This window comes from Vidua chalybeata, chromosome 2 (genome assembly GCF_026979565.1).
Source record: "Vidua chalybeata isolate OUT-0048 chromosome 2, bVidCha1 merged haplotype, whole genome shotgun sequence".
Taxonomy (NCBI): domain Eukaryota; kingdom Metazoa; phylum Chordata; class Aves; order Passeriformes; family Viduidae; genus Vidua; species Vidua chalybeata.
This window is the reverse complement of record NC_071531.1, coordinates 73,861,263-73,933,351: the sequence shown is the minus strand read 5'-3', so window position 1 is coordinate 73,933,351 and position 72,089 is coordinate 73,861,263. Positions and strand designations below refer to the sequence as shown.

At 38.8% G+C, this 72,089-nt stretch overlaps 2 protein-coding genes across 6 annotated transcripts in view; both read left to right on the top strand.

The window, feature by feature from the left end:
• PARP11 (poly(ADP-ribose) polymerase family member 11) overlaps positions 1 to 1,631 on the top strand; it is a 13,709-nt gene extending 12,078 nt beyond the window's left edge. For all 5 annotated transcript variants that reach the window (XM_053935880.1, XM_053935884.1, XM_053935881.1 and 2 more), the window contains exon 8: positions 1 to 1,631. This exon is cut by the window's left edge and continues 569 nt beyond it. The gene's annotated coding sequence lies outside the window, so the exon portion shown is untranslated.
• An 11,228-nt stretch (positions 1,632 to 12,859) lies between these two features.
• CRACR2A (calcium release activated channel regulator 2A) lies at positions 12,860 to 66,011 on the top strand. Its single transcript, XM_053936591.1, has 18 exons — positions 12,860 to 12,919; positions 22,464 to 22,702; positions 27,059 to 27,170; positions 29,534 to 29,702; positions 31,228 to 31,374; positions 36,875 to 36,965; positions 39,494 to 39,589; positions 44,573 to 44,760; positions 46,648 to 46,719; positions 48,800 to 48,845; positions 49,656 to 49,747; positions 50,460 to 50,784; positions 54,405 to 54,537; positions 57,285 to 57,366; positions 58,270 to 58,384; positions 60,011 to 60,112; positions 64,598 to 64,674; positions 65,604 to 66,011. Exons 2-18 carry the CDS (start codon positions 22,535 to 22,537, stop codon positions 65,692 to 65,694), a joined length of 2,106 nt encoding a protein of 701 aa, XP_053792566.1. The 5' UTR covers positions 12,860 to 12,919; positions 22,464 to 22,534; the 3' UTR covers positions 65,695 to 66,011.
• Positions 66,012 to 72,089: the final 6,078 nt, after the last annotated feature.

The following is a 72,089-nucleotide window of genomic DNA, read 5'->3' as shown; positions in this document are numbered from 1 at the left end:
GTAAGTTTTCAAAGGCAAGATTTATGTTTTGATTTTCTAAAGTATATTAAAAGTGGTTAGAAATATGCCTCTAATATAGTATGCATATGATGAAATTAATCTTTTATAAAGATTGCATATAAAACAAAGTAAGAACAACAACAGCAAAATCCCAGGGGACATGGCTACGTGTGCACGCGTGTGTGTATGTGTGTCAGTGTTCTGTAGTACATGTTACTTTGTTTGGAGGTCTCTTAGTTTGGATTCTAAACCTAAAAAAAGAAAACGTATCTACAGCGCCTTCATCAATTTCCTCCACATAAAGTTCAACAAAGCTGTATGGTTTAACTTTATGTACATTTTACTGTAAGCTTCAATTATATACTGGGAAAATAACAAAGCCCTTGCAGTAGGATTTGACCATTGGTTTTGATGGAAATGAGGCCCATAAACTTGTGGTTGTTAGTTGTTTGGTATATAACTGTTCGGCTCACTGTTGGGACATCAGCAGTGCCATACACCTTTCTCAGTTCTTATCCTATGGAATTTTTGCCATCTTGTTGCAGTATTCATGAGCTGCTGTGATTCATGTCTGATCAGAGTTTAAGATACACTCGGTGCTCATATACTTGGTGTTACTGAAGACAATGTTTAGATTAACTTAACTGTAAACAATACAGTTAAACTAACAAGAAAAATTTCAAAGGATGCCATCCTGTAGCTTTTAAATGCTACAATAGAAAGCTTTCAGTAACATTTGTGTAGATCAGGTTTTCATTACTGGTATGGTTGTAAAGTTGAAGAGTATTTTTCACATGTAGAAAGAGCAAAAGAGACAATATTTGGGTAAAGAACAAACCTGAGTACCTAAACACATGAAGAGGCTGAGGAAGGGGCTGTTACTGTGAAATGCACTGTTGTGTGAACGATCTGCTATGGAATTGTGTCCCTAGTGTCCTTTGTTAAAGGACCTAAGTAGCACTAATGGACAAAGTCAAAGTTGAAACCTTTCCAAGTTTTTTCTTTGGCTATGGCCAGTAACAAGTCCCTGTAGAATCAGTATATAATTGTAGCAGATATAGAATGATCTGTGTTGGTTTGTTATAGAATTATTAATGGACTTTTTGGATCAAAGGCTGTGTTTAAAAGCTATTGCATTTAAAGGCACTGCAGCTGCTGGCATGACCAGGTCTGTTCCAAGTTGCACTAAACCCGTGGAACTGGAAGCAGAAGATGACAACATATCTGGCATTGTAACTGAGGACACAAATATCTCTTCCTTCTCCAGTGTGCTATTACCGTTGTCTGTCAATGGATCTTGCACAAGTTGTTTATCTGTTTCTGTTTGTAATTTCATGGCAATTTTCCTGTCCCTGAACCATTTAGGGCTAAAATGCATTTTCCTTTGTTTTAGGAAGTATGATTTTTGATCCCAGCTGGGAACTCTAGGTTCTACTCTTGTAGGTATGATTTGTGTTTGATTCACTACTATGCTAGCTCTGCAAAAGGCACTTTGTTTCCCACATTGTATAAAATAATAGCGAATCCCACAGGGAATTTGTGTATTACTGAATCGTTTTTGTTATTACACATTATTCTACAAAGCATACATTTTGTGGAACTAACAAATACATGTGCTGTTGTTCCTTTGATTTGGTCTTTTATTTCTTCTGAAACATATGTTTTTAGTTAAGAAAACTGAAGTTTCTTTTTTAGCACCTCATAGACACAAAGTACTACAATCTTTACTGATCTCTGAGACTTTTCTGACTGTTTGTGTGGTGGTGTCTTGTTTGCTGCTTAATTTGAATTGAATGGCACAATCTTAATCTTACTGCACATTGAAGTTTTACCTCTTCTTTCAATGTTCACTGTGTTCTGCTTTTTGTGCTGATGAATTTTGTTATTGAAGATGTCTGTAAAATAATAACTGTCCTTTCTCTGCCAAGGGGAGAGTGATTATTATTGCAAGCAAAGTCCAGAACTGTACAAGTAGCCAAGGCAGGAAATAGTTGGACCTAATAAAAGGAACAGTGAGAAAGAAAGGGAGGAAAATCATTTCTTGGCCTTTAGAGTATTAAAGAAAAGAGAAGGGATCTTGGTGTGATTCTGGGGAAGGAAACCTGATATTTTCTGTTACTGTTTCATGCAGTGTAACTTTTTCTCCATTTTGGTTTTACACCTGTGCAAGATGACATGCCACTCTCTTACGTGTCTTGATCTGAGATAGAGCTTTTTTACTAAATTATTCTTGTGGCAGCGTGTTTTCACATGAGCACAGTACTTCAGGATGACATAGAAAAATAAGTTCAGCTCATACTGGCCTCCTGGACCAGCTTTGTTTTTTGCAATTGGTGTGTACTCAGTTTTTGCTGAATGGATCTCATTTCATCCAGAGCAGTTTGGGAGAGTGTCTGTCTGCATTCCAGTTCATTTACAGGGTCAGTTTGCACAAACTCTTGTTTTTAAGTTAGAATCCAAAGGGCGAAAAAAAGGATGTAGCTCTGTTTTTTAATACATGTCCCAGTACATTCACATCCAAGCTAGATGTGAGACACATGCTGGCTGGAGTTGGTGACTTAAATTCAGGACTACATTGGATGCCAGTTCAGCCTGTGGCTTGAGGACAGCTCTCACCCTTTTTAAATATTTATCAGCACAGAAGATCATAGCAGGAAGGCTCAAGTGAGTCTGTGCAGTTTACATCATGGAAATTACTTTCAGGAAGATGAGCACGTCAGTCTTAAAATTCCTGTGACCTAAATGTCCATCAATATAACTATTTTTAGGCACTGTCCAAAACAGCAGACTTGCAAAACAGCACAGGCCTACTCCAGTATAGCCATCTACTCTTCACAAGTCATAAAAAATACTATGGGGGCTGAGAGATGGAATACTTTGCCACATTTTAAAGCCAATTGGCCTCTCTTATGCTCCTCTCTGTTAAGCCCCTTTGTTCTCCTTGACTCTGCCTTCCCTTGTTTATCCTCCACCCCATGGGTGTGTACAGCTCTGTTGATTCCTGTACCCCTTACAGTCTGATCCCCCAATACCATTTCCAAAGTCCAGGATGAAATAAACTTTCACACACTTACATGCTCTTATCAGTCAATATGACTGACCAGGTTTGGTTCTCATCACTGCCTCCCTTATCATGTCAGCTAGGTTTATCCCTATACATTCCTGTTCTTGGCTTCTTCCTTGTAGTCCCCGTTGTGTCAGAAAAGGTAGTAGAGGAGTTGTCACTCCTTCCATATACTCATACAGGTAATTGTGCCACATAAAACATCCAGCAATTTTAGTGCCACGTTTGTCCTAACTTGGGCATTTAGTTGGAGGGGTCACATTTCATTCCTATGGTAATGAATGGACAAGAGATGGCCAAGGTGTACAATACCAAGACTGGAAATTTGCATGTTTGAGTGGATTTTTTAATTGGAAAGGGCTCACTTGAATGTACAGAAATAGGAGAGTATTTGGTGTATATTGTAATAAGCCAAAAAAAAAAAAAAAAAAAGAAAAATGCAGTGTAGGAGACAGTATAGGGAAAGGACCTGTTCAGACAGTAATCAGTTCCATGGAATTCCATAAAATTAGTTTCTCTTCCCTGTGTTCTTTGAGCTGTTAAGAGTTTGATACTGCTGTCATGTTAAGGATTGCAAACCAGCTGGTTCTGGCTGTTTGCACAATTGCTTGCAGACATTTGGAGATTAATTTACTGCTACTACTTTTAGAGTCTTTTGCAAAAGAGATTGTGACTCCACCACTAGAAACAAGTCTGAAGCTATGCTCTTCTCAGTTACTGACTTTATTGACTAGAAATGTCATTCATTTCTGTATTTGTATTTTGTGTATTGCCTTTGAACATCTTTGAGGTGTTTTTGTTTCAGTATTTCCCTTTCTAGAAAAACATTTTTGCAATTAGAGAGGGATGAAAAAAGCGTAAGAAAGGATAAATGTATCAGCATTTGGAAGCTGCTGGGTTCATATCCGGAGACGGAGCCAATCAGGAAGGCAGGTAGTGGAAATGACATTATGTTTCCAAGCCAATATCAGTTACATCCATTTCCTGTTTGTCTTCTAGCCAATAAATGCCAAATTTAATTTAAAGGGAATGAAATCATACTGATACCAAAAGGAACAACCTCAAATGTTTCTTATCTTTACTCAGCTTCTTCGCTGATACAGTTTTCTTCCCTTGGACTCCAAAAGAAATGTAATCTATTAACCAATGCAGGCAGTGAGTATCTGACTCATGTCCAGGTTTCAGGAACAACATAAGGCCTTGGCCTGCTCACCTCCCTTTTCCTGTTCCCATGCTTTGCTTGCATTTATGTTGCCATAAAGTGAAACAGATGAAGTATCTGGAGCATTGTTAAAAACTAATTTGGAGTGGGAATATGCTAATGCAGTGTATTGTATTAAGTGATGTGTTTGGTTACAGACCTGGAGGTGACCAAATAGCTCATACATGTAGTCTTTTTTCCCAGTCAAGATCTACCTTTGAGCTGGTGAAAGTTGTCTAAGAAAGTAATCCCAGCTGAGAACAGTTGGTGCAAATAAGCCTTTCAAAGGATGATTGGATATTGGATACACTGTTATTGTCTACGTATTAACTAGGGAGATTACATTTAAAAGACTTATTTCTATAAAGAGACTGGCTGACACAAATACTATCATTACATATTTTGTTTTAACACAGCTGCTGAAAATACTGTAGCTTGACAAAGCCCTATCAGCTAATTACTGGATGTTTATGAAACTGACTTAAATAGCAGCTCCAGGCTGATATTTTTAAATTGTTTTGATTTTTATTTTCAGTACAAGAAATATGACCCAAAACAATGGGATAAGACAAGGACAAGAGATGGAAAATCTGGGGGTGGGGGGGAATCAGTGGGAGGAAAATGGTTACATGAGTGAAAGGATGCATGAGTGTGCATGTTCACTGGGGCTGGTGATGCAAGAAGGGGAGAGAAGATAAGAATATTACTGTTTTAAATCTGTCCTTCAAAATTTTAAAATTCAGTTTTCATGCTGATGATCTTCCTAGATGTTTAGCAATGTTTATATATCCCCAGTGGGATGGAGTATTGGATGGAGAGCCAGGGGACTCTCCCGTAGTCAAATTTTCATGTCTTTTGACATGTTGTAATGACAGCAGACTTACAGAAGTGGTGCACAATTAATACAGAGCTGTCATAAATGAGAGGTGTACCTACAACACCTCATCTGAGCACTGTTTGCAAGGGGGTAGCAAAGTGTTGCTGTCTGCTGTAGACATAACTGGTCGGCTTCTGGCTTCTCATGGGGCCACCATTCTTCCTGAAATATCCCCACTCCAGTGACATTGCACACATCTTGTCTTTGCATCTCTTCCATGACAAGTGTGTGGTATCAAATTTACTGTATTTAATTGACCACTGTAGTAAGACAAAGGAGCAAAAATGTTATGGTTTGCGTTAACAAATCTGAGAAAACTGCTATTGCTCTAAATAGTCTGCTCCATGAAGTAATTGATTTCTGGAAAGAAACTGTCTTCTGTTGTGTATTACATTAGGTATTGCAATAGATCTCAATTTTTTTTGGCCTTTAGCTGCTGTGGTGGTAAATATGACCGATTTTCAAATTTCAGAATATAAACCTGTGCTGTCTCTTTGTAAAAAAACAGGTTTCTATCAAGCATGCTCATAAAGGTGGTGAGTTTCTGAAAGTTTTTCTTTGATGCACAAAATCCCTCACTGAACCAAATTTAATAGTCTATGATAATTGCATTCAATAAGACAATATAATTCTCTTTATAGTAACTATTCATTTAAACTGAAAATCCCTGAGTGGAAGGTATGTATCTAACAGAGCCTTGAGCTATCAGTGCACTTTAGGGCTGGAATCTATGTAATACTTCATCACAGATGGACAGCTTGTGGAAAAAAATACAGTTTACCACTTCAGCATAAACGTGGGGGGAATTGGTAAGGCAGTATATAATTAATGCTGGATTTGATCCAGGATACCTTTCCCTTAGGAGAGGAGATCAAGATTTTTAGTGACAGTCTTTTAAAGAGTGGTTTATGGTTCAGCAGACTGTGGAATATTGAGTAAAATTAGAACTGTATCATGGCACAGTCTGAGAGAGAAGTCCTTCCACTGTACTGCTGGCTCCACATCCTCACAGGGAAACACTCTAAAGTGGTGTTTTTCTTTTAAAATAAAAATTAAATGCTAATTCTTTTCAGTTTGAGAAATATGAAGAGCGTGGCTGTAAAATGTGATAGGGAAAAAAAAGAAATCAACTTGAAGAACTGGTTTTGATGTTCCCCTGGGAATGTTGTGGTTTTTAATATTTCAGAAATGGGTTTGCTTAGCCCTGAGGGAAAGGGATTGGAAGAGCATGATAGACATGAGCATGCACGAAGACTGTACGTTCGGTATTAAGGGGGAAGAAATAGGTCACTGTGTATTAGATAGCTCATTTAGTTTCCTTTAAAGCCACAAGAGACAGCAACTGCTGAGCTGCAGTTAGGAAGTTGCCCTGTATTCTGAGGGACAGGGCAAATAAGCAATGTAGATGTTCTTGCTTTGGTTATACACAAATTCACCTACCTGTTAATTCATGCTTTCTTGTGGAGTTGATAGTGCCTTACTGGAAAAAGTGCCCGTTTATGCAACAGCTCTAGTTATTCATGTGCTAATGATGAGCAGCACATGGCTTAAGGAAAACATTTTTAATATGGGTTATATGAAAGGAAATACTTTTCTTGTTATTTTTTAGTAGTTTATTATACATTATGCCTGAGAATGTTCCTTCCCAACACCCAGAAAGTCAAGCAGAAGTGTCAAGATGCCTTCACAGATGAACAAGGAGCTCCTGACTGAATTCAAACATCCAAAGGAAGCACACATGTTGTGGCAGCACAGAAAAGTGGCTGAGGGGAAAACCAGCAATGCTGTCTTGAGCTTGCATGGACAGGGTGAGGCGAGCCAAAGCAGCTGGGAGAGACAACAACAACAATGCTGAATTATTCAACAAGGAATTGAAGGATATCTCTAGTTCATCTGCCCTTGTCCTTATGGAAGATTTTAACTTCCCAGGCATCAACTGGTTAGTATCATACAGCAGAAACAAACAGGTCCAGGAAATTGCTGAAGTACATGGAGGATATGTTCTTTGTGCAGGGACTAAGGGAGCCGCCTAGGACAGGTGCCCTCCCAGCTTTGCTGTTTGTAAACACAGAGGGTCTCAGGGGTGAAGTGGTGACTGGTGGCTGTCTTGATCACAGTGACCACCAAGTAGCTGTGTTTCAAATCATTGGTGTTTGGAGAAAAAAAAAAAAAATCCACCAGGAAAACTTTGTCCCTGGATATAGGAAGAGCAGACTTCAGACTGCTGAAGGAGCTAGCTAGTATGGACCTCTGGAGATCTGCTTCTGAAGGTATTTGGGTCCATGAATGCTAGTCACTTTCTAAGAGCCATCTCTTAAGAGCACAGTAGCAGACAATTCCAAAGGAAGGGAAGTCACGCAAGCAGTGTAAAGGTCTGCCTTGGCTGAACAGGGATCTTATAGAATTTAGGCAAAAAGAAACTGTACAAACACTGGAAGCAAGAACAGGCAACATAGGAGGACTAGGGAGATCCTGTTTGGCACTGCCAGGAAAAAATTTGTGCAAAGCTCAACTAGAGTTCAAGCTGGCCAGCACTGTGAAGGACAAAAAAGTCTTTTTAAAATATATTGACAGAAAACAGAGAACCAGAGAGAACACTGGTCTGATGATTGATGGGGTCAGTCACCTCACAAACAGGGATACAGACAATGCAGAGGTATTTAATGCCTTCTTTGCCTCTGTCTTTAACACAAATACTGGGCTCTGGGATCCCAGGAGACCTGTGTTGGAAGACTGAGGGGATGATGAACTCCCAGCTGCCCCTGAACTTGTTCAAGAATAGCTGTTCAAGCTGGATGCACATAAATCTATGGAGCCTGACAGGATTCATCCTGGGATACTGATGGGGCTGGACAAAGTTATCACAGGACCTCTTTGCATTATTTTTCTTCAGTGGTCTTGGAAGTCTGGAGAGGTCCCAGTCAACTGGAAGCTGACAATGTTTCAAGAAGGGTAAGAAGGAAGACCCTGGTAATGATAGACCTGCCGGTCTTACTTATCAGTGCCTGGTAAAATTACAGAGAAGGTTTTTTTGAGAGACAATCCAGTCATTGCTTATAGTAAGCACAGGTTCACAAGGGGAAAGTCCCACTTAACCAACTTAATTTCATTTCATTATAAGGTCACACACCTAACTGGCCAAAGGAAGCCAGTAAATGTGGAGTTTTGGAATTTTACCAAGCTTTTGATACTACTCTGTATCAACTGCCCAGCACAAAGACAGACAAATCCATAAGATGTTGGGTAAATGGGGTTACATCAGGCTGGCAGCCAGTCACCACCGGCATTCCCAAGGGCTCAATTTTACAGCCAGTGCTTTTCCATGTTTTCATAAATGATCTGGACACAGGAATCAAATGTACAATAAGTAAGTTTGTCAATGATACCAAATTAGGAAGAGCTGTGGACTCCCTCGGGGGGAAAGAGGTGCTGCAGAGAGATCTGGAGAGCTGAGCCATCACCAACTGTATGAAATTTAACTGAATTCTCCTTGTGGGACAGAGTAAGGTTATTCATACAAATTGGAGGATGAGAGACTGGAGAACAGCACTGTGGACAGGGACCTGGGGACCCTGGCAAGTGGAACATGAGTCAGCAGTGCCTTGGCAGCCAGCAGGGCCAAGCGTGTCCTGGGGTGTATCAGGCACAGCATCACCAGCCAGGCAAGGGAAGGGATTGTCCTGCTCTGCTCCGCACTGGGGTGGCTTCACCTGGAGTGCTGGGGGCAGTTATGGGTGCCACAATAAATTAAGGATAAAAAGCTATTGCAGTATGTCCAGAGGAAGATGACAAAAGTGGTGACAAGTCTCAAAGGCAAGACTTAGGAGGAAGTGGCTGAGGTTGCCTTGGTTTGTTTAGCTTAGAGAAGGCTGGAGGGTGACCTCATCACAGTCTACAGCTTCCTGAAGGCAAGCAGTGGAGGGGAGGGGCTGATCTCCTCCCTCTGATGACCAACAACAGGACACAAGGAAATGCAGTGAAGCTGCACCAGGTAAGTTCAGATTAAACATTAGGTAAAGGTTCTCCACTGAGAAGGTGGCTGACCACTGGAACAGGCTCCCCAAGGAAACTGGTGATGGTACTAAACCTGTCAGAGTTCGAGGAGCATCTGGATGATGCTTTTGGTTGTATGGCTTAGTTTTAGTTAGTCCTGTGGGGAGCAGGGATTTGGAGTTACTGATCATTATGTGTCCCTTCCAACTTGAGATATTCTGTGATTCTAAGTCTATGGAACCTGATGGAATGCATCCCCAAGGGAGGGAGCTGGCCAGTGTGATGGCAAGTTCCCTTGGAGTGGAGGAGTGTCTCTGGCAAGATTGAGGGAGATGATCCTTCCCTTCTACTAAGCACTCAACCACAGTGTTGTAGGCAGCCCTGGGTTTCCCAGTATGAGACATGGATGTACTGGAGTGAATCCAGAACACAGTTCCTAAAATGATTAAAGGATCAAAACACTTGAGAAGATACTGAGAGACTGTTTAGCCTCAAGGAAAGAAGGCCTGGGAGGGAGTTTTATCAATGTATATAAATACTTGCCCAGTTGGACAAGGCCCTGGACAACCTGCCTCTGCTGTGACCAAAGGGTTGGTTGGAATAGATGACAGCCAGATTAATTCTGTAATTAAACCATGATTTTTAGAAAAGTCCTGCATTTACTTTTTATAGTGTAGCCCAATCAAACTCATACTGCACTGCAGGTGATGTGAGCATGAAGTCTAATGTATATCTCCTTTACTCTGTCAAGCAAGATTACTCTAGAGCTGATCAAGCTGGAATATCTCCAGTTTTCTACCTGTCACTTAATGCAATTTCCATTTTGCTGTAAACTTCTGGTAAAGTTTACTGTAAATCTGCAAATTTCTTGCAGTATGTTTATGACTCCAGTTCTGTAACTTTTCCTCTGATCCTTGAGCATAAAGAAGGAAAACATGATTTTGAATGTTAGTATGAAATTCCCTCAGGGTGGTGCAATTTCATAGGCAATTAAAAGCTGCATTAGAGTGGAAAGACAAAATAGGCCTGTTACTGACAGCCTAAATGCAGAAGAAAATGACCCCTTGCATCCCAGCAGTATGATGGCTTTGCAGACTGAAATAAACACACATCACCCTGAATAAACTGTGAAATACAGCCTGTTTTATTTAAAGGGTGGTGGTTTTATTTTTATATTGCACTTGGCATTTCCTGATTTAAGAGCTGCAAGCTGTCTTCTGCCTACCACATGTTTCTGTTTGTAGTTCTGGCATTTGTATAACCCAGTGGTAGAAACTGTCATCCAGTTTCTAACTCACTGTACATTAAACATAGCAGTCAGAAGGATCCTAGCTCCAGACAATATGTTTTGCACACCAGTATTTTTCAAAATCTCCTGCTTTTAGTCCTTGAAGAAAATCAAGTGAGTTTATGTCTAGATTTCATAGAGGGCAATTTTAGACCCATATAAAAGGGGTTTATTCTTTCAAGTATTCCATTTAGCACTGTAATTTGTGTTGAAGTGCAATCTGTGTTAAGAAGTAGATTCATGCCTGTGCACATTTATTTTTGGGTTATTTTTTCTCTTTGCAGTTAGTATCACAGTCTCTGACATCACAGTATATGAGTTTACTGCTTTTCAATCCACTTACTTCAGGAGAGAGCTATGGTAATGAATTTGATTCTGGCTGTTCATTAAGAACAAATTGTGACTGCTAAAGACCATTAGGGTCTTTGTCTCTACCAGTTAGGGAATGGAATGCATATGAAGGTGTATGATCAGAAACTGCTGAAAGAAATTACAGCAGTACATGAGTGCAACACAACCCGTAACTTTTTGGTATGAGAGAGAATAAAAACAGAGAGCAATAGACCATTTGTAGCTGGCTTTCTAAAGCTATACTCCAAAAGTATTCGCAGATATATATAAGAACAGCATTAGCTGTCCAGATAAGACCTAGAAAATTTCATTGACCAGCTCTTCTATTATTGCTTAGTAGGCCCCACAATTTTCTTAGAGAAACTGAAAAGTCTAAACTGCCTCATACTGAATGGTAATGAAGAAAATGGAATGACTGGTTGCAACAAGATACCTAAGCAGTCTTCAATTTTAAGATATATTCCCTGGAGTCTTAATCCATGAAGGTTACCACTAAGTCTGCAAATGCTATTTCAGTGAGCTTTTCTCCCCATGCATGCCACAAATTCTTTGCTGTTCTGAAACTTTCTATATGCTGTCTTCAGTTTCTTCACAAGCTTTTGAATTATGTCTAGTACTTTGTGGCTGATAGTGCACCTTCACTTCTCTGAAAGTCTTGTAAGATTGTCCACACCTTTAAAAGAAAGGCAATTCTGTCTTTTACCCACTATTTTACTTGCTTAGCAAAATGTTAAATAGAAAAGTTGGGCTGAGTCAAATCAGCATGTGCAGAGTATTATAGTATTTAGCAGGCTGATGATTTCATGATAAGTACCAGTGTGCCTCTTTTCACTCACAGTACATAGAAGGCAGCTGCTGTGGTAAGCAAATTTCAAATATTTACCTTTTTTACAGAGCATGGATGTGAGCAGTAACTGTCAAGTAGCACTTTACTGCATGCTAAAGCCACACTCAAGCTTGCCTTGTTTGAGCCTACAGTCAATCATTGTAATGAGCGAATTAATACTTCCCTTTGCAGACGCTATCCTAGTTAAAAGCACATAATCAACTTGATGTTCAATAACTGTATTAAGTGATTATTGTAGTGCTTTGTAAGTAGTTTTATCAGGCTTACATATGTGTCTGTATATGGCAGACTACCTGCCGGTCTTCCTCATGTTCCCCCTTGTAGCTGCAAGATTTGCAGTTTACCAGAGCTCTGAGATTGTAGCTTACTTTAGGGAGATAAACTTGAAGGGTTTCAGGCTGTTCAGGAAAGATGGATTGGGAAGGCAAGTAGGAGGGCTTGTACATTGTGAAAAGGAGTGCCTTGGGTGCGTGAAGCTTTACCTTGGGACAGTTGTTGAACTCAAGGACAGTGTGGATAAGGACATGAGAACGGATAGTTCAGATGATGTCACAGATGTGTCTACAACCAAATAATCTGATCCAGAAGAGGGAGGTGAAGCCTTCTTTGGCCACTGTGCCCGAGAAGCTCTTTTGCAGCTGGGAGACCTTACAGTGATGGGAATTATGTTTAAGTTTTTTCTCTTCTTTTGGGACTACTTGGAAAATCTGATCCCAGAAGGGTGTGTTTTTCAAAATTTACTTTGTGCTAAGAGAAATCTTTGAATCAAATGTGAACCAATTCTGTCTCCTGCTGCCACCTTCTGCAAATAGAACTTGAAGAGTTTGAGATGACAAGGTGGGGAGATCCTAGTAGGTCCATTTGGACTGGTCACTGCCTTAGGACCTTGCTGTGGATGAGTGTTCTGGTGTCTTCCCAAACCCTCCTGCCCTGACCCGCTTAGGTTTCCCGTACCCTTACCCTGGAAAACCATCACGCACGCAGTCCTGGCTGCAAGAGAGACCAGGGAAGGCTCACCCTCCTCGCCTTTCCCTGTCTCTCTGATCTCGCCGAGGGCGAGTCGCTCCCGCTCAAGGTGAGGTGAGACCGGGCGGGGCAACCGGGCTCCGGCTGCAGGCAGAGAGAGAGGGAGAGAAGCCAGGCCGGCCGTCCCGCCCCTGGGGCACAGCCCGCCTCGCCCGATTATGTCACCCGTGCTCAAAACAAAGTTAGGAAAGTGGTTTCAGCCTTTCCGCGGTCTCGCTTCCAGCCCGGGGAGCGCCGGCCGGGCCAGCCCGAGGGGCCGGCGCCTGCGGCAGGTGAGTCGGGGCGGCATCGCGGCCCGGAGGAGCCGGGGCAGGGGACGGCGAGGTCCGTGCCCGGCCGGACCGCTCTCCCGGCGGGGAGGCACCTGCGGCCGCCGCTTCGCCGTGCCCTGCAGAGAGAGCCCCGGCGTCCCCAGCGAGCCCCGCTCTGTCGCAAGCCGCGCTTCCTGCGCGGGGCCCGGCGGGCTCCGGCAGCCGGCACGGAGCGCGCTCTGTCCCCTGACGGGGCTCACCGAGGGGAGCGCCGGCCCGGCAAGGTGCCAGGGGCGGGGGGCTGCCCTTGGCTGTCCCTCCGCTCGCTGCCAGGCTGGAAGGTGGCTGGAAGCGGCCGCCAGCAGGCTGGTGCAGCCCTCGCAGCGCCGGCTGCGGCGCGAACGCCCGCACGGCGATGGAGCCAACTCCGCCGTGGGGCCGGGGCTGGCGTGGGGAGCGACAGCTCAGTGCCGGGGCTGCGACTGTCGTGACTCCTCCCACACGCGGAATGTTTCCCAAAGGTGGTGCCCAAAAGTGCCGGCGGCGGGCAGTCGTTGTGCAGGCGCTCCCGCCGTGCCTCGTGCAGCTTCGTGCCGATGCTGTCGGAGAGAAGTCCTTGGATGACCTGGCCACCTCAGGAGCTGCCCCGCTGGTTTTCGCTTCCCTGCAGATACAGAAGATGAATCAATTTGTGGCTGGTGGCTGCCTTCAGGCTCACCAAATGCTTGTTGAAGAAAAAGGCAGTGCTGTTCCTGGTGATTGTAGAGATGATTCCTGTGTCCCCCTGCAATAGTTTGGTGTCACTCTTACTCTGCTGTAACATTTATGTGATCTCTGATTGCATTTTCTGTCTTGATACTGAAGGCTTATGATGACTGTAAATGACAGTTATGAAAGAAACGTGCTGCTACCAGGATAATAGATTTCTTAATATACACCAGTAGAACAGATTATTACTGCATGTAGTGAAACGTGGGTAGTGTCACAATTGGGAGAATGGTAAAATCCCTCTGGAACACGTTGGCTAATTTAATGTGCTCTTCTGTTTTCTTAGTTGCAACTTTGTGGTTTTCAACAGTAGTTTTCAGCTTAGTTTCGCTTTTCTTTTTAGAATAAGTGAATTATTCTGATGCATGGTAAAAGTTTATTGGATTTCTGTGGGTTGTTCTAACAACCCTGGTCCCCATATTTGAGCTTCAGTAATTGCACAGATCAAAAGGGAACCATTACACCCAAAAGTACAAGAGTGAAAATTAAATGTTGATCTTCTCTAAACTAGATTCTCATCTTTCATGAAATTGAGAAAAGAACTCAAAAGTCAGAGTCTGAAGTACAAAAAGGAAGATACATGTCTGTACATTTCTGTGAATGGATTAAGTAGCAAACGAGATTTAGGGCGGTAATACTTTACAGTCTCATGGTCTGCCAGCTCTGAGAGACTTAAGCTCACTGCTGCTGAAATGAATGAGGTGTGTTTGGGTCCTCGTGAACTGTCTCTGCCTCCCCACCACCACCATTTCCTCTTATCTTGTGGTGGACTGCAAGATAACAGTAAAACAAGTAGCAGAAATAAATGCACTAAAGAGTACCACTCTACAAGCTTTGTTTGTGGTTTCTTCAAACCACAGGATGAATGTGCTGCTTCTAACAGGTCTCTCTTTTCTCCCATTTCTGTTCATTGACAAATGATATGCTATCATGATTTTTAGGTGGGTAAATGGTGGGTAAATGGAGGAGTAAAGAGTAGTGGTCTTCCCTGATTCAATCTCTACTGTTTGCTAATTTGCTGTCTAAATATATATGTGAACATATAGTCCCAACATGTAAGTTTGGAGTAACACATCTATTTTATTTTTTAAATTTTAATTCTCATATTGAGAAATATGCTGAGAAATATTTATCATGTTTAGAAATAGCATATAGGGTTTTATTTCTCTGTTGAAAAATGCAGATTTAGTCAGTTCAAGTTAAACCTGATGTAAAAACATAATTGATTCCACTGTTCATGACCTAATTCATGCAGAAGCAACAGGGTGTCTGTGTCTGATTGAAACTGAGTTTAAAGATTTTGGACTTATCTTATTCTCTAGTCTCACAGAGGGGGTGTCAAGGAAAGTGAAGGGTCTTGCTGGGGAACTTCCATTAACTGAAGAGCAGCATAAATGAAGTTAGGGATCCTGCACAATTGTAAAGATAACTTTCTGAGTAATTGGATCACACAGAAAGGGGAAGTTGTCTATTCAAAAGCAGTAGTGAATGAAAATCCAATTTTGAATCTGTAATGATGCATTTTTACTTGTTTGCATACTGAGACTTTTTTGTAGAACTGAACAGGATGAAGTACACTAAGCCTCTCTCCTAATCAAACATAGATATGTGGATTTGTTTATATGTGTTTCCAAGGCCTTGGAAGTGAGCTGAGCAGAGCAGATAGCATGAAGGTTATCTTGTTCTGCATATAGGAAAATATGACTCTTTTAGTATCCTATTTTACCATTACTTTTTGCAGTGGAAAACAAGTGGACTAGCAAACTAAATATTCTTGTGCCTCACTTACATGCTCTTGCCCCATAAAACCTGTCCCACTGACTCAAGTGAAGGTATTAGAAATTCTGAAAGTTTTGAAGACAATAATTCGTGCCAACCTGGCTTCAAACCAAGTGCCAAATAACTAATGAAACACTTGAAATATGTCTCTCTGTCTTCTAGTGGAATCAGCATTGACTTGGGTCCTCTAAGGTCCATGGCAGTGTAGATTGAAATTTTATACTAACATTTTTTTCCATGAAAAATGATTCTTATTTGAAGAGAATATTTAATTTGCATCTCAAAAATCTTTGACTTAAGTTAAAGATGTAACATTCCTTGAAAAACTTGAAATAGAGAGTGTATTTTAGACTTCAAGCCAGATTGTTGTTGGTTTTCAGGCAGATAAAAGGTTTTGATTTTTTTTCAGAAATTAAATTTTTAGAAGGGCTTTTAGAGGAGGAAGAATATTTCAAGGGTTTTTTTGTGCAAATGGTGTACTTTAAAGATGTTCTTGTCAACCTGATTTCACCAGCTGAAAGTAGCTCCATTTAGCAGTGAGTCATTAGGAAAACCTGAAAGATAAGACAATTAAAAGAGGTATATACTATTTAACCTAAACTTTTTCCAGATCATTGCACTTCAGGGGAAGGGGGTTACCAGTGCAAATAATTTGTCTACAAATGGAACAGCTCATGTGAATTGGCGATATCTCCTGCCAGAACGTCATGTTACGCCACTTACTAATATAATGCTGTTACCAATATAGTTAATTGAATTTAATTTCAGTACTTGGAACAATGCAGCACAATAAATTGTACTTAGAGGCTTTTTCAAACATAAATGATTCTGTGATTCTTTGCAGTCAGATGGACTCAGCCCAGTTTTGACTTTACTACATTTAGAATGTGTTGCATATGTTGTAAGATGCTCCTTAACAGTAGGAACAGTAGGAGTAGATTTTACATCCCTGAATTAACAAATAATGTTTTAGAAATAAGTTAAAATAATGGTAGAATAGTTCTACATAGTTCTGTAATAGTTCTAATACAGGTTTTGTAAATGCTAGTGTCTGTCCAGTTTACATGCAGACATTTATAAAACCACATGCTACAGCCACAAATGTTAACCTGAGTTTTAGCCCAAAACAGGTAACTGGCCGAGCTGTATTTGTATGCAGTAATGATTTACTGGTAATTTAGAGAGATAAAGACAGTGAGGTGAGGAAAATACCCACTCAGATACTCATGCACACTTGTACCACCATCCTGCTCAGGTATTGCGTAGGTCAGCAGTTTCTTGCAGCCAGCAGGAAGGTGAGGAACAAGAGGTGGGGAGAAGAGTTCTTGGAACCAGTTTTCTTGAATAAGATGGAAAGAGCAGAAGGAGGAAGAGGAGACAATGGGTCCTTAAGCCTGCAGAGACTACAGGCAGGGTGCTCTCAGTTCTGATGATCTTGTGATTATTCTGCAACAGTGATTTCCATGATGATGGCTGCCCCTAAATTCAGTGTCCCTCCATAAGAAGTTTGCGTTTCCAGGCAGCTCTTAGCTTTTGACTTCTTAAATTCTTTAAAAAGGAAGCATCCAAAGCAATGAAGCAAGAGGAAAAGATGTATTTCTGTTAAAGTCATTATCTAGAGTAGCTTTACTTCTCAAGGATCCTAGCAGCACTTAACACCCATTTTAACTTAATCCTGCATTTTCAGCATGGACCCCTAAGAACTGCTTAGATTTAGGCAATGAAGATCCTGTTAGTTGTTTTTCATTAGTGTTTTCATATTGAAGAGCAGGATGGTGAATAAATGAGTATGCCTGCTTACCCTGGGCATCTGAATTTTAATACATGGATAGTTTTATTTACTACTTCTACATAAGCCAGCAAGAAGCCAGGCAGGAGATCTTTTGTATTCCTCTTCCTCTGGGGAAGCTGGCCTTTGGGAGGAGAAAATTTCTTACAAACCCAGTGAAAACTAGTTGCTTGAATGCAAATGTTAAAAATAAAAGTTTAATGAAGATACGTTCATCAGTAGGAGTTGGAATTCTGCATCATAGTGCACAGAATTGTGGTTTGGTTCTTTCTCCAACGTGTATTTGTGGATTCATCTAGGGACAAATGCCCTAGGGGGAGCAAGTGGTCTCTGTCCAAAGTCTTTGGCTGTCTGTTTTGGAATCCTTAATCACTTCAAGCATATTTTCTGTTTTTCTCCTGTTTCACAGTTCATATTGTTGACACACTGCTTCAGATATCTAATCTGCATTTTTATCCTTCTTGTTTAGATTTAAGGTGTTTTTTTTGGGTTTGGTTGTGGTTTTTTTTGTTTGGTTGTTTTTGGTTGGTTTTTTTTTTTCTTTCCCCTTAACAAGTGATCTTCTGAAAAGGAGAAATTTCATTTATATGACTCTGGTGTATGTTTAACACGCAGTATCTTCTCCCACGTCTTTTTTCTCCTTGACTTCTGCTGAGCTCCCTTAACTTGAAATAAATTGTAAGTAATTTTTAAAGCCTTGTTGTGGTATAAATGAAGCTTTAACCTTGCAGATAGCAAAGTAGGTGATCCTAATGGTTCCCTTAATCTTTAAAAGCTAATCAGGTCTGGCTGGAGAGTTTCTGTTAAGACTGAATCCAAACAGTCTGTCAAGATTGATTCTAAACAGAATTTGGTTCTCCCACACAAATCTACTTAGACGAAAGGAATTTCTACATAACTTAGTTTTTCCTTTCACAGGCCAGTGGATGTGGGATTCTTCTTTTTGTCTCTGCCTTTGCTACTCCCCTGAAATTATTTTCATGACACATTCCTTTCAGACTATGTTCTTGTGGTCCTTCACAGGAACTCCAGCCTGCCTCAGATCTCTCCCTCTGGAGTTAAACTCCTCACACCCACTCCATGGTGTACAATCTCCTAAGATGAAGAGTCATAAGAGATTGTGTACATCATGAGAGAAGTGAATTCAGGCTGTGTGGAAGAGGCTTTGATGATACACTTCATCACAAGATTTTCTAACTTGCACGTTATTACTTGAAAGCCAAAACTGGAGGAATCAATGTCCCCTTTTTTTCATCCAGCTGTGTCTAGGTGTCCATATGGTTAGGCCAAGGTTTATAATGCTTCCATGAGAGCTTAAAGGTTAATTGTCTTAGTCATAATTGAGGAAAACCAGCTATTTTCTTGAGCACACAACTTCATATTTCTGCTAGTTGTTTTAAGTGTGGGACCTGAATTTTTATGTTGGATGGTCATAAAATCTTTCTTAAATGGCTAGAAGTAACACTCAAGTCCACTGATCTAGTCATATTTCTCAGGAGTGATCTCCTCTGCCATTATTTGCAGATTTGTGTTTGGTCTGTTCTTCCAGGATGACAGAACTGCACTGTCTTTGCAGCCATGTGTTCAGTGCTCCACCTTCTTTATCCTTGGGTGGGTTTTCATGTCTAGCTTGTCTGACATATTTGCTTCTTGTGGATTGTATTATGTACAGGGGGAGCATATTTCTCCAATCCTGTACCTAGAAAACTTCTATGTACTTGAGATTGGTTATTGCGCTCTCTTTGGTCTTAGCAGTCCCATTCCTCTGTTATTCTCTGTAGGTCCTGTTTTTTTATGATTCTTCCTTGATGGACTACTTGGGCTTAATTAAATTAAATAAACTATTACTTTCCAGTTGAAATTGAAAGGATTCTACAACAGAATTTGTGTCTAACTGGATGAATACTTGTTCAAAAGCAGGGCAGAGCAATCAGGAACAGAATAACTTCCTTGTAGTGATGCATTTTAGCTTTAGGAGCTTTTCAGCACAATGCAGAATAACTAACTTTGATAACTAACTCTGACATGAAGTTATTTCTGAAGAGGTCCCTGTTCATGTGTCAGGCATGCTACACTGCAGCTGTGGGTTATTTTAACAAAGATCATTTGGTTGTAGGAAATAAATATTTCTTGTAGAAAAAGTATGCAATCTATTTTTTATTTTGTAGTGTTTGTAAGATGTGTTCTCTCTCGTAACAGTGTTTTGAATAAATCCAAAGTGACCTTTGGATTTATTGGTATTAAATAAACTTACAAGATTTTTCAGCTGATGGTATGTTTTGAAGTGTGCTGCAGAAAATTTGTACCTGTAGACACATATTAAGAAAAATATTTCACTGAAATGTAAAAAGCAGAAGAGATATGAGGGCAGGCGAAACAGCTCTCTAGGTTTTTAACTATCACAGTTAAGGACAACGGGGCTGTCATACATCATGACTTGTGAAATCTGTGGCTCAGCATTGCTCTGTACTTCTAGAGTTTGGTGATTTGCAGTAGACCTGGTTGGAAATGATGAAAATGCCTTTTGGAATATTAACAGTGATCTGCCTTTTGCAGACATGTCCAAAATTTACCTCATGATTAATGGACAGAAACCTTGTGAATCACACGTCCATGTTTAGTATTTGGAGCTATGCTTGTTTGCATCAGATCATGATATGACCTATTTTGCATAATGAAGCATGTTAGTAGCTAAAAGAATGGAAATCAAAGGTCTTAATAGAATTGATTTTGTAAGCCATTCATTTTCTAAAGGAGATGGATGATTGAATGGAACTACCTATGTTATTTGAAACTGGCTTTGAGGTAATTACTGAGTGCTAATTCAGTAATGGGGGACAAATTGCAGTTTTAATCTTTCATGTTATTACCAGCATTTCCAACCTATCAGGGCACTGTAGGAATTATGATGAACTCTATCAACTCTAGAAGCTGCCATAAGGATTAAGAATTTTTGCAGATGCTCTAATTTAATTTTCTGCTGTATTGAAGACACTTGCTGTGTAGCAAGTTTTTATGATGTGTATAAAAGGTGGGGCAACTTATAAGAAGGTGAGGCTCTCATGATGCATGTAATTTCATTTTGTGGTATGGAAATATTTAGAAAGCATGGTGATGTTTGCTGAATTGTACTGTTTGCTAACTGCAAACAGCTTTATCAAAGTGTATATAGTGCCTTTTGTTCCACCATTTTTAACCTGTTTTTGTATTTCTGTTCTTTCACTTGCAATGGGCTATTTATTCCTTGCATAGTTTTTCTTTTTTCCTAAGAAAGTCTAATGGAATGTGCAGAGGCAGGCACTAGCAGCACTTATCTTGATTAGCTTGGTCTGTTCCTGAAGTTGTGCCCTTCTGTGAAATGGTTGAAATAAAAAATTAAAAAAAAAAAACACCGAAAACATTTTGATTCTGGGTCAGATCTTGTCAGGACTGTCTTTAAGCTGGGCTTGTCCCATTGATTTTTGGTGTTTTTAAGTCAGTATCATTGCTAAGTGGAAACTGATGGTCTGGTTTGTTACCTCATACACTGGTGTCAGCCAGGAGTGAGCTGTATTGATATAATGGAGGTTCAGGTGTGTAAAAGCAGTATGAAGGGAGAATTTTATCCAGACTATTACACCAGTGTAGTTTGATTGTGACTTTCCATCTGATCCACTTGTGGGTGGCTATATACAGTGAGAGCAAAGATTCATCTGGCTCATAGACTGTTTTTAAGACTGTTGTTGGAAACATCATGGAAGGATTTAAGAAACAGGCCAATTATGGAGCACTCTTTTCCTTTGTGTATCTTCCCAGCTACTGAATGTTGGTCAGACTTTCTGAGCTATAAATTTTCCTCATAAGAGATTACAGCTGTTCAGGCAGCTGTAATAGGCAAAACCCCCTTGTTATGTGTGACCAGAATTCCCTGTGACAGCATTTTCTAGCCTTGTTAATTATCCAGGGCTGCAGGAGTGGTTGCTCTGGCAGGATTTGGTGCCTCTTGGAGTGTAGAGTGTGACTTGCCCCAGCAGAGGTCTTGGGGTTTATAAGGCATCCCTGACAGCTGTACATTAAAATTCAGGCAAGACCCATTCTGAGGGAGGAGTTTCCTAAGGTGGCATGATACTGGGTGGTCTAGACATCTCTTGGCTTCTCTCAGAGTGTTTTTTCATCTCCTGCTTGTAATGCTGCTTAGGAAGATTCTGACAGGTTCTTTGACCATGTAGCCAAAGTTATTTCAGTTCTGGAAAGTATTTGAGCAAGAGTCCTGGGATGATTGGAGAGATAAAAGAGAGGAGGGAGGGAGAGGAAAATTATCTATGTTTGCAGATTTTTTCAAATGGTTTCAGAGGGGCTGAATTATTTGCTCACCAAAACCTTAGTTTGATTTGAGGTCAATGGCCTGTTTGCAGTAAATTTACACTTATGTGCAATGTGGGAAGTCCAGCTGCCTGGCCCATGGCTATCAGAGAAATCACTTTGTCATGGGAAGCTGTGTAAGTTCTGTGAAGATGAACACATCTTAGAAGATGCTGTGGTCCAAGAATGCCAGGTTTGAACTTAAGCACAGAGTAAAAAAGGCTGAGTTGCTCTATGTGATCAGAGCCTTTTCACCTTAAGAAGCTGCATAGACAAGCCTAAGGTCTTGTTTCCTCATATTCTACCTTCACATCCATGCAGTGCTGAGGTCTTTGCTCTGAAGACAACATAAGTTCCATATTTAAAAAATTTTCACTGGCCTTTGTGGGGCTGTTCCAGATTGTGCCAGTCATACTGGATCAGAATCAGGCTATATTCTCTTATATTAGTCAAACACCTTAAAAAATTCTTTGTTCGGTTAAAAATTTTCAGACAAATTTTTGTCTACTTTAGGCAGACCTACTTAGATAAGATGTTCAAGACAAATATACGAAGTCAAGTTGTAATGGCTTTAAGTTACTCTTGCCTTTACCTGTATTTCTTGTGTTTTCTTGTTCATGTTGATTGATTGTCTGTATTTCTTGTCAAACTGGCTGATTTTGCTTTGAGATTCCATTTCAGAGCTAGTTTTGTCTTCTTTCCTCAGACTCCTTCCTTGTTCATCATCCCATTTGCAATGTCTTTAGTGCAGCCCATCAAGGGTAAGCATTTTCAAAAAGCTTTTTCTAAGCTTTGGTGCCTAATTAAAGAGATGGTTGCCAAGAGATTGTGGAAAGCATCATTAAGAGGGTCTGATTTGCTTTTTTCCTTACTTTTTTCCATGCACAGGTTTCAGACCAGAATTTATGGGTATATGGGATAGCAGCATCCCAGGATATTCCTGAGCTGAGATTGTAACCATGAACAGAATAAAAGGAGACCATACCAGTCCTGTGCAACCAGGAGATGCAGAGAGGAGCAGGACTGGAGAACAAGACCCAGAACTAACTGTGCTGAGAAAAGCACAAGAATTCTTTCAGATTTGTGATCTGGAAGGCAAAGGCTTCGTCACTCGTCGGGACATGCAGGTAAAACAAAATTGGTTATGTGAAAGGCACGATGAGAGAAGCTCCTAAAGCCTTAATGACTTGAGACTGATTAATTTAGAGTTAAAAATGTTAACACCCTTCTCATAACTTTAAAGAGATATGTGGGATTTAAAATAATATCTTTGAAGTCTTACATAACGCTTGCATTTTTTTCTCACAGACAAAGCAACAAAAAAGTGGAAAATCAAAGTAAATTAAGTTTAAAAAAAAGCCCCAGGAATTAAATTCTATTCTTGCTGAAAACATCGAAACACCATTAAATTCATTACTTTGTGATTTGCCAGTGTCAGGAGTGTATTCAGTCTGCCAATTTTATCATTTTTTTCAGCAAACTTGTGTAAATAAAGTCTTTCACTGTGACTTCGCTGTCAGACAATGGTGAACTCTCAGCTGGATCACGTATATATGTAGGAAGTGCAGAGGAACAGTATTTTTAGCATTATTCAGTGTTGGCAGCAATCTTAGGAAATTGTGTTTAATTTGTTTGAGGGCCCCAAATCAGATTTGCTGAATATGCTGATGAGAAAAAGCAACTATATATAACAAAAGCTTTTGAAAATGTGATTGTGGCACATTGCAGAAGTGATAAGATGATTTGAACCAGTATGTGGCAGAGAACAGGAATGTACTCATGCTTGTCATGCAAAGCATAATTTGTGTTAATCCATTTCTACTTCAGTACTTATGGATGAAACAGAATTGGAGTGCAGAAGCAAAACAAATTCATCATGATCTACTACTCAAGAAAGCATTTAATAGAAAATTTAAAAACTTTCCCTGTCCTCAGAAACAAAGATGTCTGTATGTATAAAAACACAGTTGAAACAACTTTCACTGCCTATTTTGGAAAAGCAAAACCCTCCTAAGTAAACTGCTCAGTTTACTAGCTCTCAAGAGCTTTCTTCACAGTTGTGTGTTGCTGAGTTTTCTGATGACCTCTGTTGATTATGCTAAGTTGAAAAAAGAGAGGAATGTGGAAGCTTGCTCTGCTGTAGGCTTTGCCAATCTACATTATCTCACTGAAGTAACTAAATTCAAAAAACCAAACATATTTCCAGCGTAGGTTTTGGTAAATCCAAAGCCACTCAGAGTTTAATGGATTACAATTTTACAGTCTTTCTAAAAACTGAATGACATAGATTTTTACCTAATGGAAAACACGTATATTTATGTGTATGTATACATATATAAAAAGTTCTAATACCTGTTTTTGCAAGGAATGTAAAATTATTTGTTTCTGTTTGATTCTAGGTTTATTCTTAGACTGCTACTAAATTTATACTTCAGATTCTAAAACAGATGTTGCAAAAGATGCAGTAGAAATAGTATTGCAAAGAACAAATAAAATTCTATTTCATTCTTTATTTCATCATGAATATTTGTTTGCTATATCTGAAAACTTCATCTCTACATGTAAGTGTATGTAAGTTGTTTAATACAGAAATAAAGGTGCTCAGGACATTTGATATGGTGTTTCTTTATACTTGATTTTATTTCCTGCATTTTTCATGATGTTTTCTCCCTATAAGAAAAACAAAATTCAATGAAATAAATCAGTTTTTTCCTTAAAAGGTACTAAGTGTTGACCATTTTTGCATTGTGCTGTATTTGGTAGGTCTGTACTGCTTATCATTCCTGAAGCTTTGCTTCAAATATAGGATGCTAATGCTAAGCTTTTTAATCCTTAGGCAAGGGATACAAGGCATGATTTCAACAGAGAGTGCTAAGTATCTGAAATTCAATTAAACTTGATGGAACAGATCTTGCAGTGTTTTCTCTTGTGTCTATAACAGTAACTACACTAAAGGTTTACACCTCCTTGTTTATATGATGTTGTTTATTGTGAGAGGATGTTAATAGCTGGAGGTTTTTTAAATTTTCATTCTGTTTCCAAACACCAAATGTACCCATATTTCAAACCAGCAAGAGGTTTTCTGAAATGGCAAGAAAGCAAATTCTACCTTAGACTTGAAACCACAGTTTCATCTATTGGTTCTTGAGGTTATAATGAATAATGAGAATTAGTGCTGTAAAATGTTTTGTTCTAATGTGCATGGGAGGATTGGGTTCAGATCTTGCTCTTAGCTATTTGACCTCTGTCCTTGTATTTAGGTGAGTAAAAGCTTGGTATTTTGAGAGAATTAAGCACAGATATTGTGAAACCACAGAGCACTTTTGGTGGCAGTGCAGACAGCTTCTTTTGAAGCTCCAGTGGTATCTCTGAATATGTTTTATTTTGTTTTCTATTCTTTTAAAAATTTTAGGAACCTCATATTGAAAGGGTCTGTGCATTTTTACAGTAAGCCTGAAATGAGCAAATAAACAAAAACACGTCTATGAGACCAATGATATTTTGCTTTCCTAGCCACAAACCACCTTAATTTTTTTATTAAGAAAAAACCCAAGAGATTGGGTAAACATTGACTTAATCTTAGTAAGTGTGTCCCAGCTCATAAAAGTCTGCAAATTATTTGGAGGGAATTTAATGAAGCAAAATGTTGGTACATTCCTTAGAATCTCCTATTTTCATATCTTTCCCCTCTCCCCCCCACCCTCGCCCCCCAAGAAAACACAAGTAATTGTGGTGTTTTTTACTGAAAATTTAGTGTAATTCTCACCAGAATTTGGATGCTGCATTAGGGCACTGCAGCTGTGGTTGGAGAAGCCCATACTTGTCAGTCAGGTTTGCAGCAAGACCCCCAGGCCATTGCACTGGAATAGCAGCTGGGTCTGGGTTTTTGGGACGGTCAAATTGGGTGCTCCTTCAGCAGGTCCCAAAGATCTGGTGGTAAGAGTACAGTTTCTGTTTTTCTGAATGTAAAAAGAGTAAATTGTTTGAAGCACCTTCTCCCTCATCAGTGCAGTGTTGGCTGTAAGAATTTTACAGAAGAAGCTGATTTTAAAAGGTTTCCCTTTAGATGTTAGAGATTGAAATCCAAACTTGGGGAAGATAGGTGTGTTTAAGTAAAAAACTGAAGAGAGGTGTATCACTGGTGAAATAAGTAATTTAAACTGAGTATACATCAAGTTTCCCTAGGTTTTATTTCTGGAAGCAGGCAGCAGTGCACAACTAATCCTGCTCAGAAATCCATTTGTGACTATCCCAGATAGTTCTGTGCTGTAGGATCTCTGTTGCTTTCACTTCTCAGGACCACCCTGGAATTCCTTTTACCACTCTTCCATTTGACCCATACAGTTCATAAAGCATACCCTAAACCCTTTGTGGCAACCAGGGAATTCCTGGTTATTGCACTCAACCAGTTCTTACCTTGCCTATATGGCTTAGAATATTGAATATTGGTTTCTGCTGTTTTGGATTGCAGGAGAAACATCTTTTGGCCCTAAATCCCTCCCCCACAGTGGAACAGATCAGCACTTTTAATCAAATGAACTTCATCAACCTACTAGCTTGCAGTTTTAATATGTTGTATATACAACAGGAGTTTGGGGGGGATTAAAATGTCAATTAATAAAGCAGAGGAGTGAACCAATGTGCATTTATATTGCTTCTTAAGCTGAGGAAAGGTTTTAATTTTCCTAGTACTGTCTCCCAGTGGAAATGCTGGTTATTCGGGTTGTTTGCCACTCCAGTTTCCTCCTGTTTCTGGGAATCTGTCTACACTGTTAAAAGGATTAGAGTAAAACCATTATAGTCAGTTTTACAGAATTCTTCTGTTTTATGCCTGTCTTTAGATTATCAGGAAAAAATATGTGATATTTGTGGAGCTGGTTTTATGCAGCTTTTTTTGAAATGCAGCATTCTGCATTTCAGAAATAGATGGTCATGAACTCCATTGCACTCATTGTGGGAGCAACAGGTTTGGTCCTTAGGCCATGATGCTTTCTTAGCTTTGTTTTATTTACTTATTTATTTATGTACACTTTTTGAATCAGTTTGAATTAGGACAGTATATTCTCTATAATGTAGTTGTCTAGAGTCTCTTGCTTGACTTTATGATGTGGAAGGAACTAGTTGTACGATTCTGCTGCCAAGTTTGTCCAGTAGCCTGATAACCAAGGCTTTTCACCAAGATAATCAAGCCATTTCACCAGGAGGCTGAGACTCCACCTCAAGTTCTTCCCCTTCCCTGTGTGATTGGAATTTGTGGCACCAGGCAGTTGTTCTCCTGGCGTCGTCATAATGGATTCATAAAGGCAAGTAAAGAAGTCATTAAAAAAAATGTCCCTCACTTGGTCTGGTTTTGCTCTGTAATTGGATTTTCACTCGAGGAAGCAAAGGACCTATCCTGCTGTACTGTGGATGTTTTTATAGAACCCAGTCTTCCTCTTATCCTGTAGTAATGGATAAAGTTGCTGCATGTTTTGTCATTACAGAGACTGCATCCTGAGTTACCTCTTAGCCTGGAAGAACTTGAAAAAGTTTTTGTTACATTGGATGCTGATGGCAACGGCTCACTTACCCCAGAGGAGTTCATCACAGGATTCAGTGAGTTTTGAAAAGCATGTCTCCTCTTTTGAGCTTTATTCATGTTCTGTACTCTCCACATCAATCAAGAAGAACTGTGTCTTAACAGGACACTTAATACTGCACACTGGGAGCCAGTCTGTTCCCTAAATATAGCAGATAATATGTAGCAGAGGAAGAAGTGGTCAAATTATATGAATAAATACACAAAGGGCTCTAGGGTCTTTCTCTTCTGTGTAAAATGGCAAGCCATGACATAGTATGAAAAAATGATGTAATCATCCGAATCACACCTGTTTTAAGCTGTTGAGTAAATCTATGTACAATTTATTGAAGGTTTCCATTGGGCAGGGGGGGTGGGGAGTCTTGTGTGTTATTTCATATCAGGTAACAGGACATGAAAGATAATTAAAATTATCTCTAATCTTATTGTAAGCCATTGCTAAGAATATGTTAATGCCACTGTCCTTAGAGCTGTGGGAATGCTTTACACAATGAATTAATTCTTCAAGTGGTGCTAATTTATTTCAAAACAAAACAGGATGAGGCACTTATTACTTTTGTAAGATATGATCTGATGTGTTCTCTGTAATGGCTTGTTTTTCAACAGCACTCTTACTGTCATATTCTCTGTGTTTGTCACAGGGTGGTTTTCTCCCCAGATGTGACATTCCAGATAAGATGACAATGTTAGTTAAATTGTGCTTGGTTGTTTACACAGAATCAATTTTGTACTTAATTTTAGTTCTTCTGGCTAAGGTTTAAGCATTTTCTCTAGAAAACTGAATCTCATCTAGGTGTGAATTGCAACTGTAAATCTCAATTTAGTTACTATCTACAGATCCAACAAAGAGGACCTTCGTTTTTGTTTTCATCGGTAATTTGAAACCCTAATTCTCTCATGTCCCAATGTCCTCATGTCCACTTGAATTTCTTTTTCTAGATAAAACCCCTTTAGATGTTTTTCTCCCAAAATTGCCCTAAACCAGGACACCCACCTCTCCCATTGTAGAGGTAGATCAAGTATCTTCATAGGGTATGCTCTAATCTGAAAGTTGACATTATTAAAAAATGAAATAATATATACTTTGCTTTTCATGAGTTAAATTAAGATTCCTTTCATAAGCAGTCCCTGCATAACCAAAACTCTTTCTTAAGGGAGATTGTAATTGGCTGCCATCTCAAGCAGTTTCAGATCCTGGGGATTCCTCTTGCTCAGGTGCTGGAGCCCAGTCCTGAGGCCCAGGTGAATGTGGCCATTGCTTTCCTCTTTGCAGGTTCAGCTGGTAGTAAAGTTAAACATGTACCCCAAAGACACCCACACAGGCACACAAAGGACATGGACCACATAATGTAAAATATAAGGATAGACAGTATGAAGCATGATACACTTTAACCTGCTACACAGCATTGACAGGTATTTTCCAGGCCAGGTAGTCCTACATTTGGCTAGGTGGTGATGTTGGCATTCCTGGTAGAAGCAGAAGCTGTGGTAGATAAAAGCTGCTTGAGAAAGCTGGATAAAGCTCATGCTGCACCAATTATTATGGGAGAGTCCTGTTTCTATTTCTAAATGGTGGCAAATCTGAAATTTACTGTAATACCTCTTTGCAACATACTCTGTTCTGTTGCCAATGTGCTCTGTTGGGACCTATGAGGAAAAAATGCAAGATGGAGTTAATAAAAATATAAAACCACACCAGTATTTCTGTTTTCTTGGATCTATAGTAATTTCTGTACTGCAACTTGAATATAACAAAAAAATCCTCTGCATAAAATCACAATATGCCCCACCCTCAAAAAAATTTTACTTGTGGGTGTTCAAATAAAATAGATGGCACATTTGGAATTTGATGGAATATATCTGGTCTGTGGCAAATGAGCACGAATGTATTGATTATTCATGTGGCAATTTCACTTCTGCATCCTCACCATACAACTACTGTTAATAAAAGGTAGCTTTCTGTATGCAATTTATATAGGAATTGAATGTGTGTCTTTGGTCACGCTCTAAAAAGAATGTTAAATTTTATTTAATATACATTTTATCAATACTGATATTTTACATTCGTAATCTATTTAAACCTATTAAGAAAGAAACCCACAACATTTATGAAGAGTTGTTACTGCAATTTATATACTTTTATGTTTTTGCATGGAGATATGATTGTTTTTTAATTGTTTCTGAATTTTGAGGTGGATAATTTACTGAAGGTTAGACATTAAGCTGGGCACAAAGCCCACCATAGAACTCAGAGATCCTCTTGGCATGCCCCATCCTTTTGTTTATTTACCATAAAATTTGCATTTTAGTATGTTTAGTATGACATTGCTTCTTATAGTAATTTCTGAAAATGCTAATGTGTGTAATTTCTAATTCTTAGGCCAATTTCTTTTGGAGCAGATTGCTTTGAAAAATGACATGGTGCAACCATCAGAAGGTGAAACAGCCTGCCCCGTTAGATATGAAGAGACCATGACTGGTGATGAGGATGAAGAATTCCAGTTCTCAAATCTCATGGATCGGCTTGGAGCTGCAAAGGTTTTGGATGAGTGAGTTCTCACAGCAATAGTCATCAGTAGTCATCAGTTGTATGACCTCTTATGATTCATCTCTGGGTTTGATTTTAATGGAATCCAAGATGAATAGCAAGAACAAAAGCTGGTCAAAACCCCAGAAACTCTTTAAAAAACTAATTTTCTAATTTTCTGTCATAATAAAATGCCATTTGACTAAAATTTCCAAGTGCAAAACTGTTTTACTACAGACACATGAAATGTGTTTTTCTGCTGTGTAATCTGAACATAGAAAATTACAAGCATGTAATCCACAGATGTCACTGATTTTCAATCAGTGCATGTTGACTGCTATTTTTGGCAAGGGCTGTGTTTAAAGTGCACCTTAAGTAGGGAAGTTTTCTCCACTTTTTCTGCTTTTTCTCATCTTCATGCCTAATTGCATGTTGTGATTGCTCTGGTAATGCTATTTCTTCCAAGGCCAGGATGGATCTCTCTGAAACATGGAGCATAAAACCTGCTCAAAGAGCTTTTTGTGTGCTGGCCACACGTTCATTGGTCAACCACAATGAATACTGTAGAACAAAAAAAAAAAAAAAAGGCAAAAATGGGAGAGAATCTGGGCAAGTGGTACAAATATTTAAGAAATACATCAGTGATTCTTACTATGGAACAAAAGTGCTCATCTGTCCTTCTCTCCCCCTGACTGCCTGTTTCAGGAAACAGTTCATTGTCAGCTATCCTGAAAGTCTTTTGTTATGAAGAGATATTTATCACCCACCTTTTCTCTTCTTATCCTCATTTTGTCCTTTAAATACAGCGCTCTTTGCTGGCTAGGTTCAGGATTGCAATGCTCATGGAAGAGAGTGAGTCAGAAGAAACAAAGTGGTTCAGGAGAATATTGGCAAAGTATTAGAAACCCATTACCATTCACAGTAGAGCTGTCAGTGTCTGCTGAACAGATTTGGAAACACAACATTATCTTGGTAAATCTTTAAATCAAAATTTCAAGACATTTTGTTCTGCTTTTTGTAGCAGAATCACCATGTAAGAAAATTGTATTGAAAATGAAAGAATATGGTACAAATGCAATTTGTTAACATATGTGTGTTACTTAGGAGTCTCAATCTCATTCATTTCTTATGGTGGAGGGATTTTGATTAGCTTTTCCACTACCCCTTCCCCTCCAGATCTGTGGGAACTTCTTTACTTGTAATAGAAGTGATGGCAAGGAATAGAGTATCTTGTCTGTCTCCTTTCTTACCCGTTCCTGTTTAGGTGGAGTGTCTGGCAAGGCACCCACTGAACAAGCAGTTCCTGTGCTATTCTGCAGTCAGGAATGGCCAGATGTTACAATGCATTTTTTAAAAAATAAATTCAATCTCCATCATTTCCCACCCCTCATCTTTTCAAATCTGGCACAGTTTAAGTTGTTTTTAATAAGTTTTGTGTTCTGACTAGTGTTGCCCTGAAGCCTCCATCTACTAAGGGTGCTAAGGACATTTACTGCAGCCTGGAAAATGTTCTCTCTTAATAAATCCTTTATGATATTTTCTTTCAGTGAGACTGATGTGAAGCAACTTTGGTTGCAGCTAAGAAAAGAAGAACCTCATTTACTTTCCAATTTTGAAGAGTTCCTGGTCAGAATTTTTTCCCAGCTCCAAGAAGCAGATAATGAGAAGAATGAGTTGGAATGTGCTCTAAAAAAGTTAGTACTTCTCTTTGTTAGACTGCTTGTGTAGTTTTTCAACTATTTCACCTGCTACTTGAACTTCTGAAATAAACAAAGTATATCAGTGGAGAATGAAGGACAAGACTTCACATAATGTAAAATTTCTATAATGTAAAATTTTATCAGACATTAAGACTACTGGTAGAATTATTCATATGGCAGAACTGAATTAAATTAGCTTTTCTTTTCTGGTTAAGATTTTATTGACTGAAATTCTTTTGCAGATATCTCTTACTGCTTTGAAGTTTTAAGACAATATTGAGCGATTCCAATCTAGTTAATCAGTTTGATTCCAGAGGAAAGTCATGTTTAACAGTAAATCTGGTAAATTGTCTGTGTGCTTTGCAAGCATTGCGTGCAGAAAAGCTATAAACCTGGATTAACTGGCCAGAGACATAAGAGGTTTAAGATGTTAGAGCAGCACAAAGCACTAGTGAAAATGTAAGCTAACAAATATATCTAAAGCAAAGCTATGAAATATAGTAAATAACATATGTATGTTTTATATATAAAATGTATAAAATGTAAATATAAACAAATACATAAAATACACATATAAAAATATGTATAAGAACTAAAAATTAATAGATCGATCTTTTATATGTAGTTATCTAGAGGGAGAAAAGTTATGATGCTAAATCTTAACAAAATGCAGAATTATGGGCGTAGTTGAAGTTCCACTGTATTTTTAAGTGTTACTTCTGAATTTCAGATTCTTACAAACTGAGCAATAAAGGCTAATATATTGTTGAAAATTTACTTCATTTGTTCAGCACTCTCCTGACTATTCTGAAAATGTGACAAGGCTTATGAAGAAGGAAAAAACCTAAAAATGTATGATCATTAAAGACAGTTGGTTTATATTGGTAGTAGCATTTTCAGCTAAGTGTGTGGTTTTAACCTTCAGGCAGCTGGAAGCGGCATACAGAGAGTTTTGTTGTCTGCTTTAGTCTAGAGATTGTTAACTACCATGTGTGGTGAGAGGTTTGTTTTGTGAGGTTTTTTTGAGTTTTTTTGTGAGTGTTTTTTTGGGAGCTGAATGAATAAATGTGTCTCTTTAATAGCTCTGATCAATGCAGAGGTGTACAGAGAATACATTAGCATTATCTTTTCTGGCTGATGTGAAATCTCTACCTTGAAAGTGTGTTGGATTTTTATGCCTTTGTAGTAGACATGTGTTATAGCTAATTTCTTCTTTTTTTGTTGCTCCTGATAACACCACTGATTTCAGCACATTGATTGTTGTTTTATTTGTAGTCGATTGCTGGAAGGAATCAGAGTAGTAATGTTGTCTTTGCTAGTAACAGTGGGGAGGAATAGCCTGTTTCTTTTAAACTATGTATGAATAACAGCAAAGCTCAAGACAGCACCATATAGGGGAGAAGATTAATTTTTTTTAATACCCATGTATGTACTAGCACTAAGATGTGCTAGTATCTGCAGAGACTGGCCAGGATTTACTGTGGGGTCACAGAAGAGAAGGGGTGCTGGGTTTTGAGGTCCTATAATGTCTACTGGGTTGTTCTTGATTGGTGACAAGAATACTTTTTTGGAAATTGAATATGAATTTGATCTTTCATCTTACCTTCCTGAGTCTTTTCTTCCTGACTCACCTCTGTGAGTCATTAGGCAATAAGGCAGTCTACTCACAGCCTTTTGTCTCCTTTCCTGGGTGTAGGCTGTGCTTTTGTCTTCAATTGTTCATTTTTCTTCTATCCTGGATGCCCTCAGAAGCTTCATGTGTGTTTGCTGGGATCTTTATGCCATAAAAATCTATGCTCTTCACCTGTAATGTTCTTCTATAATTTTTTTTTGTCTTTTCTTCTGGACCTTTCACATATGCGTATTTTCATTCTTCAACCTGAGTCCCATGGTCTGAGAGATCCAGGAGTTTCCTCCTGTTCTGGTTCAATAGATCCAGTTGGATGCTGCTGTTCCTGTTTGTAGGTCCTGGCAGCAGTGAGGATGAACATATATTCTCAATACACAAACATGCAGTACAGCATACATGGGGGACTGTGCGGGTTAATACTGATGTAACTAGAGAGAGAAAAAAAGGGATTTTAAATCTAAACCAAATATGATTTTGTGTTTACAGTATTTATTTGCCAGGGTAGGTAAGTCCTCCTTGATTTTTGGTATTTGTATTTCATTTTAAGTGCTAGTTTAAAATTAGCCCACTTCTTAAACATAGCAGTAATGTTTTTTAAAATAATACAGTAATATGTTGAGCACCCAAAAAAAAAAAAAAAAAAAAGCAGAGATTAACATTAGGAAGAGAAAATAAAATCATGTTTATGTGATGGGCAATTACAATTCCTGAGAAAGCCCATGGGGACATTGCAGAGAGTTTCCCAAAATCGGCCAAAAGGCCCCAGTAAACTGCTGGGCACTGCCAGGGAGGGTACTGAGCATGTGGCAAAGCAAGCTTTTGCCACTACATGGACTCTTAGTGCACCCATGTTCTGAGTGCACTGTGGGAAGTTCTGGTCTCTGCAACACAGCAAGAGTAGGTGGGATGAGGAAAAGTGCAGGGAATGGCAACTCAGTGGTTAAAGGAATAGAACAGCTATTCTGAGAGAGCTATTTTTAAAAGGTTGTATCTCTTGAATGAGGAGGCAAAGGCTGGAGTGGAATATGACAGACCTTGTTATTCTTCAAATTCCTGGCAGTAGAACCAAGGGGCTTTTAATAAGACTGATAGGAAGTAAGCCTAAAAGAGATGAGAAAGACCTTTTTATTTTAATAGCAGATAAAATCTTCAACTGCCATTGTCTCTGTCTGCTGCTGTGCTTTGCATTTGAAGGACAAACCTAATAAAAATGTAGACTGTTTTTCAAACAAGAGTTCTAAACAGGCAAAATAAACAAAAGGGTAAAGGGGAAGGGAAGGATGAACTGACTTCTCACTGGGCTTAGCATGGCATAGTGTCAGAATCCATCTTTGTGGAAGAAGAGGAGAATCAGCGTCTCAGGAGATTAGTTCACACTGTGCACAAATCACTGTATTTTTTTAAGGAGAAAGAACCATTATGACAAACTGCATGGACAGCAGTAATGAAATCAAAACAATTCACATTGCAGCTACATGAATGGGCAGAAATTAAACCCTTGTAAGTGTGTTGATTCTGGATCTATCATCTGAACCTAGTGAACTCATGTTACATTTCATCTGCTTTCATCTCTATCTGTTTATTCCACAGTGTTACTGAAAGGAGAGACTAAATTATCCAATATGGCTGAAATTATAAAATTATGTGTTAAGTAAAACTAGAAGGGGTAATCTAAGGGAATAGAAAAACATGTTGCATTTTTCACATAAAAATGATATATCCTTATTGATTCAGTTTTTTTTCTCCTGAATATATGTGGGGAATATTAGCCAGCTAATGTATTGGATTTTTTTTTCTTCTGCTTGTTAGTTATTTTACTTATAATTGTTAGACTTTTGATTACGAGGGGATATTATTTTCCCCTTTTGTTTAATTTGATCCGAGATAAGAATGGAAATCCATGAATGAAATGCTTGCAGGGTATTCAGCCTGCAGAAATGGCATATGCTTATGTGCCAGAGCAACTGAAATGATTCCTACATTCAGTAGTGCTTTCAGGATGTAGTCTTCATAGTGCTACCATATCCTTTGCTTCCAAACACATTAGAGGGAAAAAAATACCAAAACAGCAAGCTAAAATACAGGACCAGAGTTATTCTCCCTGTCACACAGAAGCCCAGGAAATCTTTATGATTCCCATGGAAACACTGACTGCTGTGCAGTGTGTTCTGCCTCTGCAAAGTTACAGGGTTTTTCAGTAGTCAGTCTAGTGCTGGTCAAAGTGACATTTTACTGCATGAATACAGTAGGTGTATGGTCCTAGCATCTCTGCCATGCCTTTCTAAGTAGTTGTTTTTCTCTATGAATTTGTGTAATTTGATTCCATTGATGAGTGCTAATTTAATAAATTAGCATTTTCTTAGTTTCAAGAAAATAATTTGAGATCAGAACATGACACATCTTTACAGTATAAGGGGAGTAAGGCAGCAGAAAGGGCTTCTGGATTTTCTAGCACTCTCCATTTGAAATGTTGCAGTCACATGGCAGAGGCCCTTTTGGGGCCTGGTTTTCTCACCTAGTCAGAGTTTACAAAAGTCTAAGTGACAGCCATTGTTTTCCTCCAATTCTTGCAGCTTGACAGTTGTTTGTTGCTTCTGTAAATCCTGGGAAAATGTCTCACATTTTTTTACCTGTGACTAAAAAAGCAAGCTGGCAGTGTCAGGTGTTCTGCTGTTGAAAGGAGGAAAGACAGTCTTGTTTCTAGTTTTACTTACTCTGCTTAGATTAGGTAAAGTTTTTGAATTTTCTTTAAAATTGGCTTTGTTTTAAATTAGAAGAGAACTGGGCCTTCAATAAGGGAAAACATAGAATATGTATAGCATTGGGCTTAAAAAAAAAAGTAGATGCAAATAAATTTTGGGTTTTTTCCTTCTGCATGTTCCTTGTCTTGCTCTTGCTGATGTGAATGCCCTTGAAGATTCTGTACTTTATTTGTGACAGATGCATTATGCAGAGTGCTCAAGGAACAGCTATGGCAGGAAGAATATGGGGCAATATATACAGTACTGTCAGATAAAGGTCCTAATAATCTCTATCAAAAATTATTCTAGGATGTCCCCTGAATTTGATACAAAGATATTTTTGCTTTTCAGTGTCTGGTTTAATGAGCATAGAATAGAATAGTAGCAGAACAAAGCAGATATCTTGTTTCCTGTCAACAGTTTTATTTTTTTTCTGTCCAAGCTAAAGCATTTGCTCCATGCAGTCCTTCATGGATCAAACTGCAGTGATATTAGTTGCAATTTTCCACTGGGAAAAAGTGAACTCTGTAGGTTCTTCTTTTTTCTTCCTACAGTCACATACACTTGTGCACAGCATATTTCTTTCTGTTCCTTGTCTGGGCTTTTTCACATTTGTTCCAGCAAAGCAGTTAGAGAGGCAGTAAGGCTGCTTTCAAGAAGGTATTTCAAGAATTCTCTTCTAGGTAATGTGTCTTAGATAGAAGTACCTCCTTCAGTACCCTTGAATGGCCAACAGTGCAGTTCCAGAGTAAAAAAAGGAAGTTGCTGTGAAAATAGTTTTAACTGTCAAATTTAGGTTGTTGGTGTTTTCATTAGGAAACTCTCTTCCTTTTACCTAAGATCTAGTAGTCATTAAAATTGCATAATGAACAGCTGCTTTATCTGGAAACATCAGCTTTATATTAGCTTTTGAGCTATTGAAGCTTTACTTCCATGGGAAAAAGAAAAGAAAAAAAAAGGTAATCTGTGAGTTTTGCTGCACAAAATTTTCTTTTTCCTTGAAGCCAGAACATTCTTTGGAGTCTTACGTTAAGGCAGAGATGTGGAGCTTAGCTGGTAATGTGGGCCATGACTTGAAGTAATGCTGCAAAGACCCACTCAGTGTATTTTTATCTCTTACTAGGAAAATTGCTGCTTATGATGAAGAAATTCAACATCTCTATGAGGAAATGGAACAGCAAATCAAAAAGGAGAAAGAGCAGTTTCTCTTGAAAGTGAGTGTCTCTGTTATAGTGGCCATGGATTCTGCTCCCTCTTTCAGTGGTTTTAAACTCATTCTGGGTGTGAAATTAAAGCCCACAAAATGTTTTTTCTTCCTGTGTTGTGAAACACATCTTTTACCTCACAGCTACTTTTGTGCTGCAGCTTCAAACTTTTAGTGTCTGCAGCTTCAAGCTAAGTGACTTGTTAGATGAAGGAGCTGTGATGTCCTGTGCTCAGTGGCTGGCATACAGCACAGCAGGCATTCTTTTGAAAGTCACTTGAACTACAAACATTGTATTATTGGTGCTACTCTATGTCCAGCTTCTGGTTACAATGAGGAAAAACACTCTGTGAGGTTGTTCAGAGAAGCTCCAATTCTGTTGAATCCTGCAGTGTCTGATTCTTGAAAGGGGATAACAACAAGAGATGAATCAAGTGATGCAACAACCACAAGTTATTTACAAAATAAACACAGGGCAGAATCTTTGGTCACTGCCATGGTGCTTCCAAAACACCTGAAGATGAATTCCCTTTTCTTGGGAAGGTGTCTTTAAATCTCCTCTATTGTGTCTGTAGTCTTTTGTTAGGATTTTTCTTTCCTGCTTTTTCTTGTAAAACTAGGTAACCAACAAGGACTTCCATCATGCACCAGGAAAGAGTCATCTTAGAATCATATAGGTGGGAAGGTGACACCTTACTTCCTAGCTAGATCAGGATGCTCAGGAACTTGGCTAATTACGTTTTGAGTATTAAAATGCTGGAGGTTACAGAGCTGCTCTGGGTGGCCTGGGACAGTCAATCATGAGCTACTGGCTCATCCCTTTTTGTTGTCTTGGCATCAGTCATATAAATGAAACAAATACAAGGTTTCAGCAATACGGGATAGAAATAGTTGCCAAAATAGTCGTTATCGCCTCCATTCTCAATCAAGTATTTATAAATCTATCTAGACAATATAATCAAATGTATCTCAAGCTTCCTTTTGTGATGCAACTATATAAAGTATTTTTTGTTTCCTGGCAACCAAAATAAAATAAAAGAAAAAGAAAAAAGTACCTTTATCAGTTGTCTAAGGAATCGTTCCTTTTTACTTGCCTTACTGGGTAGTGAACCTGACTCAAATTTTCAAGTTTTTTTCCATTCCAAGCCGAGAGCAGTTTTTAGTGGTGGATGAGATTAAACCTTTAAATAAGGTTTGTATGCCAGCTGAAGGATAAAAAGTATTTGCAACTTTGCCTGACAGCACTTTTATGGAACAAATGGTTTATGTGCTCTTAATAGTCCACAACTGAAGTGGTACTGAAAACCCCCAAACAACAAAGGCTTTTTCATAAGCACTGATTGTTGGATCTCCTAATTAGTTGTATATTTGAGGTTAAGCCATTTCTTTCAGGCTTTTTCATGAAAGCTTCCCACTCAAGCTATTTACAGTTTAGTCAGCAGCCACACTAAGGGCTGCCAGACACTCATGAAGTATTGTTTCTTTGCATGACTAATTTGAGATCTGGGAAGATCTGACTGTGAAATTCTTTCTCTAATGTGAAGTCTTACAAAGACTTTACAGCCTGGAGAGATGCATTGATGCCATATAAAGGGCAAATTATTGTGGCTTGAATGAAGAACAACTCTTGAAGAATACATTTAAAGAAATTGTAAGATGCAAATAAGTACAAATTGTAGCTATTTACAATACTTAATACCCTGCTGACTGAATGTTACACAAAAGGGGCAGTTAGTCTGTTTTTTCACTTGCATATATATTCTTCCCCAGAAAGAGCCAGTTATCATGCATTTCATTACCCCATTACATGTACTGCTTAAGGGAAAACACTGGGAAGAACCACTGCTGTCCTGAGGGGATTTTTATTTTTGTTTAGAGGCATTTTCCTAGGGACCTTAGGGAGTAGAAACCTGTTTTTGGAGAAACAGGACAGATTCTCAGCTGATACAAACTGCTCGAACCTGATTTTACTCAGGAGAGGGCTGACAATTTTTCTCAGCTGAGGAGTGTCAGGAGTAATCCTAAATGTGACTAGGAGTTTCCAATGACTACAGGATACTTAGATAGTGGATAGGTTAATATAATTTCTAAGTGAAAGGCAGAGCTTGAAGCCCCAGTTGCTTATTTATATCAGTGGAACATCTGTGAAAAATTGTCGTTAGTGACGGATTTGAAGCGTGGCAGTTGCGGTTTCTTTCACATCAGCCTGAGTGGCTGTGGCTGGAAACGAGAGGCTATGTTCTGGCTGCATTGATCTAGACTGGGTCAGCTCCTCAGCCTCCTGCCTGAGATGTCTGCCTCCACTTTCTCGACTCAATATCTACTCAAATGCAATCATCATATTCTGTAGCAACCACAGCCATGGAAGCTGCTGGACTACAGCAATTTAGAGATTAATGAGTGATACCATCCCTAAACTGAATACTACCCATGTCTTATTATATTCACTGTGGGAAGCTTCATCAGTGATTCATTATTTCTCCTTCTGCAATGCAATTGTGCTGTTCTGTTAATCCATTTCCTCTTGGAATTTTGCAGGACACAGAGAGGTTTCAGTCCTACAATCAAGAGCTGGAGTGCAAGCTGCTGTCAAAAGAACAAGAACTGGAACAGCTGGTTCAAAAACAGAAAAGGGTACTAACTGATATCCTTCGGAGTTAAAAAACAGATACCTCTTATTTGCTCATATGATTTCCTTTAGGTACTATTTTAGGTTCCAAAACTGCAAGTTGGTGTGATGTGGTTCTGCTAAATTGTGACCCTCTGTTGTTTTTGTGTCATGTGCTTAGGAAAAATGTTAACCTCTATTTCTAAAGTAGTTTTCCTTTTATGTGGTAAAATGGAGAATAAAATAATGCTTTGCATATTCTCCCCAGGTACTAGGTTAATTTTTATGAAAATGTAGCATTATGAAAATGTAGCACTGCCTTCAGTCTTCTAGGAACTGGCTTAACACACGGATAGCTTAAGAGCAGAGAACAATGATTTGGCTCTTCTAGTACACACCTCTGTTCAAAGCCTGTACCAGCCACTCATTTACTTGTTTTGGACTGATTCAGCACTATGAACTCAAAATGCTCCCTTCTGTACAACTTGCTCCTGATATATCTCTGTGATAACAGTTCTATAGCAGTGCATGTTTCCCTTGCATTGGTAACAGCTTGTCAAGTTCTCATAATAAAACCGGAGGTGTTTTGTTTCTAAAATGCATGGCCTGCTTGAGGGAGCAGAGAACTTGCTGTTAAGTGGCTCCAAGGTCATTGTAGGAAAGACTAGCAGTAAGGAAAGGAGGTTGCATTGGAATTTAAAGGGCTGAAATGGAATGCTGTAAACACAGTTCCCTCTGTAGCATATGAATATGTGGACCAAAAGAAGAAAGTTTTTCACAATGAGAACCATCAACTGTTGCAATAAACTTCCTGGGGAAGTGGTGGATTCCCCAACACTGGACACTAAAGTTTTAGCTGGGCAGGATGCTGGGTCATCTTGGCTAAACTGTGTTTTTGCCAAAAAAGGTTGGTTTTTGTTGGTTTTTTTAAACTGTGGTTTTGCCAAAAAACAGATGAGCCTTGAGTTACCCTTCCAACCTGGTACTCTGTTATTCTGTGAAGTTTAGCTGATAAGAATACAGGACTGAACTAAATGGCTATTCCACAGGTGAAATCAACTGCCTGATGTTAATTACCTTTGTCCAATACCACTGTGAATCAGAATATATGTGGTTTTACGCAGGCTCTTTACCACATTGCAGCACTACAGTGGAATAATCTATACTTTGAAAATATCTGTGGGGGCACATAGATCAGGCACTTTTAGTCTGAAACTAACTGCAAAAGTATAACAGATTACTTATTCTATTTTTTAAATAATTATATTTAATGATTTCTTTTGATTTTTCTTTGAATCTCTGTTTAAAACTTGGTTGTTAGCCAGTAATTCTGTAAAAAATTCTTATGTTTTTTTCAAGTATGTGTTTTCTAAATTTGGTATAAAACCCACAGAAGCTATTCAAAGGCTTTCACTCAATTTTAAGCCTGGTATAATCAATCAATATAGGCAACAATACCAGGAAGTCTTATCTTATGATTGTTGTCTACATTGCCATTGTCTACTATTGCCTATCTTGGGGAACATAAAACAATGTCTGTGCTATTTTTATTAGTATTTGTTTTATATTTTCCATTTCTATTCACTGCATTGCTTATTATTAATAATATTGCTATGGGTTTTGTTTGTGTGTGGTGTTTTTTTAGTTTCTTTTTGTTTGTTTGTTTGTTTTTTTTTTTTTTTTTTTTTTTTTTTTTTTTTTTTTTTTTGTAATTTCTAGTATTTTTAATTTCCCCTCTCCATTATGAATTTGCATGAATCACAACAATGGTACTTTTGAAAGACAGGCTCTTCATGCACCATAAAGATTAAACTATCCCTTGTTGTTTTTGTGGAAAGGAATGGAATTCACTATATCTAATGAGATGAGTGACAATTTCATTCAGATGACTGATGACAAGTGAAATTTTTGTCATTCAACCAGCTGATTGGCCCATTGTTAATCTGATATGCAGTATTTCATGTTTGTTTTTTTTTTTTTCTAGTATACCAATCTAACCTATTTATTTGAGTGCTTTACTCAGTGTAACTAGAGGCATTGTTTTCTACATATATTTTTCTGATTTCTAATGATCTTCTCTGAAAGTGACTCTCATCTTTACTCAGATGTACTTTTATAATACTATGTCCCCTCTCATTTTCTGGTATTGCTTTTCATTCACTGAGAATGAAAATGTGTGGTGTCTAATGTTTCCCTCATCCAGAGATCTCTTTCACTTTTGCCTCCTCCTCTGGCATGGAAATGTACTTTGATAAATCTCTTCTTGCAGACAGTAAAGGTAGCTTGATTTAATTATGACTTCTATGCTTGGTTGTATGAGAGAACCTCTTGGCCCACAAGGGAGCAACACAAATGCTTTTTTCCAAACTTCGTTAATAAGTCTTTCTTAATTTTTTTTTAATTTAAAATACAATATAATTGTTTTTGTGTTGGAAATCATTAACAAAAATATGAAAGGGAGCTTTCAAACCAGATGAGCTTTACGTTGTTTCCTCTGACATAGCCAGAGGGATTCTCCCTTATGAGGGTTGTCTGACTGGCATTGCTTCTCAAGGGAACAGTGTGAGTTGGAACATCTCAGGAGGAGGCACTGAGGCCAGAGAATATTCAGCATAACCTCTAGGACGCAGACTCTTGTGTGAGAGAAGAAAGTAGGTGTGGACCAGGTGAAATGCAGGGGAGTTACTGGACTTCTCACATAAAATGCTGGGTTCTATGCTGATGGCAGCTGCTGAAGAGCATGACCTTGGAGTTAGGAATGAGATGCACAAAAACATGGATCAGTACTACTCAAGTGCTTATAACTGCCTTATGGCACTGTATAAATTTTGCATCTTTCACGTGCTACTGAAATAAATAGGGAGAAAAAGATATAAAAACTACAGAAACGATGCTGAGCTAAGAACGTGGGATTGTATGGAGAGTGCTCAATGTGTGTGTCTTTTGGGGACACCAATAAATGTCTTCAATAACAGCTCATTTGCATTTGATAATCCCAATTCTTTATTCAACTTAAACTTGATTTTCCTCTCATCTTTGTCAAAAAAAAGAGAATATGCACCATCAACTACTGTGTCTGTGCTTGACCTGTGGAATGGGTTAATTCTTTCTGCTACTTAGGTTTTCTTAAACATGTCTATGGGCTATGAGTCTTTTCCCCAGCAGTTTCCATCTACCAGATGAACATAGGAGCCAATTTTTCAGCTCTAATAAGCAGCTAGAAGCTATAGGATCTATGCCATTCTATTACCAGCTGAGCATTCACCTAATGAGTTATTTCTCTGTTTTGGGAGTTGTTTAGATGAATGCTTTAAAGGTAGTGTTTGGCATTTCTCAAAGGATTGTATGGGTAAAGTGGAAGAAGGGAGCTTTGTATTGCTGTGAAACAATCCTTTCTCCTCTTGTTGTGTTCTGGATATTAGACATTATATTATCGTTTTTCTGATTATTATTTCTATATATTTATTATAATATATTATAATTATTATTAGTATCATTATTATTTATTATAATATTATTATATTATTATTTATACATTATATTATAGTTTTAAGAGTGAGCACCAGAGTGAGTGAGCAGGATTTATAGCAAGTATTTCTAACATCAGTATAGATGATTCGGGGAGCTGATGTTGGCTACCATTGCAGTTAATTTCCAGAACAGTCTCTGTGTAAGTGTTCATATGGCCATACTGTTCTCTAAGTGGGGTTTTTTGTCTGCAGTTTTTTGTTCCTTAGATTTTTGAAAGTTCATCTTTGTGTGGTCACGTTTTGCTTCTCTCAAAGCCCCTCCTCTGGATGAGTCTTGTCTTAAGTACCTGAAGCAGCTGATCTACTTAGAGTGGGTAACTTTGTTCTGTGGAGGAGTAAAAGCAATATTCAGGAACTGATGTAATCTACCCATGTAAGCCAACCTTGTTCAGCAGTAATCTAATGCCCAGACAGTGTTCCATGTGAAATGTGAGCCTGCTGAGGCTACAGTTCAGCAAATACACTAAGCTGCTGCTGCTGTTGCTGCTAAGTGCTCCCACTCTACATGTGTTCCTTACTCTCACAGTCCAGGCTAGAAAGTATTTTCTGCATTTTTTTTTAACCTGGGCCTCGTTCAAAACCAAGACTACAACAACAGCAGTGTTCTAGGGTAGGAACTGTTTGGAAGAGCTGGGTGAAGACAGATTTTGGTTGGGTGAGCTCTGCTTGTTGGGATGGGCAAAATGGGAGTTCTAACATTGTTGTGTCTCAGATCTTGAAGATTGAAATGATATCATTGTAATGCTCCAAGTATGTTTTACATCCCTTAAAATAAATATAGGAAAAAAGGCCCAAAATAAAACTTTTGTATTTTAAGGTCAACAATGCTTTCCCTAATACGAAGTTCTGCTCTGCTGTCTAAATTTGCTCAGTTAGCCAGGGAGAAGCAGGTGGAACTTCTTTATGTACCAGAAGCCACTATCATTTGCTGTTGCTTGTTTTACAGGGAAGTTGTATCTTTCCTTTGATGTACATTGGAGAGCAAATATAAAACTGAATAAAGAGGCTCTAATTCACACTTCTTGTCAGATCTGTCTGAGGTGGCAAAAAGGTCACTGCTTGTTCATATTGCTGGGGATGGGAAGGTTAATCAACTATCAGATTTAAATCTAACAGGTTTTAGGTAGATCTCTGAATTACTCTGTGTAGGCCTGGTCTTTGTGGAAAATGGTCTAAAATAGCAGTTGTGAATATCAGCTTAATGCTGCTAATCTGCTCTGTAGCACCTTTTTTATGGTTTGCAGTGGTGTGTTCTTGAATTGGATAAAATTCAGTCATAGAATGGAATGGCTTTGTTTTTGTGTAACATAATTATGTCTGTATAAAGAGCAGTGGAAAAGCACCATATGTGTTTATTTCATTTTTTGGCTTTGATAGCAATAGCTCCCTATTCAGCTAACCTCTAATACCCAAACTGAAAGCCTCAAAAGCAAGATGCCTCAGTCAGGTGTAATGCTTTCTGTTCTCTTTTCTTCCCAGTTAGAGCATCAGTGTACACAACTCCTCAGTGGCAAAGAAGAAACCAAAGTAGAGAACACCAAGCTGAAGCTGACTAACCAGGAGCTGCTAAGAGACCTGGAGAGAACATCCCATGAACTAAGCCTGGCTCAACAACAGCTACAGGTGCTTCAGGAGGAGGCATCAAGGCTCCATGAGGAGAAGGAAATGTAAGTGTCCAGCTGCAGCAGTTCTCGTGCATTTGCTTGGTGTGCCAGTGAGCCCCCTCAGGGTACCCAGTGCTGTGATTTAAGACTGTGTCAAAAGCAGAAACCACCTGCAAAGCCGAGTGCAGTTCTAGCTGCTTTCCCCCAAGTAATTCAGCATGTTTTCTCTAGGATATCTGGCTTCTATGGAATCTTTTGCTATGTGTTCAAAATGTCAGTGTTCTTCCCACTGCCATTGGTTGATGGTATTTGGAACTAAAAATCCATGTAGTGTCTCAGTTTTGAGATAGCAACTGAATTCTTTATGGAAGTGCCTTACAGTTGTGGCACATGATGCTTCATCCTCCTCAAAGCTGAGTCTATCTGAAACTTGCTTCTCAGAATGCACTCTTGACTGAGATACCGAGGATCTTCTTTTTTTCCTTCATCAAAAGTAAGCCTAGTAAGGCCAGCAAGATAAAATTTAGCTTATCCTAATTCCCACTAGGCCTTATGGCAATTCAGAGCTATAATTTTGGTGTTTCCAGTTCAAATGTTGAAGGTTTCAGATTCTGACTCCAAAAAAGAAAAAAAAAATCAAGAAGAAATATTTATGGTTCATATTTTGAGGGATAAAATTGACTTGTGACAGTTCAAGCTACCTGTCTTGCTCCAGCCTTCTGCACAAAGCATAAGAATCACTGCCCTGAGGCTGTAATTGGCAGAAATGTTCACTCAAGTCCATTTTAAAGAAAATGCTCGGGGTTCTGTAGAAGTCTCTCATTGCCAGTAGAGAGCACATGAATGACAGATAGACCTAGCCATTGCAGCAATGAACTACATAATTCAGAGCTATTGTTGTTTGACATATTTCAGGATAGAGCAGAACATTAGTTCAAATGTCACATTCTTTTTCTCTTAAGCTTTGTGCCAAGTTCTATTAAGTTATCACTTCTTTAGTTTTTCTTGAGGGTAAACATAATGAGCTCTGTTGATAAATCAGTGTTAAAGAATGGCCACTGTGATTAGAATTTTTAGGTTTCCATGTTTGATGTGTGTTTTGGAAGTAGACAGTAGAAATACTTCTCCTCAAGGCGGTTTGTTTCCTCTTTGAGGCCTCTCTTTTCAGATCCAGAGCAAAGACTATGGAATGATCTGATTTAAAAGCTACAAAGGAAATCCGCCCAGTCATCAGACTGCTGAATAATACTACTGCATTTACAAAGCACTTTGGATTCAATAGTGGTTTATGGAGTTAGGGCTCAGCCCTACTCAACTGCACCTGCAGTGTTGCTTTAAACATCTGTATCAGTCTGGTAAGACCTGAGCTACTGAAGCAGGTGTAATGTTCAGACAGTGCACAGGAAGAACTTGAGGCTTCACTGAAAGGCGAAAAAAAACATTAAAGGCCAGACACCAAATAGTGTTAAATCAAATTAAATGGTGTTAAAATGGCTGCATAAGTGTCAGGAATTGGAAAGAAATTGTAGGGATTGTAGATGTGAGAGCCTGACATATGGTTCCTACAGCAGGATAAGCTCTAATTTTGGATAAAATGTCACCTGTTTTTTAGTGGCCATAAGTGAGAAGTATTTTAGCAGTGTATCTGTTCTGAATGCTCCAAGTGCCAGTATCAACATATATTAAACTCTCTGGATGAAGAAATTAAAAAGCAATATTTTTTGAAAAAAGAACCTCTGCTCCTTCCTCTGCTAACTCGTACTGCTGTGCTACTGTGGGCCTTATACTGAATAATCTTCTAAAATATTAACCGTTCATGCAGAATAGAATCTACAATTTTGAAGACACTAAGGTCTCAAATGTAGATACCCCTAGAGGGAAGCATTTTAGCAGTGTTCTTACCATGGATAGAATAAATTTTTTTTTCTCTCTCTCTCTTTTTTTTTTCAGGGAGGTGTACCGGGTGACAGAAACCTTACAGAGAGAGAAGTCAGGACTATTGAAGCAGCTGGATTTTTTAAGGTAATGTTGATCTTCCAAAAACTTCTTCTATAATTCTAAAGAGGTCCATTAAAGGATGAAATTATGTTGGGATATGTAGTGAGTGTAGGTGTCAAGGTGTTGACAGTGGGGTGCCACAGGGCAGCCTCTGTGCCAGAGAGAAGCCAGGGCTTCTGGGAAAACCTCAGTAAGAAAGGGTGGAAAACAGTGCAGCAGCTGGCAGAGAAGAGAGAAAAAAAGCCCTTTAGACACTAAGGTCAGTGAAGAAGGAGGGGTAGGAGGTGCTCCAGGCACCACTGGAGCAGAGTCCCTTGTAGTCTGTGCAGAGTCAATACAAGAACAGGAATTTGGTGCATGGAGAGGAGCCCATGCAGGGGCAGGTTTTCTGGCAGGAATTATGGCCCATGGAGGACCCATGCTGGAGCAGTCCATTCCTGAAGGATTATTCCCCATGGAAAAAAGGATCTGTGCTGGAGTTTGTGAAGGACTGTAACCTGTGTGAGGGAACTCACACTGGAGCAAGAAAACTGTGAGGAGGAAGGAGCTGCAGAGAGAAGCTGTTCTGGAGTGACCACAAGCCCCACTATTCCCCATCTCCTTGTGCCACTCAGGATTGGTTAAGGAGGTAGAAGAGCTGAGGGTATAGGAATGAAGTTGAGCCTGAGAAGAAAGGGGATTGTGGAGAAGGTGATTTTAGTTTTGTCTCAATTTCTCATCATCCTACAATTGAGTGTTTCATCTGTAGTGGGTAGCTGGTAAGTAACCTTCTTGTCTTTATCTTGGCCCATAAGCTTTTCCATGTTATTATCTTCCCTTGTTGTGTTGAGGAAGGAGAGTGAGAGAGTGGCTGGGTGTACATTTGGCAGCCAGTCAAAGTCAACTGCCACAGGATAATGACACAAAAATAGTAAAAATGGTTACAATGGTTGGTTCTTGCATAGAGTAGAGGGTGGCACACAAAGCAAAGATATGCTTTGTTTACACAATTCAGTACGGTATGACAATCTCCTTTCCAAAAGTCAAATGTAAAACAGAGCAGCACTGAACAGCTCTAAGCTGATTCTGAGGTAGAAGCCTGGCTGCAGGAGCTTGCTGAAAGGCTCTGTTGCTTCTCAAGTGCTGGGAGTTGAGGCAAAATGAAGATTATTTCCCCAAAATATTTGTAAAATTATTCCAAAAGGTACTTAGCTAACATTCCTTTATTGATAGATTTCAAGGTTTGGAGCTGTGTTCAGACACCTATAGCCCTCTTTTCAAGGTGAAGCAGTGCTGGGTTTTGTTTGCTCAGTGGTCAGTCAGTGTGGGCTGTAGGTTGCACCTGCATCTAGGCCTTCATTGGCTGCATTTCCTTCAGAAGGCCTCATTTTAAAGTTGCCTAAAAATTTCACAGGCTTGAGGAAAGGCTCTTACTTTGCAGCATGTATTTTCCATAGGCCACTCTGTGATCTTGCCTGCTGCAAATTTTGGGGACATAGATAGAAACATCTGGCAACAGAAGCTTTTTCCATTCACCCTGGCTGCTGAGTCTCTCCAGTGGCCAGGCCAGCAACAGATGGAGACAATAGATGATGTACTAAGCAGGTGTGATGTCAGACCTGATCAGAGCTTGCTGATTGCCTGGAGTATCTGTTTCTTGACACTTTCATTGTTTCTGCACAAAGGATGGAAGATGAATGTTTTCCTAGGGTGACTTTTCTGTGGAAGCCACAATTGCAGCCCTCAGAGGGGCAGAACTGGCCTTCTCAGCCGTCAGCAGATGAACAAGAGATGGTGTTCATTGCACCCTCTCCACATTAAGAGGTCATCTTTACTATGAAAACCATTAAACATTCTAATTTACGGTATGTGATTTCTATGTGTTAAGGCATTTGTTTAGATGAAATATAGGAAGAGATCCAGATCCCATCTGGCTTTAATCAGCATAGTCGTGCTGGAGAATCAATAGCCCAGACAAGGAGCTGGCTGAAGTGAGAATATAAATAAAGGGTGATGAAAGGTTTGCACTGCCAACTGTCCCGTCTGTTTGTTAGTGTGGAGTAGAAAAATCAGCAGTTCTAAATACTTGGCTTCAGTGTTTCTTTTGTTTGTGTTTTCTTTGCAGAGAGAGGAACAAACATCTCAAGGATGAACGTGACATATTTTTGCAGGTAACCAATTATTATTTTCAAACCCAATGTCGAGCGTATGAGAACAGCTTCAAAAGAAGGGGAACAGAAGGCTGTGCAGGAGGTGGATTTTCATGCCACTTAAATCTTACTCTGTTCTTAATTTTTATTGTCTTCTTTCCTCACTTGAAAATAAGATTGTTTTAATTTGCTAAACAATTTTAAGAGCTACATGTTGAGAACTATAAAGTGGGAGCTATCTGAAGAGAGATGAATGTATTTTAGAAGAAACAAAGGATGCAATCATGAAAGGATGAAATACCGTAAAAATTGAACAATTAAATTGTGTTAATTTACCCAGTCAAGAGTCGGTAATATCCCGACACATTTATACAACAGTACAATAACTGGTGTACCTGAATCAGTACCTGAGTACCTCAGTATCTGAGACTGGGGTGAGAGCAGATCCTATTAACGTTTTAAGCAGCAGCAAAGAATGGACGCCTAAGATGTTCTAGAAGTACCCTGGTGTAAAGAGATTAACACCACTTAGTTTATATTTGATTGTGTTCTTAGTCCTACAAGAACCTGCTTGTGTAAAAAAAAAAAAAAAATACTTTTTTTTCATGACATTGTGCTGTTTTCTTTACAAAGCAGATGCATTTTTGCAGGATCTGGAGTTCTCTGTTCTGATTGTTTATCAATTGGAATTCTGAAGCATTTATACCTCTAGGATTGTCTTCTATATTTTTTTCTTTCATTTGCATTGCATTATTAAGTATTTGGAATGAGGGTAGTTAACCATAAAAACACCAGAAGCTAATCAGTAAGAAGTATTCTGTATTTCTGCAGAAATGCAAAACAGCTGTTCCAAAAGCCAGCTGGAAGCAAAGATCAGGGTCTATCATTGGGAAATACATAGAGGGCAAGATGCTACCAAACAGGTAGGAACTTTTTTTCATGTGTTCCCTGTTTGAGTATGATGAGACTTAGAGAAAGAAGATGTGGAATGCTTCCTTTCTGATGCTTTTTAACTTTTTAAAGAGTATATTTCTAAAGTGTCTGTCACTATAAGATTACTGTGCTCATTAAGAAATTTCAAAATGAAGAGCCAAATTTTAACATAAAACAAGTGTGCTGTCTGCAAAGGCAAGAGATTTCCCCACTGTGGAAGGCTGTAGGCTGGGAGACACAAAAACTTGCCCATGAGCCTCTGTTAATGTGGTACAATTTTGAGTCTCCACTTGGACTTTTTTTAGCCATATTAAGCAAACCCATGCCCCTCCTATCTACTAAAGAGAGAATCAGATTGCACATAGAAAGGAACTCTCTTGTGGGGGGGTTCCTTTATTCCTCCAGAATAGGAGTGAAGGTGGGAAAGGAGAAAGTCACAGTAGAGAAGTTTACTTTAGCTCTTCTATGAGGTTAGAATTGATGTTAATCTATTATTTTCCATTCTGGTTCAGGTTTATCCTGTAAGTTACTAGCTTTCCCATGATGAGCTGACTTTTCAGCAGACACTGGAATGACTCTTCTCTGCCTGCTATGACTAGTCAAAAAAAAGGGCAATTAAATTCAGTTATTCAGATTAAATTCAGAATAAAATAGCAGGTCCATTATATTTTTGTAATGTACTTTCTTTTTTTCTCTGTCTAGCCATTCATTTGAAGAAGATGATATTTTCAGTAATTCAAAGAGAAGGAATTCTGCTGGACTGAATGGAGTTCTCGCTGAAGAGCCTGATACTGGAGTCATTGGAGGAATGCCTAAAACATCACATCTCCAAAGAATAATATCAATTGAAGAAGATCACCTACCCCAGCTTCTTGACAGGCTGGTCGATAAGCAGCTGAGCAGATGGACTGGAGAAGACGAAAATACTTTTGAGACAGAAATGAATAGCAAAGCCAGAGAGCAATCAATGGAACACTCATCATCATCTTCTAGAGAGCAGCCTGTAGGGAAGGAAACACTGTCAAATGTAAGAGGACAAAGGAGATCTCACCTTGAGTAGAGTGTGAAGTTCTGGGCCCTATGATTTAAGGAGAATGTGAAGGTCCTTGGATGCATCCAGAGGAGGGCCACAAGGCTGGTGGGAGGGCTGGAAAGTGTGTCCTTTGAGGAGTGGCTGAGGGCTCTGGGTTCGTCCAGTTTGCAAAAACAAGCTGAGGGACAACTCCCTTACTCTCTGCAGCTTCCTGAGGAGGGGAAGGGGAGAGGGAGGTGCTGATCCCTTCTCCCTGGGATCCAGCAATAGGATGTGTGGGAATAGTTCAAAGCTGCCTCAGGGGAGGTGCATTAGGAAGCATTTCTTTAGTAAGAGGGTGGTCAGACACAGGAATGGACTTCCTAGGGAAGTGGTCCACGCCACAAGTCTGTCAGTGTTTAAGAGGCTTTTTGATAATGCTCTTCAAAACATGCTTTAACTTTTGGTCAGCCCTGAAGTGGTCAGGGAGTTGGACTAGGTCACTGTAGGTCCCATTGAACTGGAACTCTTCTGTTCTATTCTATTCTGAAAGACCTTGGGTACCGTGAAGTGGTGTCAAAGTTAACGCGTTATTCCTAGAATCTAAAATTATTTAGTTTTCTTTCTTTAAGTTGAAGCGTGACAAATTAAGCCATTGCATGAAGTGGAGGATGAAAATGTACTGTAAACAAGTGCTGAGGGTGCAAAGAAGGGAAACTCAACCTGAAGGAGTGCTAACTGCAGACAATGTGTGCGTAGATTTACATTTGAAGGAATGTTTAGGGAAAGTAAAGTTAAGTGTTGCAGTAGTAATAGATGATACAAGAAGATCCAGTGGAAGGCAGAAATAGTCTTAAAAAATAAGCATTTTTTTTTAATTGGTTGTTTGTTTCTGGGTAAAAACCCCAGTTTTTTGTTTGGGTTTTTTGTTTGTTTGTTTGGTTGTTTGTTTTGTTTGTTTGGGTTTTTTGTTGTTTTTTTTGTTGTTTCTTTTTTTTCCCACAAGGTGATATTTCTCATATTCTGGAACTTTTAAGTCAGCTATGGTAGCTGTTACATTATCTGAGAAATAATGAGAGGATTATCATTACTTTTTAATTATGATTGAAAATACTTTTATTTAGCAAATCAAAATCCTATATTTTTTCAGCTCTAGCTTGTATATGCATGTTAGCAATGAATTCACCATTCAGTAATAATCCTTAAAACAGTATGCTGGAAGGTACATTTCTTTGGAGTCTAAAGTTCTTTTTGCACTGCTATTACTTCAGAGCTTGTTTTCTAATTTTAGAATCATTGTTAACAATTACTCATTTTTAGATTCTTGAAGCACATATTAAAAAGATTAAAGTATAGGAAAAATTGGTTTGCTTGGTCATAATTATATGGTTCTTTTAGAAGAAGCAAGCATATCTTAAAAATTATGATAGAATTATGCCATGGTTACATAATAATTTCTAAGTGGTATCTTTTAATAAAACATTGAGGGTACAGAAAAAGCTTCATATTTTGAAATTGTTTAATTCAGTGCATGCTTTTTGCTTGCTGTATGACTTATTTTGTGTCACATTTTCAAAGCATGGCATCACTGGACTTTAGGATGACAAAAGCCAAGTAGATCATCCTATCCAGCTAGGACAAGCCTGAAGGAATATATTCAATACCTGAAGGAACCCTAATGGAAATTAAAGCAGGATTTTCTGTTCAAAACTTATGCATGAGATTCACTTTCTATATGGAATATGAACCATTATGTTTATACCTGTAATCTCCCACATTTGTGTTAAATTGTACAAAAGCTAGGTGTGTTACTTTACCTGGATACTTTTTATATAAAGGCTACTCAAAAGACACACCTAGGAAAGACTTTTTCAGACTGCATTGTAAACTAAAATAAATTTTCATCCTACTGCTATTCCATTTTCCCATCAGCCCTTTGTTGAAGCAGACTATGGAGTAGCTTATCCCCTAGCATAGTGTTCACATGCAGATTTATAATCAAGTTTGATTATTAAGGTTATTTTCATGACTTGACTTGATATATCTCAGTGGAAAATGGCTTCTTATTTTGTTGAAAGCTGCGCTGAAGACCTCTGGGGTCTTTGAGTCTTAGTGCTACTGGAGTGTGTATGACCACCAGGGACAAAGTATTTCAGGTCATGTAGTCCGTATATTTAGCTATGGTTCTCAGAAGCACTGTGATAATACTGCCAAGCTGATGATTGTATGTTAGCTTGTTTTATTTCCCAGAGCACACAGACTAATAAGCTGGAAATGGTTTTCATCAGGACTGAGAATGTGCTTTGTATAAATGCATGCGTGCTACTAGTAGCCTATAGTTGCCGTGGGGTTTAGAATTTTAATAGAACAGGAAAATAAGAAACCCCTCTATAATTGTGGTGGGCTATAAGCCCAGCTTATGAAAGAGATGTGTATTTTTTGTCCCCAAAATTTACAGCATGAATGATTTTTTTTTTTTTTACATGAAGGGAGACAGCAGCTCAAGCCTTTGTTGTTTGGGATTTTTTGCCCCATCAAGAGCAGCTCTCTATTTCTTCTTATTTCTCTAAGACTTCTGTATATTTGTAGAAAACACTTCCAAGTGCAGACTTCAATGTCTCATTCAAAGGACTGTCGGGCAGCGAATTCAGTTCTGATGTCTTCATGAAAACATGGATCCTGCACATCATATGACTGGCAGAGGGCCTTTCCCTCCTTTCCCTCCTTTTCCTCCTCACAACCCACACCTTAACAAGCTAATGTCAGGACCATCCATGATCTTGCTCTCCTTCTGCAGCATTGAAAGCAAATTTTCTATCTCCCTCTTCCTTCAACTTTACACAAAATAGAAGAGACCACCAAGGGCACCCCCCTGCAAACCAGCTGGTGCTACAGAGTGCTTCCCTAAGCAACTCCTGATTTACATACAAAAGAATGATGACCTACTTGATAGAGGATATAAATATTCTCTCCACTTAGTTCCACTAAGCATCCACTTAGTTTAGCCTGCAGTAAACAGAACCTGGATAAGCAGAACAAATTGTTGTTCCTTCTGTTTAAAAAGCGAAATGACAGAAACATAGCTGAATGTTTACAGCCTGATTAACTGATGTAATTCTCTGTCTGTGTCTTTTCTCCATGCTTCTGCCTGTAATGTTAAACAGATGTAGAAATGCAGTAATTGGATGGAAATTCTTGGCTCTATGTTAGTAGCAGAAGAACCTGATGGCATAAGGCAAAAAATTATGACTTTGCTTCTGTTATCGAGATGAAGATGTGCTGCTTCCTCTGTGTCACTGGTATAGGATGAAGCTACTGAGCAGAGCTGTGTGAAGCTTTATAAATTTTGATTTGTGGCCATGAACATAAACTGGTTTATTTTGTCAGTTTCATGTAAAGGTTCATATCAAGTATACTTCCAGAGATCAGTGCAAATCACTGCACTTCGGATGATCTGGAATGATGCATGGCAAACATCTGAAATGCTGAGTTATTTTAAGAAACAGAATATTGCTTCATGAGTAATGAAGAAAATGATAGGATAAAATCTATTATTTTCCCCATATCTGCCTTAAACTGGAGAGGCAACAGGATTTATGGAACAGTTGGAGGCTAATTTTTGCTCTTAATTGAAGGAGGAGAGAATAAACTCTGTCCCAGAGCGCTTATTCAAGATCGTTTTTGTCGGCAATTCAAGTGTTGGAAAGACTTCATTCTTAAGAAGATTTTGTGAAGATCGTTTCTTCCCAGGAACAGCTGCTACTGTTGGTAAGTTTAATAATATAACTATTATTATTTTTGTTCTGACAGTACTTAACAGTTTCTAAGGGATCAGGCCTTGTATTATAAAACAGAAACATACAGATGTTGTAAAAGTAGGACATGCAAAGTAAGTTCTCCTAAACCGGAAAGCATATAATTGATGGAGAGGTTTCAGAGTAGATTTTGTACTGAAATCCTGGCCAGCACTGAGATAAATCAGAAAAAAATCTACTGGTTTCTGTGAAGCTAGAATTTCCTTGTAGATCTCACAGTTCTGAAACAGATATCCTGTACTCTGGACTGCACTGTACTAATGATCCCACCTTCATATCTCATTGCTATCCCTCTAAGTAATCTGATTTTGTTTTAGAGAGAAAGTAGAATCACCTATTTGAAGATTTATACTAATCATTATTACTAAGCATTTATACTAATCATATATTTATGATTTATACTAATCATATATTACTAAGCATTATACTAATCATCAAAAAATATTTCAGACCAGTGTTTCCAAAGCCAAAATTTTCAAAGCCTGCCTTCCTACCTTGCCTGAAGACGTAGACCAAGCTTTCAAAAGTCAGACACAAAATTGTTACAAGAACTCAAGTATAGGTTATTGCGATGCAGCTGGGTTAAATGACCAGATTCTTTTTGCTTAGCCTGTATTGAGACCTTACTTATTCTGCAGGATATATGAAATTAAACATACCAACTTCAAGGTAAGCTTAGTAATGTCCTAGTTTTTTACTGACTGTATCTTCATTAACTGGAATGGGAGCTTGGACACCTATCTGCAATTGTCTGTTCATGTCTCCTATAGACCTAAAGGCTGTGTCCTGTCTGTGTTGTCCTGTAATTGGCTGATACACTTCTCTACACTCTGAGGTCTTACACAGTATGTGCAGTTTTCCAGAGGAAAGACACAGGGATAAGGCTGTACTTTTTCCTCTTTTGGCTGGTCATCCAGGGTTCTTGCAAAGAAAATGGCAAGAAGACATTTGTTATAGCTTTGATTTAGTGTTCACATCAATGAGTTTCACAGGTGTGGGCTATGGCTGGCAAGGTACAGACAATGGAAAAGTCAAGTGAACAATATGGAGAGGAGTGTTCTCAATGAATTTCTACAGTGTGGAAACCCAGGGCACCGGGAACATTTCTCTGTCTGCTCTGGGGTGTCCTGACCCGCAGGGGAGCACTGACTTTGACCCTCATTCATGGAGAAAACTTTCAAAGCCTCAGGGTAAACTAGAAACCACAAAAGTGTGAAATAGATGGTAGAGATTGTAAAGAGTAGTGTAGTATGTCACATGGGTGAGAAATTTAGGTTTTAGGATTTTTAGTATGTTATAGATGGGTTCAAGATGGAGGATATAGGGTGTTGTCTTAAGTTCCCTTCTTCTTTCTTCTTCTTCCTCTTTCTTCTTGGGTTCAGGTCGTATCTTGTAATTGGGTAGAAAAATCCACATTGCAGGTCTTTAGGGGTCAGTTACTGGGTTAGAAAGGAAAATAATTTAGGTGTCACTCCTTAATTGGGTAGCTTAGTTTTTTATTAGACTTAAAAGGCCTTGTAACAAGAGATTGTTAGCCATTGTTGTGCTGTTTTTTCCTGCACGCAGAGTCTGGTGCAGACAAGCGTGCTGAAGTTTTGATAAGATAACAATAAACAGAAACTGAAGACCGAAAAAGTCCAATGCGTCTCTTGTTCCTGACACAGAACTGCTCCAGGAGGGTCTCCCCTGCCAGGGGAGCCCCCAGGGAATTGCCCAACTTGGCAATTTGGGGCCCACAAACTCACACTGCAGAATAGTTCAAACTTCTTCCCTTGAGATACAAGCAATAGATATATCCTCCATACAGGTTTTTAATTGCCTATTGAAGGAATGCAGGCATAGATGCTTCTCCATTAATGCCACTGGTAAAAATCCCATTTTTTTTAAACATGGCCCCAAAGATACTGTTGCTGACCTACTGAGATCCCTTCTAACCTGAATTATTCAATGATTCTATGATTTTATGATACTGTTCAATGTGATACAAAAAAAAATGTAGGTTGTCATTAGGAGGAGGTAGTGACTGAATAACATTTTAAACTCTAATTATTATTGTTATAAATATCCAGAAAATATTTACATCTTCACAGGTTAGAGGAATTGGGAGAGGATTAATTGAAAAGTTTAAATAAATGAATGTTTATGTCCACTAACCTAAGGGAAGTGAGCTCATCTTCTATGTTATAAATAGGGGAAGAGGTTTTCCACGTATTCAGTCCACCTATCTTCATCATTTATTTTAGGTTCCACTGTTCCCTGTGCCATGCCTGTGTTTTTCCACTAACTGTGGAAGGCTTGCATGTGGTTAGCTCAGATTAAACTAACACATTTCACACAACTGATGTCATACCGTGAATTCCAGGCTAAATGGCTTAGACTGCTGTGGACTGTCAGATGGCCCATTGACTCATGTTCTGTGATTTGGGAAGTGACTTATCTAGCATATTTTACAAAACTGAACTACTCTACTACCATTCAGTAGTACCATTTTCAGTAGTACCGTTCAGTAATACCCTTTTATTGCTGGAGGACTTCAAGCAAATAAAAGCTCTTGTTCTGTGATAGCTGGAGACTCTGGACATAATTTTTAATGCAGTGCCTATCTTTTTACTGTCCTGGAATTGTTGCTATTTGCTGGATCCAATTTTCAAAGATCAAACAGCTTGTTAAGAGACAGCTTACCTTGCATTTCTGTTGCAGGTGTGGATTACAACGTGAGAACTGTCACAGTAGATCACACCCAGGTAGCGCTGCAGCTCTGGGACACAGCTGGCCAGGAACGGTGAGGAAGGTTCTCTTGTGGTTCAACCCTGGTTGTCAGCCCAGCTGTGTAGCTGCTCCCTCACTCCCCCGTCTGCTGGGATGGAGGAGGGAATTGGAGGGATGGAGGTGGCAAAACTCCTTGTTTGAAATGAAGACAGTATGATGAAATTTAACTTCATGCCAGTCAAAACCTGTACGCATTTTACGGTCTCACTTCCTTGAATCATCTGTTTGAAGATCATTAAGTGTGGACCTAATCCTGCTTCTTGGGGGAGGAACAAATATAGGAGCATTCCTAATAGAATCAGTGGATTCACAGTTTAGCTCATTCCCTTGCAGCACTAATTAAACTCTGAAAAGTTTAATGTTGCACTGTTTCTTTAAGAGGAAGACTGATTTTAAAATGCACCTAGAATTATTTCTATATCAGAAAATACCTTAATGGATAAAAAAGAGGAGTTTATTTTTTTTTTTATTAAAGCAATACCATTGTAGTAGAACTCCAGGTTTTTCTAAGATTTCAGTGGTCATTTCCTTCCCCATCTCCTCACCTACTGTGTAATTTTCTATTACTATTTCTAAAAGCAAGGATGATAATGACAATCTGCGTTTTCTACATGAAGCTTTGGAAAAAGGCCTAGCTAGCTTTAGAAGAGCACTTAGTGAGGGGGAAATTTCTGCTCCAAGCTTAAAATGAAAGAGGTGAGAGAAGGTGAGATATGCAGCTAATTATCCAGCCTAACCCAGAATCAGTTCAAGAAGGCAGGGGGAGCTTTTCCAAACACTTTCTTTTAAAGCATTCTTTTTTTTTTTTTTCCCCCAAATAATTTATTTGCCTTTGTATGGAAGAATTACTATAAATTTTAACTTGTCAGATTGTTGCTTCTGTTGAAGAGAGGTGTAACCAGATTCTTACTTGTAGGTACCGAAGCATTACCAAGCAGTTTTTCAGAAAAGCTGATGGTGTCATTGTGATGTATGATATAACAGCAAAAGACACATTCACATCTGTCAAGCAGTGGCTGATAAGCATTGAGGTAACTTGGCATAACTTGAAATCCAAACCCTCATGTCAATTTCTACTTTCTTCTGAACAAGGGCTATTAGCAGGGTAAAACAGAGAGCACCATATTCTTGTGTTGTCACAATTGTATTTTTGCTTGTGAGTTTGGTCTGCACTGTTGCCAGTGAAGTTGTTTTTCATCTCTATTTCTACAGAAAAAAAATCATAGTTCCAGGGTTTTAACAACTTTGAATGAGTGGTGGGAAAATCTCAGCATGGAGTCCTCTGATTTCTCACAAAGAGAGCTTAGCTGATGACCCAAACTGCTAGCACTGAGAGGTGTTTTGGATCAGTGATGGTGATCTGGTGATCACTGATGATCAGTAGCATTTGATAACCAAGTGTGTAGCTCGTGGAAAATAGACTATATTGTGAACATAAGCCATAAACTTAGAGCTATGTAATCCACAGTAGTGCTGTGAAACAGCCTCGTGAAAGACAGTTCTGTTTCCTGGGGATCATCCTTTCAACCACTTGAAAAGAAAATTGTAGTCCATGCCACTGAGTGACATCAGTCAATTAAAAATTATAACATATGAAGAGCATAAGCAATGGAATCTGCTTGTGGCCAGAAAAAAGAGTAAAAATAAAACTGAGGCAGCTGCTACAAAGGGCTGACTTGTGGCAAGAATGAAGCGTGACTTCCTGTTTGCACACTGGAAAGTAAGGGACAAATCAATCTGCAAAGATCATTTAGTCTGATTTTATTGGGCATGTGCTTTAGTATAACACACTGTTTTCCAGAATAGCCAAGAGGTGGCTTTGGGAGTTCAGATTAGGACTCAGTCATTTAAATGCCTCCAAACACTCATAGTTATTCCAGATATGAGTAGCCTTACTGAAGTACTGTTAGCATGCATTTGGGAAGAACAGGCCCGTGCTAATCACATGATCTTAATAATTCAGTGTTGTGTTTTAATTCAGTATGGTAAAAGCTAGAGGAGCATTGCTGATTTTGATTCAGAAAAATGGAATACAGTGGTCAAAACTTTTTTCCAAGCTCTAATAGTTCACTCTTCTTTACTAACTAATTTTTGTTTGCTGCGAACTGTTGCTAAATTGGACATACTGCCAAGTCCCTTTACTGCTGTAGCATTCAGCCCACCTAATGAAAGCACTCACTGTGATAATTATAACCCTTTTCAGAATGGATTTTGATTTCTGTCTGTTCTGTGTATTTTTAGGGGCCTATTCTGTGTATTTCTTCACTATTTTGTGTAATTCATTTGGCATAATAGTACCCAGGTGTTGCCATTATTTTTCCTGGCCATGTAATTAGAAAAGCAGTGACTGTAAACACATAATATCTGAGCCTGTGTAGCATGGTGGTTTTCTCTCTTCCATTTTAATATAAAGTCTAATGAGCTTCTGTGCTGTTATTTAAAAAAATCCCTAGTCAGTGTAATCTTAGCATTATGTCTTTTTCATGTCTTTTATCCAGCTTCAATTCCTGACATGTTTGTAAGCAAAGTGGCACATACCTGGTTTGTGTGAAGTCTTAAATGTCTTGTTAGAGTGTGACATTTGTTAGCTTTTATCCTCTTCATCTGTGATCTTTTGAATTCAGTACTTCATTTGATATTTGCTGTTTATTCTGCAGGAGGCAACTGGGGAGAATGTGCCTGTTCTTTTGTTGGGTAACAAAACCGATAACGAAAAGGAGCGCGAGGTCCCGATGGGAATGGGAGACCATCTTGCAAAGGTACTGTACTTTGGGAACTCCTTACAAGGCTTGAAGGTGAAGATTTTAAAATGGAGTCTCAATGTGTCTAAATTCATAGAAACACAGATTAATCTTAGTCAGACAGTTGTCTTTAAGGATTAGGAACCCCGTCACACTCTTCAATTCAGCTTTCAGTGATGTAAGTGTTGATAATTATAGTACTTACAACGCTGCTGAGATAAAGAGAACACCCTAAAACCAAACCAATCAAGTAACAAACCCTAAACCAAACCAAAAAGTGAGTGGAGAAGAAAAATATTTAAGAATTCACTCCCATTGTGTCTCCTCTCTCTTTGTTTTGTCTTTTTATCTATTTCTTTTCCTTGCTGCTTCTTCTCTCTCTCTCTTTTACTCCCTTTTCTCTGTGAAAGGATTCTTAACATAGAGATAATTTGGGGACCTTTTCTCCCTCCTACCTCCTGTAAAACCAAAGAAGACCATCTGTTACTCCTGTGGTAGGAGTAGAAAACATGTTTACTTTTAGTAACTTTCCATCAAGGAGATAAAATAAGTAGAGTTAACAGTCTGAGAGCACTGGTGATCCATGGGCATAATTTAAGCAATCAAGAGACTGCAAATACCAGATACTTGTTTATATTCTTGTGTACCATGCCCATCAATTTCTCTTTTGAATCTCTTTTTATAGTGCTTATAGTTTGAACATTAATGCCTGCAGAGTATTCATTTATTTAGAAGTAAGTAATTGAAATACTGCTGAAATATTCACCGAACTGTTAGGAATACACTTAAATTAAACACTGTGCTGGATTTCATATATTTACCTCTTTTGCCTTGAAAATAGATTTGCTGCCAGTAATAAAAAGGGTATTTTCAAAATTTGAAGTGCAGCTGAATTGTTCTTCCGGGAAAAAAGTATTGTTCTTCCAGGTGCTGCTAGGCACCTCTCTGTAACTGAAAGAATTGGGGCCAGATCTCTTTTTATCTTATTTTGATTATTCACATAGCCTTTTGAAATTATACCTCCCTATTCAGGTTTGTGTCCATTATTTGGTTTTTGTCGGAGAGGATTATCAGCCTTGAACTTCATCCCCCGAAGGTTCTCCCTTTAGGAAATCAGCTCTGTTTTCTTGTGTGCATGGAAATGCAAATAACTTTGTGACTCTGGAGGGAAGGAGGGAGTCCAGGGTGTAACACTGAATCCTTCTGTGAAAAAACAAGTGACACATAAATGCTAAATGGACAGAGAGTAGGTGTCTTGCATGTCATCTTGCTCTAAAAAAACTACTAGTAAAACAAAGATGAATCATTCTAGTATCTAGAGCTCACAGCCCACCAGGCTGTTAATTCTAACATGTCATGCAAGAAAATAAAATGTTTTGCATAAGTAAAACAAAAAGTTGTCAAATAAGATGGTTATAATCAAATGAATGGATCGGGATGAATCACTTGAATGTTTGAATGTGCTGCCTGAGGTAGTTAAGAGAAGGAGTGATTAATGGCAATAGATTAGTTGAAAAGTAGCATAGATATAATTAAATTATAACAATTTGCTTGCTGAGCTAATAATAACCATGAATTTTAATGAAATATTAATTCTTGCTAAATGGCCGTGTAATTCCTGTGAAACCACATACCACTGTCTATGTTAGTGTATACAGCTGAGTTACTTGTTTTGTGAATAATCCAATGAATTACTCAGAAATGATCCCAAATACACAGGGCTAGATGCTGAGCTGATACTAATTTGTATAGCCATATTTGGTGAAAACAAGCTCTTCTTGTGCAAGGAATCCGTTTAGCCTGTTGGCCCTGAAGTCCAGCAGTTTTAAGGACCGTTTCCGTGTCTCACAGGATGGGGTTGGTTTTACCCAGTTTTTTCTATAGTCAGAAAGGAACATAACTTCTCTGCAAGGTGGGCAGCACAATTCATTTTTAAAAGGAATAATGGTAGCCTGAAGGGAGTTGTCATTTGAGAAGACTTGTAGTTCCAGTACATTTGTTATACCCTGTGAAAAGGAAGAATAGAATGAACGCAGGGATTGTGGAAGTCCATTTGACTTGTTTTAGCAGAGGATCCAGAAGGAACACTCCATATAACAAATTTCTCTTTAGCTTAGCTTGATACAGTGATCAAGAGTTTGTATGAACACAAGAGAGAGTATTTAGATCATATTGTGAGTGTCCAGGAACAGCCAAGGTTCTGTTTGAGTACAGAAGTGTAAGCACTGCCAATTATTTAAATAAAATGCCTTATGATAAAAGTGCTGCTCAGGCATGCTTATATCCACATGATTTTATTTTCGCCCTGCATGTACTTCCTGAGTGATCTTAAATGGGTCAATAAATCCTTCTCTATCACTGTTCTTCAGCTATAAAATAAGATAATAATGCCTTGTCTGCCTTGGCTTTGCAGAGTATATGTGCTTCATGGAATGAGGACTGTTTCTGTGTATTCATACTTTGTCAACCTGTCAGTGCCATTCTTACACAAATACTGCTAATGAGGAAGCTATTCTCAGAGTGATGTTACTTTACAGGACAGAAAATTGCCCAGCTCTCTCTGTTAATAATTCATTTTCCTCCCTATTCTTTAGATGTCTGCTGATTTGTAGGTAAGTTTTTAAAATGAAGTAATTGCCAGTGGTCTCCAAGGTTCAATAGCTGATTCCTGGATGGAGATGGATGGCATTTCCTAGCTCAATAATTATATGTGTCCTGCCTGTTCTTAGTTTGTGATCCTTGTGTAGTCTATCAATTAAAATTTCCTCTTTGAATCAGGCAAATGGCATGTGGTATTTCCAGACTATCTCCCCTTTGAGAAAAGAACCTTTTTGCTAGACTGAGAGAATTAAGCACTCATTATCAATTGCGTTTAAATTGTTATCTTTCCATCCAAGCAATTTGTTGAAAAATCCATTCAGATTTATGCCAGCATAAATGAAGTTTTCACTGAGAGTTCTCCTCTAGTGACATTCTGTTGTATGTGGGGAAGATGTTGGAGTAGTACCCCTCTCAGTTTGACTGACATGAAATACCTATAAACTGACCACAACAGGTTTTCTATTAGAGTTCTGATCAGCAGAGCAGAAAAAGAGAGTGTAATTTTTATTTCAGGCTTCTGTTTGCATGGCTAGCAAGAAATTTGATCTGGTCAAATTTTATCTTAAAACTTTTCTAAGAAAAGCAAGAGAATCATAGGGTTGCATTATTGCAAATGTTATATATGTTTAAAAAATTTGATAAAATGTCTATTCAACACAAACATTGCCTGATTTCTTCCTTCTCTGCTTTTCTGGGCTTATCTGGTCATCAAGAAATTATTGCATGATGTTCAGTCCTGTTTTTCATTGGAACAAACAATATAACCATTGACAACATATACAAAACTGACACTGGATAACTCTAAAAGCACTTTTTTTTAGAGCTGCTAAAATAAACTACTGTATTTATGGAATTCTTTTCCCCACTTTTTGTCTCTGAAATTCCATGAAGATGACAAAAATTTCCAAAAGTTGTGCAATTCTGGAAGCATAGTATATAGAGAAAAAGGAAATCAAACCAAAACAGAAATACCTAGCCCTCTTAATGGAAAGTTTTGAAAACTGAATTATAAGTGTCTTCTGAAGGGTGGTTAAATACGTATAAGTGCAGTAACCAGAGTTAATAACAAACAAATGAAACTCTGCAGATGTGATTGTAATTTTCTAAGGTACTGACTTACTTGCTTGAATTTTAAGCTACTGCTATAAATAGCAATAAGATACAGAGACAAGTGGAAAGTGTATAGAAATTTGAAATCTGGATGGGTAAAAGGATAGGTAGTAATACCACAGAGGCAATATAGGTGACCTTCATTGTAGTAGGTTGTGAAAGTAGACAGATCCCAGTTTTGGAGGATAACCTGTCATTTCCTTTCAAACTTCTCTGCCATCAGAACTGCCGGGTCAGGCTCTTGTGCAGATGATCTCTTGCTTTTGCATTTATAAGACTTCAGCTGAAGGGCTGAGAATCTCTCCCAAGACTTGATCATTTACCCACTATTCCTAATTACAAATCTCCCAGTGGAGTACAAAACTGAAAGATGCAGGCTGACTGTGAAAGAAGGTGCAGAAAAAATTCACAAGTGCAAAAAAATGAAAGAAGAGTTACTGGAATTCTTTTCACCTGCTTTGTCCAGCACTCAGTGATGTGGGAATTGCTTGATCATCACAAGGGAAGTTCACAAGACTTAGTACCTTACAAGATCTGGTTTCATTTGAGCTCTTATATCAAAAGATATTCTACAGAAAAAATATCTGCTAAGAGAAGCATATAGTTGTTACTTGTGAGGCACACTTGGACTTCTTTTGTTACTCTTTACTGTTATCTCTAGAATTAAAATCCTACAATAATCTATTTCTCCTTCTTTATTTTCATATTTCAGTATATTTATGTTGCTCCTTTTACAGCTGGAGTGAGACATTGTGCAAAAGTAATTGGAATTGTCTTTTTCTTTGATTGTAGGATTACAATTTAATTTTCTATGAATGCAGTGCATATTCTGGGTACAATGTGGAAAATTCTGTGCTTCACTTAGCTAGGTAAGAAGAAAACACTGAGTTTTTTATATGCCTGACTGCCCTGTAACTGATGACATTGTGAATTTTCTTTGTTTAATTAGTATGATATGATAATATTATTATTAGTTTTATATTTATTAGTTATAGAAACTCAGGGTGGTGAAATATTTGTTGCTTTTAAACTGCTCTGTAGCCTGACCCTGTTGCTCTGACTGAGACTTGCTCAGGTTCATAGAGTTATGCTGGTGAAACTCTGCATAGATTCAGAAACATCTGGATTGTTGCTAGGAAAGCTGAGGGCCTTGGCTGTTGTGATAATTCTTGCAAGAATTTCCTGAAGGTTTGGAGAAATATACTTGAAAATGGATGCTGCTGACTCCTTGCAGCAGGACATTGGGTATGCTTCCTTCTTCACTCTGCTCATTACAGCTCAAATTCTGCTGTCTGCCTGGGGGCTGGAGACAGGAAGAAGTGGATTTTTTGAAGTTATGTAAAGGGTAGAGGTAAAGATTCAGGAAAATATGGACCCTCTGAACTACTTAGAGAGGTGAAGACACTGGTAATGAGTTGGCAAATCTCTAATATTGTTGCTGAAATCAGTGACATTTTGTGAAAGCGTCGGTAATTGATAGCTGTCTAGGCAGCAAGATTAGGTTTAGTTTTGTTCCGGCCTTACAAGTAATTAATGAAAGTCACTGTTTTGAGTCTGTGTAATATGCAATAAATGTTAACAATCAGCACTAACCAATTTTTTCTAACAAAATGTACAAAAGCAGTGGTGTGATGGGGCCACCATAATTGTACTTTTTTGCTTGTTTGTTAGTTCACAAAATTTTGTCATCTGTTAAATCTCTGGACAATTTTATACTCTTGGGAAAATGTTTTTTTTGTTCAATCTCTTGTGGGTTGTATTGATTTTTTTTCTTAGAAGTATTCTTTCTTTGCCCCAGGATTTTAAAAGAACATGAAGATAAAGTGAAAGAGAAAACCATCGAACTTCAATCTGATACAAACAAAAAGTCATGCTGTATGAAGCAATAAAACACTGAAGCATGTTTAGACAAGTCATACATTTATACAACACTACCTGGTACTATCAGATTTGCTTTTATCTTCCAAACATTTCTTCTGCTGTGTTCTGACTGTAGGTGTAAGTGAAAATTAAAATCTTTATATGATCTGATCTTGCTTTTATAAATATTGTTCTTTAGTTAATTGACAGTGTATTTGGGGCAGTAACAGTCTTTTATTCTGTTTGATGCCCAACACCACTGAATCCTGCTTTGTCATCAGGCTTGTAGAAGCTGCCACATTATTAATAAGAAGAAATAATTTTATGGGAAGAAAACTATTTGAATATGAAGTAAATTCCTACTTGTGTGAATAACCCATCCTATGACTACGGCTTATTTCATTTCTGTTCAGACCCTTAGATCTTGATTTTGTGCTAAGCTCTCTTTACAGTTTTTTAAAAATTGACATAGGTGTAGTTTGTATTCAAAACATATTAAGGCTGACTGAACAGCTCTTTGTCTCCAAAAGTCTGTCACAGGAGGTGTCATAGAAAATTTTCAAAGTAGAATTTTCAGAAACAGTGGATCTTATTTTGAGGAAGATTTTGAAAAACTTACCAGCATTTAATGAGTGAAAAATCGCACTTAAATTCAGTGAGATACTGCTCTTTTAGCAATGCTAAGAAAAAATGCCTCCTCATATAGCTAAACACGACTGCTTTTTCAAAAGCAGCTGCTACACAACATTCCTCCAGGGCCTGATAGCACTGAGACACAGTTTACCCATGGGGATACATTTTAGAAAATCATGGCCCACCCCGGATCATAAGAAACGCAGATGTCAATTATCTTTGGAAGCTTTTGTGGAATGTAAATGAAAATAAGGAACTTGAGAGTGTGTCACCCAGCCACCACATGATCAACAGTTATTCCTAGTGGAATATGTCTTCACTGCATCCAGCTAATGTGGTAAGCATTCAAGAACAAGTATTCACAATGGTGAGCTTTTGGGGAAAGTGGAAGCCATGGCATGATTTATTTCATTAAAATATCACATAAGATAGTAGATTTCATTATTTAAAACTGTTACAGACATTATGTTTTTAATCCAATTTCTAAATGTTTTAAAAAAGTTATTTTTCATTTAACTAATGAATCAATTTGAAACTAAAGATGAATGTTAAGCATTATCTTAATAAGTAACTATTTTTGGATAAAAACTTTGTTAGTAATTAATTGTTCTCTTGGAATTTCAGTCTGATCAAAGGTGTTTGTCTAGTTCCAAGAACTGCACAATAGGGGTTTATAGACTTTCCCCTACAGCAATTTCTATATCCATACCAGCACTCAAATGCCCTTTCTTATGAGTTGGGGTCCGAATGTGACCCCTTCCCTATCAGGTAGAATAACCAGGGGTTTACTTCTATCAGGAATGATGGATGAACCAAGTAGCCCAGGATAAGCTGATTATTAAGAGTTTTTCCCTTGCTGATTCCTGAGAATCTGCTCATCCAAATGAAAAAAATCCCCTTGCCTTCAGTGAGGTGCTGAAGAAGCTCTAAACCACTAAATGAGCAAAATGAGTATCCATTACTGAAAATCAGTAGGTTTTCTGTTCATTTCCCAGGGTTGCTTCTTGAAGTCCATTAATGGTTATGGAGAGTTGAGTCACCTTATTGACTGTGGCGTGTTATCCACCATGGAAATCTTAGAATTGAACCGTCTGTCTTCAGTCCTGGCTGGAGCTGAACTAATGCAAACCATTAATTTAAACATCAACAAAAACAACACTTTATCCCAATTTCAGCTAGGAAAAAAGTTCATCAGTTTAAATATTGGCTCTGCTAATTTACTTTGGGTGATCTGTTCCCCCATTGATATTGGAACCAGCAATATTTCCTCCAGCCTCTGTTAACCTCAGAAAGACAGTTTGAGTCCTTAATTTCAGCTTTACTGTCCATGATTCTAACCTCACAAATTCAGATCCTTAATTTCTTTTTCCCTGAAGTTCATATTGATTTTGAAGGACAGTGTCAAGTGAAGTGGATTTTCTTTCTGTGACTCCCATGGGATCATTTCTATTTGGGTGTCTTTTAGCATGCACTGAGACCCTGCCAGCAGGATGTACACAATTTGAGAACAGACAATGCTAAGAAACAGCCGAATCCTGGGATGAGGGGGATTTCTCCTTCTACAGACAAATCTGGTGGAGTCTAGCACCCAAGCAATGTCTTCCATCTAGGATTGATAGCTGTGGCTGCTGCTGATCCTTTTTGGAAGTCCAGCCAAATCCCAAGCTGAGTACACATTGCAAAGGTGCAAGTACAAACACAGCACCAATGTCATCAGCCACACAGACAACACAGAGATTGATGTCTTCACTGCTTGTCACCCACATATACACAAGCAGCATTCCTATAAATATGAACACAGATAACCTAATCCTCCTCTTCCTTTCCAGCAGATCAAGATTGAAGTTCACTGATGAAAACGTGTGTGTACACAACTCCTATGACTTGCAGTGCTCTCTTTCTCCCACTCTGCCCCACACCTCTCCCAGGATCAAGCAGGACATAAGGTTTAATGAAAAGACTGGATGTCCTGCAGCTATGGGGCACAAGGCTCATTCAGATAAATTCTGACCAGCAGCTTGCCTGCGTACAACTGGTCTCTTTTATTCTACCTTCTCTTGATTTTTTTCCAAGCTTATTCTTCTTCCATCTACCCTGACCCCTCCCTTTTTCTGTCCTTCATATCCCAAAGAAACAACTTGTCCCTAGTTGCCTTTTCCCTGTTAGTCCCAGGTTTTCTACATCTGTACCCACATACATATTTCTTCTACCATTTCCTAAGTCACCTTGGCTTTATGTGCTGTTATTGATACAGTTACTGAGGTGCTGCTGGCCTTGCAAGTTGCCACTCCCAAAAGAGTCCCAACTATTCTCCTCCAATTATCTGTGAAGTTTATGTGTAACTCCTCCTTATCTATCTGGGAAGTCCAGGCATGGCTCACAGTGCTGTCCATAACAACTTTCAGCTTCTCACTCTGTTATTTGCAGTGTTCAGAGCTGCTTGTGCCATGTCCAGGGTTTCTCATGGTCTATTTGGTTATCTAAACCTCAGGTCAGGGGTTATTCACCTGTTGGCACACCTGAACAAACAGCAGTTACTGGTGGACTCAGGCCCACTGAAGACAAGACAGATATGAATAACATGCTACAAGGCTCTACTCCTGGACAGATTCTGTTGTCCAGCTGGCCATCAAATTGGTGTGGGAATTGTCAGGTTCCCACATTCCTTGATGCTGTGTTGCTGTCTTCTGACTCTCCAGCAGGGTTTTATACCTCCTGGCAGTATTTTTCTCAGCTCTTCAGAAAGTTAATAGTGGCTTAACAGTAGTGAAGCTTCTTTTTCCTCTTTTTTTTTTTTTTTTCCCATTCTTCCATTTCAATTCTCTCAATTTATCTCTGTCTGGTGAGGTACCCAATACTGACAGATCTTTGGATATGCACAATACAATGTCCATTTGCATGGATATAACAGAGTACTCCTAACCCTTTGGAAGTGGATGTCCATGAATTACTGTGTGCCAGTCAAAACAGGTTCCAGTTTGCCCAGATATGAATGGAGCAACAGTGGAAAAAATCATTGCACAGTATAACCTTCCTGAAAGAAGTGTACAACACCTCCTCACATACCAGATTTAAGGAGTGGTCTGCAGCTGTTAAAATGGGAATGCTCCACAAGGAATATGTGAGGAACAGACCACACTGAAGCAAGTTTGCCTCTGAAAGGACTGCAGTCAGTGGTCATACCCCATACTGGAGCAGGGATAAATGACAGGAGGACAACTGGCATCCCAAAGCCCAGGACAACTGGAAGCATTGGGATTGAACAGCTGAAACCATATTATTTGGGGTGGCAGAAAGCATCACACCCAGCCCCACAACTTCCTGTGCTGCCTGTTGGCTCCCTGGACAAATTCTGACAGACACAGTTAACCTCATAGTGAAAAAAAGGGAAACTGAACTCAGGAGCAAAGGAGAGAGAAAAAAATGTACTTGAATACATTTGTCTAATGGTTTACACTCTTCTTCTTTCCCCAGAACCTCAATCATCGTTAAAAGATTTGTGTACTTTGGTAGTAAATTAACTCAAGTAAAATTTCCCAACTTGGGACCATTTTTGTTTGCAACATCCGTATATTGGCAGAATTTTCTACCATGTGAGATCATTTTGGAATAAATCCACTTCATCATCTGCACAAGTGGAAGCTTGTTTTAGAAAGCAGAAACATGCTCATAAAGCTCATCAGTGGCAACTTCCTGAATTCATCCACAGCTGTTAAAATAATGGGTCTTTTTTGATTATTGAAATTAGAGGAATTGCAATAGCACTCACATACATTTCTAGAAAAAAGGAGAGAGTTGGGCACTTTGGCCTGTTCACACATCAGACAACTGAAGTTCTTTTAATATAAAGCTAGTAAAAGGCATATGGTTATTGACTGATGAAAATGGGCTTCTCAAGGGAGAAAAAACCCGGTAGGTTAATTTTACAGGGCATGTATAAAAGTTGATTTCTGTTACTAATCTCAAATACTGTATGCAGTGACACTGAATCCTTCCAAATGTACTAGAATTTGAAGGACATTGGATTAGTCAGATAAACATTGCTTATTTTGTTTCAAACACTGAAGAGGGAAGGGTTTCAAACAAGTCTGTCTATACTGGAGAGCTGTGTTTAGCTCCTGCAGTTGTCAGTGCCTTTTCTGCCACATGCTTCTCCTGAGCACAACAATCATTACAAGAAAACCCAGATTCAGAGGAGCTTTCTCACTGGAAATGTCTGGTTTTCATGGGTTGAACAGGAAAGGAGTAGGGAATCCTGTGTAACCCAGACATTCGAGTAACACATTATGTGGCTCTGAGTCTTACTCAAGCACTCCCATTACTTGAGGTGCTGTTTGTGTGTGGGTAATGAACAGTGAAGACCCTGCTGTGTTTTGTGTGGCTGATGACATTGGCGTGTTGTGCATGCATCTGCACCTTTACAGTATGTACTCAGCTCAGGTTTTGTCTGGACTTGCAGCAGTGAAGAGCAGCAGCCACAGCTACCATCCCTCTATGACATACAGTGTTGTGCCTGGCATTTTGTCTTCTGCCATCAGCCTCACGTTGTGAGAGCCATGTTCTTTTGCTCAGAGCATATATAATATGATTTTTTAGGTCTTGTGTCACTGTATCCAGCTTAAGCTTTTTTTTTTTTTTTTTGCTGTCTTCTTAATGACCTCCTTGTAAACACCAGTCTGCCTATTTGCAGGAGACAATGCTGCTGCAGCACTACACTTAAATCTTACCTTTTCAGAGCGAATCAAGTCTATGAATCGGGAATGTGAATATTGCCGTGACTGTATAGCTGCTGTTAAAGCTCAGGTGCTGCTGTTTTCAGAGGGTAGACCAGTGGGTAGGTTTGCAGCTCTCCATTCCTGCCAGTTGTTACTCCTCCATTTTACCTTTTGCAAGTTGTTAGAACCCTGCAACAAGCCATTTTAGGCCTTGGCAGAATCTCAAGGAAAAAAAAAATACAGAACAGAAGAAAAAGACAGAATTCTCTCCTGTGTTAGTGAGCTGAACTAGCTCAGCAAAATCTGACAAATACCACAGTTAGTGGGAGGATATGGGCGGAAAACACATCTAAGATCACAGTTTTGAGAAAAGAAGTCTAGAGGGGTGGGCAGCTCATTTTCAGTACCAAGGAGGTGTTTAATTGTCTTACCTCTTTTTAACCTCATCTTTAAATATTAATAAATGGAACTGGATGTGAGCCCTATTTCTCAGGCAGTCTGGGGAGCTCAGTATTGCTGAAGCCAAACACCAGTTTGGATGCCTCTGATGGGAGCTGGAAAGCCTCAGGACTAGCAGTGCATAGCTCAGAGGGAAGGAAGGCTCTCAGCTGCAAAGCTCAGATGCCTCCGCTGAGAGCCTGAGTGAACCGCTCAGTTTCTGCATTGCCTTCTCCCAGTTCTTACAGGTGCAAATGACTGAACTGCATTGAACTGCACTACTTGACAGCTTTGAACAAGGTCCTTTGAATCTAGGCTATTAAGGCTCATCAGTTGTCATAGCAACCCTGTATTGTATGGATTTATATTATGAGGCTGTAATAAGGCTGTTGCTCATCCCTCTGAAATGAGGCATAAATCACTAATGCAGTTTCTCAGTGACAGGACTTCTTTAAGTATTATTCTGACAGAGAAACTGATTTGCATTAAATGACATTTCTGTCAGAAAGACGAATGATAGGAGTAAAACTTTCTACAGGTATGCTTATAAGCATTTTTGTTTGTAACCCTCTGTAGAGTCACCTTTTACGCTGGAATAATTTATGTCATTAGAAGCCCCAGGGGAGGTTGTGCAAGGA

Excerpts from the sequence above, each read along its gene's own strand:
- CRACR2A (XM_053936591.1), top strand. The coding sequence starts at position 22,535 with ATGAACAGAATAAAAGGAGACCATACCAGTCCTGTGCAACCAGGAGAT. Across the intron at positions 48,846-49,655 it reads AACGTGACATATTTTTGCAG|AAATGCAAAACAGCTGTTCC; the intron begins GTAACCAATTAT and ends GTATTTCTGCAG. Across the intron at positions 50,785-54,404 it reads GGAAGGAAACACTGTCAAAT|GAGGAGAGAATAAACTCTGT; the intron begins GTAAGAGGACAA and ends TCTTAATTGAAG.